This window comes from Polyodon spathula, chromosome 5 (assembly GCF_017654505.1).
Source record: "Polyodon spathula isolate WHYD16114869_AA chromosome 5, ASM1765450v1, whole genome shotgun sequence".
NCBI lineage: Eukaryota > Metazoa > Chordata > Actinopteri > Acipenseriformes > Polyodontidae > Polyodon > Polyodon spathula.
This window is the reverse complement of record NC_054538.1, coordinates 10,669,257-10,741,345: the sequence shown is the minus strand read 5'-3', so window position 1 is coordinate 10,741,345 and position 72,089 is coordinate 10,669,257. Positions and strand designations below refer to the sequence as shown.

The 72,089-nt window shown below is 37.0% G+C and overlaps 2 protein-coding genes across 3 annotated transcripts in view; one reads left to right on the top strand and one right to left on the bottom strand.

Moving 5' to 3' along the window:
• The window catches only part of LOC121315540 (CD2-associated protein), a 66,785-nt gene extending 40,436 nt beyond the window's left edge, over nt 1–26,349 (bottom strand). Inside the window, exons 1-2 of one of the 2 annotated variants that reach the window (XM_041249711.1) lie at nt 26,111–26,349; nt 5,460–5,617 (exon numbers count right to left, since the gene is read on the bottom strand). In XM_041249711.1, the coding sequence (XP_041105645.1) occupies nt 5,460–5,617; nt 26,111–26,114 (162 nt within the window). In that variant the 5' untranslated portion in view covers nt 26,115–26,349. The remainder of the gene's footprint in view (nt 1–5,459; nt 5,618–26,110) is intronic. The other variant, XM_041249712.1, reaches the window with a different exon arrangement.
• Nucleotides 26,350–40,826: 14,477 nt separating this feature from the next.
• Nucleotides 40,827–69,122, top strand: tnfrsf21 (tumor necrosis factor receptor superfamily, member 21). The gene is made up of 6 exons (XM_041249710.1): nt 40,827–41,206; nt 47,866–48,505; nt 50,757–51,260; nt 56,666–56,931; nt 66,769–66,982; nt 67,246–69,122. The coding sequence occupies exons 1-6, from the start codon at nt 41,180–41,182 to the stop codon at nt 67,473–67,475; spliced, it is 1,881 nt and encodes a 626-aa protein (XP_041105644.1). The 5' UTR covers nt 40,827–41,179; the 3' UTR covers nt 67,476–69,122.
• Nucleotides 69,123–72,089: the final 2,967 nt, after the last annotated feature.

The following is a 72,089-nucleotide window of genomic DNA, read 5'->3' as shown; positions in this document are numbered from 1 at the left end:
GGACCTTACAGAGACAGGTGTATTTAACATGAAATCATGTGAACCACATTTATTGCACACAGATGGACTCCATTTAACTTATTATGTGAATTCTGAAGGCAACTGGTTGCACCTAAGCTTATTTAGGAGAGTCATAGCAAATAGGGTGAATACTTATCTAATGAAGAATTTTCAGGTTTTTATTTTTAATTGATTTGATTTTTCACCCTCACTCCCGTTTTTCATACATTGAAAGTGTTGAGTAGATTGTTTAAATCAAAAAGGGAAAAAAATCCAATTTAAATGCATCAAGATTGCAGGTTGTATATATTTTTTTTTTATGTACTGCGTAACATCATTATTGTAGATTTAGTAGAAACGTAATAATTAGCAAACGTTTGCTGGTCATTAAGTTTATTATTCATTTAATATTTTTTGTGTTCAGTTAAGTAAGAATTAACAACAGAATTGTATTTATTTTGTATTAAATACCGAAACTAGGTATATTTAATACAAAGCCTCTAATGCACAGAGGTGCTTTGAAGTACGATATTAACGCATCTAGTAGCAATGGTTTACAGCACGAGTTCTTCAGTGTGCAATGGCCTTAATATGGCAAATCTAAACACATACTTTACAGTATTCAACTCACCAATTACTGCACATGTCACATTACACTATCCAATTCAATAGTAAAGCCAACAGCAAGGTTATGTGTTTATTCACACAGTATCAAAACAATATTCTGTAAGGAACAAGTTCCACTTACCAAGTCTTCAGACATGTTTTCTACGAGGTACCATACACACCCTGCCAGGTTCCGAGAAGTACAAACACTGTCAAAGCACAAAGTTCAGCGCAATCTAAAATCTGCCTTCAGGCTACTTAGATTAGTGTCTACACACAGCTGCTGCAGATCCACATACTTCGCAAACACATTGCTTTAAACAACAGGCAATGAGCATTAAATGAACACTCATTAAACCCAATAACAAAGTACTAAGGGGTCATACTTTTCACTGCAATTCTTACTAACTTCTTGCTTTTGAAATGATTCAAGAAAGATCTTGCCCCTCCCCACTTAATCACTTCAGGAAGAAGGTCAGTTTACATACCTGTTTACAGTACTGTATATGAGGTTTGCAATAAAGACGTGTATAAAATTACAGTCAAAGTACATCTTAGAATCAGAACAATTACATTAACTCCACTTTGAGCTTCTGTGTTTATGCACAAACCACACAACTGAAAATATTCTGAAAGAGTAGTTTACAGTATTTAAAAAAAGAACAAAAGATCAGAAGGAGGAGCATTAAGTATTTCAAACTAAAAATAAAACTATTTTTTGGTAGAATACAAAATTATAAGGTCAGGCCTTATTGAAAATACATGCAACAAATATTACAGAATGTCAGCAGCATTTGATTAAAAGCCTTCAGTAAACACATTTTCTTTATAGAAAGCAGTTATTCAATTCCAGAGAACACATGAAACTTTTGAGAGACCACAAGATATTTAATATGGTCCTAACTTAGTCTCAATCAGAATGATTGCTAGTCTGCTGAAATGACAGCAATGCTATAGGACATATTTCATGAACCTCTGGTAATGCAGACACTGCAGTGCAGCATTTTTCTAATTTGCAGAAATACTGTACTTGTTCTAGACTGGATCATTAGACGAGACAGTAGGGGTTGAGATGTTTTTCAATTTGCCCTAGTTTTCATTGTCAGCCTCAGACTACAGTATTCCATTGTGAATGTTTTAATACCCTTCTCCCACAGCCCCACCTGCCTTTGTCCACAATGACCTCAGACAGCTGCAGTAGTAAATCTACATTTCTAGAGTTTAACAGCTACAGCAACAATTCCTTACCAAAACAGTGTTTAGATTAATTGTAGGCATGTATGTACAATAAGGAGTGGATACAAATTACAGCATACAACAAAATAACGCTTCTTTTTAATCACAAAATATGCAAGTAGTTTTGCAATGAGCATCCTTTAAGCTTGGCAAATGATGTACATTTACAGTTATAACATTAACACTGAAAAAATTGCCTGTGCAAACTTTGATCTTGAAGAAACAGCTCCTTCAACTTGAACTGATTCACTGCTCTCCATAAAGCTGTCAGCTTTTCTTAGGCTCTGTGGAGAGCAGCGATCAGTATACATTCAAATCAACATCACTGACCTTCACCTGGGTATCACCCATCCACTGGTTGCTGTGATGAGCTCTATCCCAATAATTGAATATTTGCTTCATGCAGCTCTATTGTACATTAAAGGCAATACTGCAAGCCCCAGTGTTTCTGATAAGGTCACATAATACAATTACTGAAAGAAGTTGTGTGAACTATAAAATGTTAATATCACAAACAAAGCAGTCTTGAGAATGTCTGTCATGGCCAGTTAAGTTCACATTTTGGTCAACAGCTTTCAGCCACATGGCCTCACAAATAAGCAGACTGAAATCTGTTCAGCTTCTATATTTACTTCTAAGAGGAGTTTCACCACTTCACTGATAGACACTGTCTTTCAGCCTTCAGCTCTGTCCCTCTGTCCCTCACAACCTCACTCCAGTCAAGTCTACACGCTTTCACCTGTACGGGACCCCACCTGTACGGGACCCCACCCCACTTATAGCCTGGGGGGGGGGGGGGGGGGGGGGGGGGGGGGTCCCACCCACCCACCACACACACACGCTGTATGCACATATACACACACTAACGGCATGCCCTGTGTGTGTTACAATACACAGAACACTAAACGAACACAACAAACAAGGAAAATTGCTGTGTCCAGGACAATGCCATAGATTCATATCCTGTATATATCTATATATATATATATATATTATATATATCAGATAGATAGATAGATAGATAGATAGATAGATAGATAGATAGATAGATAGATAGATAGATAGATAGATAGATAGATAGATAGATAGATAGATAGATAGATAGATAGATAGATAGATAGATAGATAGATAGATAGATAGATAGATAGATAGATAGATAGATAGATAGATATACACATACACACACACATATACATACAGTGGATCTCAAAAGTATCCACCCCTTTGGATTTTTCCACATTTTATTGTGTTACAACATAGATTTAATTTGAAGTTTTTGTCACTGATCAACACAAAAAAGTCCTTAATGTCAAAGTGAAAAATAAAATTTACAGATTGTTCTAAATTAATTACAAATACAAAACAGAAAATGCTTAAGTATTCACCCCCTTGAGTCAATATTTGGTAGAGGCACCTTTGGCAGCAATTACAGCCATGAGTCTATTTGGATAAGTCTCTACCAGATTAGCACATCTGGACACTGCAATTTTTGCCCATTCTTCTTTGCAAAATTGCTCAAGCTCCGTCAAGTTGGATGGGGACCTTTGGTGAACAGCTATTTTCAACTATTTCCACATATTCAATTGGATAGAGGTCTGGGCTTTGACTGGGCCACTCCAGGACATTGACCTTTTTGTTTTTAAGCCACTCCAGTGTGTCTTTGGCTGTATGTTTGGGGTCATTGCCCTCCTGGAAGATGAATCTTCTCCCAAGTTCCGGGTCTCTTGCAGACTTGACTTTTCCTCCAGGATTTCTCTGTACTTTGCTGCATCAATTTTGCCCTCTATCTTCACAAGCTTTCCAGGCCCTGACTCAGAGAAGCATCCCCATAGCATGATGCTGTCACCATCATGCTTCACGGTAGGGATGGTGTTCTCAGAATGACGTGCGGTGTTAGGCTTGTGCCAAACACAGCACTTAGCGTTGAGGCCAAAAAGCTCTATTTTGGTCTCATCAGTCCATAGAATCTACTTCCACTTGGTCTCAGAGTCTCCCACTGCCTTCTGGCAAACTAGCCGAGATTTGATGTGAGTTTTTTTCAACAATGGCTTTCTTTTTGCCACTCTCCCATAAAGGCCAGTTTTGTGAAGCACCCGGGCTATTGTTGCCATATGCACAGTGTCTCCCATCTCAGCCGTGGAAGACCTTTAGAGTTGCCATAGGCCTCATGGTAGCCTCCCTGACTAGTGCCCTTCTCGCCCAGATACTCAGTTTTTGAGGACGGCCTGTTCTAGACAGATTCACAGTTGTGCCATATTCACTCAATTTCTTCATAATGGACTTTACTGTGCTCCGGGGGATATTCAATGCCTTGGAAATGTTATATCCTACCCCTGTACAGTACCGTATTGCGTTCCTTAACTACTATAAAACTGGTATCTAACGTGTATGTTAGTGATCATATAATCGTGCACAGCAAATCCTCCAGTACCTTTTTTTCTATAGGCATATCCTTCACTTAAGAATTAACTTTAAATAATTAAAGAATCTTTACCGATGTCTTACAAAAATGCTTAAATGGCAACAACTGCTCCAATTTCAGTGCTTGGGCACCGCTGAAACAATCTCTTTTCTTTGTTGTGTCAAGACAATAATAAGCCGTGAGTAACTCAAATATATATTTTTTTTCTGTGCCTTCAAGCAGTGTTGCTAATTTAGCAAATTTCTCGCCAAATCTAGTGACTTTAAAAGGGTTGACTTGGTGAGATTTGTTGTCAAAAGCAACTAGCTACAAATATAGTGAATTCCAGGACAGTCAGAGAATTTCAGAGATTTAAAATCGGTAAAACGTTTCGATTATCCTGTATAAGCAACGTCCTTTTATAAGAATCACAGAATTAGACACTTTCATAAAGTAATAACATGAGGTTTACTTGTGCCTTTTTTGTAGCTACACAAGCAAACAAAAACTGACATTTAACTTCAAATAAAACAAAATGTTGAAATGGCAATGTAAAATGAAGGGGGAAAAAAAAACTCACTGTTTTGGTTCTCGTTATTACATTCCACATAACAGAAAGTCGTAATAAAAAATATTTAATATATAAAATCTATATAAAAATCACTACACAGCATTTCCAGCAAGTTCGGCACTGTATTAAGCGAAGCATTTCAGAATTATGTGCTTGCCTTTTTCCTGTCCCTCTTTATTCTGAGTCATTCTAAAGTAGCATAACATGTTTTTGACCCAGATGGCCTTCCATAGACTTCAATATGCATGCATGAGCTTTATGTGGTTTGTTTACTTTTTGTTGTCTAAAACTTTTAAAAAGAGGCTCAACAGCTTCTGTGTTGATGCTGTATTTTTTTTTAATTTATTTTTCTAATTATATATTAAATCTCACATATACCACAGAGCTCTTTTTCATTAGCAATTTTTGAAACTGTTGCACAACTTCTGGTGAGGTGGTAAACAGGTGCAAGGTATTTTTGCCGCTTCTAGCAAATATGAACATCTGGTTTTTGTATCTGAACACGTCAAAAAATATGAGTTTGAATATGTCCCAGCACTAGTATTTTGTGTCTGCAGTACTGAGTTAGAAACATAAGAACAGTCTTCTTAGCTATGGTTTTAAAATAAACACATTCCATGCAGTACTGTAGGTGTGATATTTACCTTGACAAAGTTATCTGGAAACATGCCTGTCTTGCCATTGAGATCTCCTTCCATCCACCCTTCCTCCTCCAGTCTCTTCACATGTCTAATAATGTCTCCTACCCGGATTGTGAGCTCGTCTTCATGGAGGGCATCATAGTCATACTCCACTATAACTTCTACCGGAACAAAACAAAACATAGAATCACTATTATTAAACAGAACTACTGTAGGAGCCAGGCACATCAACTTAAAACGGGAATGTGTTAGGTTTAAGGAGCTTGGACAAAAAAGTATGGCAAATTTAGACTGCAATTGAAAGGACAGCTGGTTTTGATAGACATCATATTGATTTGCTTAAAACATACTTGTGTGTGTGTTTTCTTTTTGTGAGATAGACATTTCCCCCAAAAAATCTAATTCAAACTTTACAGACTAGTACAGAATAAGAAATTAGCAGTGAAATGTTTCATACCAACTCGAGAAGTGATTCTCCAGATATATGCACAAAAAAAGCATGACATACTGTAGATAGACGGATGAACAGACTATTAGCTTATGCCAAATATTGTTAACACCAAGTAAAGTAAATACAGTATAATCGTAAATCTCGAAAAACTACTCACTTCTAAATCTTTTGTAGTCATTTTTGTATTACTTTAGTATAAATACATGTTAATTTGGATTCATACGTTGTTTTTTTCTGACTATGTGAACGAAAAGACACACATTTGCCCGTTTTCCCATTGGAAATAGTGATATTTTGAAATATCACTGTCCTGGTCACAAAAGCAAAGTTTGTGGGGAATAATAGCCATTTTCTATACTTTTGAGGCATAAGCAATTAGGAAATAACACTTACTACCCAGGAACAAAAAAATAATAATAATTTGGTACACAGTGTTATTGGGCAAATTAACCAATAACATTGAATGGGCACAAATGCCATTCAAGCCCACTAAATCAAGGAGCATCTCTACAATTAAAAAGGTAAAATAGTAAATAAAAGGTTCTACATTAATGACGAGACAATACCAACAGTGTCTGAGAAGCCAGTGAAGTGTCTAGGGAGATGGTACGATGGGGATCTAAGGGACACAGCTCATATGGGAGAAGTTAGACAACAAGCAGTGGAAGGGTTGAAGAGCATAGACAGCAGCGCTTTACCAGGCAAACTGAAACTGTGGTGCTTTCAGTTTGGTCTACTGCCAAGACTGCTGTGGCCACTGACTGTGTACGAGGTTTCCTTGACAACAGTTGAGAAGTTGGAAGCTTTAATCAGTTCATATGTCAGGAAATGGTTGGGAGTACCATGCTGCCTCAGCAGAGTGGGACTTTATGGTAAAGGAATACTGTAGCTACAAATCTCTGCTCTAACCGAGGACTTTAAGTGCACCAACAGCTCGTCCTACATGGCACAAGGCAACCCCAGCTCAACGGAGGAAGCTGGTAGTCAATGAGGTGCAAATGCAGGAGCAGAGGATCAGGTGTGTAAAGGCCATTTCCCAGGCCAAGCAGGGAGAATGGACGAGATGGGAGAGTGTGGAACAACGCAAGATAGGCTGGCAAGACCTATGGACAATGGAACAGAGCAGGATCAGTTTCCTCATCAGATCAGCATATGATGTTCTCCCATCACCACAGAACCCAAACCTCTGGGTGGGTGAGGATCCCTCATGTCCTTTGTGTTCATCACCTGCAACATTAAGGCACATTTTGACAGGATGTAAGGTGGGTCTTAGCCAAGGACGGTTTACTTGGCGCCATGACCATGTGCTGCGTTTGGCCTTAGCATTGGAAGACAAGCATAACCTGACCAATAAGTTGCCACCAGTTCCATCAAAGCATTACACACAAAAGACAATATTCCCCAGTCCAGGAGAGCAACCACCAAGAAAAGGTGTTAAAACCAAGCTTCGCCCAGGACAACTGGAAGCTGCTAGAGACTGGAAAATGCTGGAAGATGTTGGTCAACGGCTTATTTTTCCACCTGAGATTGCAATCACTAACCTTCGACCAGACATTGTCTTGTGGTCTGGATTAGCACGCCTTGTTCATCTGGTAGAGTTAACAATGCCAAGGGAAGATGCTGTGGATGAGGAGTATGAGAGGAAGAAACTTCGGTACGCTCAAATAGCTGCTGAAGCAGAACAACGAGGATGGAGAGTCCGAGTTTACCCAGTGGAGGTGGGTTGTCGAGGATTTGTGGCACACTCTACAACCCGGTTTATCAGAGATGTCGGGTTCAGTGGCCAAGAGTTGCGTAGCACAATGAAGAACTTAACTGAAGCAGAAGAAAGGAGCAATTGGCTGTGGTTGAGATGGAAAGATTCTGGATGGGGATCTCAAGCACAACAGAAAGAAAGCAACGCTGATGTACAGGTAAGTAAGCTGGGCTGAGCTGAGTGGCGGATGGAGGGGGGTGATGCTGTGAGGCCAGAATCACTGTTCAGCCCTTTTGAGGTGTCGTGGGCTAGTCGAAGAAACACAGAGGATGGAAGGTGCCCACTTGAAGACCCCAGAGATGTACCCTACTTAGCTCAATCCAGACGGTTGTCATGCTGATAAGCTGGGGAGACCGCACTGGGTTGATCCCCGGATCCAGCATCACAGCCGTTGCGGGTGCTGATGCGCTGGGGAGGCAAAATGAGCTGATCCCTGGAGCTAGCATTACACTTCAGCGATCAACACCAGACAGAAGGATATCTACATCATCAGATGGAAAACAACACAAATGGATGGAGATGCAGATGGATCACATTAGTTTACTGCAAAGCTATGTCTTAAGTTGGTGTTTATCTTGGTGAGAGCAGAGTTCAAATCAGGATGAAGTTAACATCTACTCTCATGTAATGGAAATCTTGAAATCATAATAAACACATTTTGTTTATATTATTACTGTATTGAAGAAAACAAAACATTTGAAGGCATGTCTGGATCAACAATTTTAATTTGGTAAAGAATTCTGATACAATGAAACGAAAAATAAAACTGACAGAAACTTTCAAGCAAGCAATTTTAAATATTTTGCTTGTTGCAACGGCCTACAGTACTGTAACTCTTGTTGGCAAACTGGTAATGCAGAAATCACTTTAATCTGCAGATGTGGACTTTCAAATATCAAACACAAAGCCAACAGACAACAAAAAAGGTGCATCTGAACCAGGGGCATAGCTAGGAATGGAAATTTGGGTAGGCCCCAACTTCAGGTGGACGGCCAAGTACCTAAGGTTTGACGTCACAGGAAATAGTTTACATTACAAACATGATTTAAATCAATTAAAACTCTGAATACATCAAATATCTCCCAGGGTTTGAACAGAGCAAAGTAGCCAAGACTGAAAATGTATGGTGCAGAGTGAAGCAAGGCAAACATTTTTGGCAGTTCATAACAGTAGTTGTACATATACACTACAAATACAAAGCAAATATGCACACATACAATCTACAGAAAAAAAACGCACTGTGCACATTAACTGCAAAAATCATTTCGTTTGACAAAAAAAGTGCAAACAGATACTAAAAAAATCCCCAAACAAAAAGCTGTATTGCTTTTTTTCTTAGCTGTATTGTAATATCTTAGCTATATTGTATATTGCAATCAGCTATATTGTAATATCATGCTAAGCACCTGCTGCCTTCAAACCAAAACTAAAATCTTATCTGTGATGAGAATACCTTGTTCCAGCTAAATATGGCTGCTTTTGCTTTCACTGCATTTTCTCAGGTACAGCTAAAAAAAAGATATTGCGTTGGCTGCAAAAAAAGTAACAAGCAGACAAAAACAGATTTGTTTGAATGACAAATTCAGCAACATTTTTCAAGTTTTGTAAACCTTTTAAAATTGTTGAAACACTAATAAAAAGGAACGTGCTGAGTGTGCTCCCATGTTCTCCTTGAATTTATCAAGATGAGCATCAAGGATATGGACTTTGAGGGACATCCTACAGCCCATTGTGCCGTAGTTCTTCACCAGAGTCTCAACCAGCTCCACATAGTTTTCGGCCTTGTGATTGCCCAGGAAGCCCCGAACCACTGCGACAAAGCTGTTCCAAGCCGCTTTCTCCTTACTAGTGAGCTTCTTAGGGAATTCATTGCACTCCAGGATCTTCTTTATCTGTGGTCCGACGAAGACACCGGCTTTGACCTTTGCCTCAGACAGCTTAGGGAAGAAGTCTTGAAGGTACTTGAAGGCTGCCGACTCCTTATCTAGAGCTCTGACAAATTGTTTCATAAGGCCCAATCTGATGTGCAGCGGTGGCATCAGCACCTTCCGGGGGTCCACCAGTGGCTCCCACTTGACGTTGTTCCTCCCCACAGAGAACTCGGTCTGCTGTGGCCAGTCCCGCCTGTGGTAGTGCGCCTTGGTGTCCCTGCTGTCCCAAAGGCAAAGATAGCAGGGAAACTTGGTAAAACCACCTTGGAGACCCATCAGGAATGCCTCCATTGCAGCCTCTTGATGCCATCTCAGAAAAATGCAGATATGTATCCACTTAGGCAGCTGGAACTAAACTGAACTGGTGGGCTTAAGGCCCCTGTATTTATACTACTATTTATATTACTGGAAAGTTCTAGAAGTTACTCCAAGTTTACTCAGCACTGAATCTATCTGGAATGTTCTGGAAAATAGATACTTCAAAATATCAATGTCCTGGTCACAAAAGCAAAGTTTGTGGGGAATAATAGCCATTTTCTATACTTTTGAGACATAAGCAATTAGGAAATAACACTTACTACCCAGGAAACAAAAAAAAAAAAAATATTTGTTACACGGTGTAATTATTATGTTTTAAAACCACTGATACCTTCAAATTACTAACACATTGTAACATCATACACGCCACTGACTCGCTAGATCATTGTAGTATGACTCGAACACCAATCGATCAAGTCGGTATTTGTTTGACCGCATTGCCATAGTAACCAAATGCACGGCACTGATAAAAGTATGAATTCAGTGTGAAATACTGGAAAATAAAAAGCCTATTTGTTCAAGGTAAATTGCAAGACGCTGAAAGCAACTTATTTTTTGCTTACAAAATCAGCTGTGGATCTGCCAATGCACCCAATTGCTACAGTACACATTCCAACCACACTCATTTTTCAGTTCCCAAAATATTTAAGATGGAAAACTGTCTAGGGACACACTCAAACACTATATCTCCCATGTAAACCATTGAAAATGTTTTAAATACACAGAAAATAAACGTACTTTCACATATTTACAGTGAATGCACTTTAAAAAGTCAAACAGGCAGCGTCACCAAATCAGCGAGAACACAATATCACATTTTAAGCAATTACTAAATACAATGAAAGTCAGTCAGTTACTTACCATTGCCTAGTTAGTATCCTCTCGTCTCCGCTCCACTGTACACAGGATAAAGCGTCGGGGGTTGCAGTTATAAAGTCTCCTCAAAGGACCGCAATTTTAAGCTATTTGTCAGCATTCAGCCAGCTGTCTTAATCCTGTTCGCTCAACCCTTTCTACTATACTAAACTCTTAAAAGTGCGTGCATATTTATTTTGCCATGTTGACCACCGCACTGCCACTAACTTACTTTAAAAATGCACACTAAATAAATGCCTGGGACTTTAAAACAGACTTTCAACAGATCCTGGCCAACTGCCTCGCAAGCTGTCAATCAAACATGCCTTACACATGATTCGTTGTGTGAGAGGAAGATGTGACCCAAATATTGCATCACAAGTACTACTTTGATTTGATTGGCTAAAGCCTGCGACATTTAAAAAAATAGCCTTTTTTACCTAAACTTAAAACACCCGCCTTCGTGCGCACAGTTGACTTTTTTTTTCCATAAACGTACTTAAACTTGGCATTCACATAGGCGCAGATTTGGGACGTGAAAGGAGGACGTGAAATGAAAGTGTTAACCTGTTCTGTCAGGATTCTTAAGTGATGTTTTTACACAATCAGTATACTGTACATCCAAGCAAAGAAATTAAGAAATGATCCAACCATAAAGGACAGCAAGTAAACAACAAATGACAGCCTAATAATTAAATGAAGACAACCACTATTTCAGATTGAATATGATTTCACTGTATATGGTATACAAAATTCAGTGTATTTATTAGGGGTGGGTATTGGGACTGAAGATCTGTATTGTGATACACAGAGATGAAAGGGAGTAGAAAAATGGCAGGAATCTGGGATCCACTGCCGTGTTGGATTTTTTGGCTCAGGAACTCAAACTGAATGAAGTTAAGATTCAGATTACACCTGAAATTAGAATGTATACCAAATGAAGTGAACTTTTACTGCTGGTTTAACAAACCCAGAGATACCAATACTTCAGAGTGAACAAAATAGCACTTGCCATGCAAAATTAGGTAAAATAGGGTCAGTGAAACTTGATGCCAGTATCCAGTCAAATAAAGTTGAGGTAATATATATATATATATATATATATATATATATATATATATATATATATATATATATATATATATATATAATGTTGGAAAACATGGATTGAGAATTGATTAGCAGTTTGCTACGCATGTGGACTGGCAGAGCTATACTGGTGTTTTTTTTCTGAAAAGAGACTAATATTGCAGATAGCAGACTGTTTGGTTCAAATTGCATGTACTGCTTACAATTGATAGAGACATTGCGTCTACAAGTTTCTTGCCCAGCATTGACTGCAAGCTAACGAGATAACAATGCTGTGGACTAGAAGGGGCCAGGCTGTAAGACTTTGGAATGCAAAGCATAAAGGGGCTAAAAGGCTCCCAGGGACTGGCATTGGACCCAGAGGTTCTCAGAGAGATCGAAAGAGATAATGCCACTGGGATCAAAGGGGCAGATTTATGGACCTTTTTTCTCCAGGAGTGTGAAGAATGCACTGAGTTCAGAGGTTGTCACACTAGACTACACACACACACACACACACTAAATTAACAGAATAATGTGTTGTACCTTGACCATTGGTTAAGTGTCAGAGAAAGGGGAGGTGGACCATCTATACAGAAGGGTATTTAATGTCATGCAAACATTGTAATGATGAGTATTCTCTTTGTCCTGTACCTGGGACCAGACTCCCTGCATATTTCAATAAACCTGGCAACTGATTGAAGAAAAGGACTCTGTGCATTTTCTTGAATCTACTTAATCACCATCATTTTTTTGTAAGTTACTTCAATATATATATATATATATATATATATATATATATATATATATATATATATATATATATATATAGAGAGAGAGAGAGAGAGAGAGAGAGAGAGAGAGAGAGAGAGAGAGAGAGAGAGAGAGAGAGAGAGAAAGAGAGAGAGAAATTCAAGTGAAATCTATTTTTTCTTACCTGTGCACGAGGGCTGAAATAAATGTTGTACAGCATGTCTTTTCTTTTAATGTTCTTGTTCCATCTCAAATGCAACTTGTTTACATCAGAAAGTCAACTCCCTTGTAATTGTTAAAGGTCAAAAAAGAACAATGTACACTTTCAGTGTTCTTGTTAATTTCTATTTTTGTGGCACCTTCCTTTCCCTCCTGTTTTTTGAGCAATAATAATAATAATAATAAACATTGAAACTACAAACTAAGCCACACAAAATACTTTCAGTGCGGGCACAGACAAGGCAAGAGCTCTTGAGCTTGAGCTAATCATCCACTTATTTGGGCTTATTTGCAAAACTAATTTTAAATACAAAGTTGACATTTTCGGCTTAATTTTATGTTACCATAAAATGAAGGAAAAAAAGAAAATATAGTGCTAATAAAAACAAACACTAATTGCTTATGTCAAGTTTAATAAAAAAAATGTTTAAACTTAAGGGTCTTAAAGTTCTGTCAATAAAAAAGTTTAAAATTACCTTTTACAGAAATCAAATGTCTGGCAGCTTAAACATGAGGTGTATTTTATAATTCGCAGGATTACCATGATTTCTGCAGAGAATATGGCTTTCCAACACCTTGTATGCAGATAAATGAAGTATCCAGAGATAATAAAGAACAAAAACAAGAAAAATATCAACATTATGATAAAATACCAACTAAAAAAAAGGTATAAATCTATTGTTGTTTTTACTCTGTTCACTCTGAACAGAGAAACAAAATCGCTACGTGATTTTTTTAGGACTAAGGGCAGGGCGAAATTTACCATGACACCCCCAGAATATTTTACTTCAGCCTTGCATAAAGAACATATCGCAATGTTTGATCCTATACAGCCATCCTTTTTACATGTTTTTTATTAGGAAATTATTTCTGACATGTGACTTTGCTTTGCAGAATTTAAGCAGCTCAAAATATTTTCTTTTGTGTTAGCACTGCTCGCATTACAAGTTCTCGCGGGATGATTATCTCGCGTGATGCTTTTCCAGTAGATTGGTATTGTTGTTCAAATTGCATTGCCTGATAAATATCACTATATACCGGTATATCACACACCCCTAGTATTTATGCAGATTTGCAACAGGTAAATCAAAAAATGAAAAAAAAAAAAAAAAAAGATTATACCAGAAGTCAGAATTAATTACAAACCATGCTTTTATTCCCGTACCCAAAAATTATCTTGATATTTACCTGAAAAATTATTTATTTGCACCTGGTATTAATTTTTTTTTTTTAAATCTAAAATAAATAGGGGAGTGGTTTCCTGATTGGTTAAAAGATTAACAATAAGTTTAAGACTGAACATCACACATTTTTTTTTCCTTTTTTTTTTTAATTCTAACTTGGCAGAAGTCATAATTTTTACAGACCATTTTTTCTTTATATTGGTTGTAAGAATCATATGTGATTAGATAGTACAGTAAATTATTTCTACAGACAGGTTGAAAATAGAGGGATTTACTAAATCTGTGGCTTCTGCTGTAATAAAACTCAATATTGTAAATCATAAAATAACTAGATATTTTTACATTGAGCATAGTATAATGTGTACAATGCCAGATTAATTTACTGTTTTAGCCATAGCACATGTCTGAGTTCCGACATTTACAGCTTCAACAAAAAACCTTACATTTGTAATGGCGCACATGTTATCACAGCTTGACTTGTACAGCGTGTGTCAGAAAGCGTATGGATTACAAAAGATTGCAACTGCTGCAGAAGAAACACTGTAGCATTTGTCAACACTTCTCACAGCACAGGGTTTAAGCATTGTGCAGCTGTATATGGCACTGTATTCTTAAGTACTTTTGAAAAGACTAAACCTGAAATACTAGCCAAGAAACACAAATGCATGTACTGAAGCTATTCCCCACCATGTTTAAAGTGCCTTGTCTACATATAAAAAACAAAAAACAAAAAAATAAAAATGCTAGCCTATAGTATGCTATGCCTACACACACAAATGCTGGACACTGCCTGCAAAAGTAACATAAAATCTGCATGAAACATGCAGTACATCCCCCAGAAAGAACATATTTGAACAAGACTAATGCAATCAATGACGATGGCCTACCTGTATTTCCTTAATGGAAAAACTGTAATGCAATACTGTTGGAAGAGCATGTTCAATATTCGAACTATACACAGAGCATCACTCATCATCACAGATCCTAGTTTTCCACAATACAAACAAATGACATTTTCCAATGAAAAAAGAAAAATCCTTGTTATTCTGCAAGTAAAATAAGAGCTAAAAATGAGTTCTCTGCCACATTATAAGGCACACAAACTACTATTGAGTAATGGTTAAAGGCAGAAAGTATGTATTGTTGTTCTTGCTACACTTATTGTGTCTCTATGTTGTATTTTAGTTTATAACTTCTTGAACTGTAACCTTGCATTACAGAGTAAGGTAAGTTGCTTTGGATAAAAATAAATAAATAATAAAAATGGTTACACTTTCAAATTCTAAGCAAGTTACAAGCTTACCAGCGCCATTAAAACAATAAAACAAACATACCTTTTTTTTTTTTTTCCCCCCACTTCAAATACTACAAATAGTTCCCTATTATAATATATATTCTCATGTTAGTTCAACTGTGAGTTAGTGTTCGTCATCATGACGGCTATTGTTAAGATAGAGCTGCAGCATTCCAGCTACAATTAGTCTGACTTTAGAATGACACCACCTCCCTAATGTGTTTGCTGAAAAAAAATCTAACTGCCGGCTGATCCACATTGCACAGAGGAATGTCAGCTTTTACACACATTTTGACAGTTGTAAGACACTGAAATGATCCAAAGACAGTGGTCCATTTCAGTATTTTCGATGGCCCTGCTGTTTCAGCCTCATCTTGTTTACATTTACTTACATTAAATGTATGTTTAGTGCTTCCCATGTGTTCTACAATGGTCTGACTATGAGTGTAATCTACAGACTTGCTGCATGAAGTACAAAACAGCACATTACTATCAATGTGAAATTCGTCCTTCCCAAACTCGCTGACCCGATCTTTAGGGGTGATTTATTTATTTATTATTTTTTTCCAGCATCTTTGAACAGCTCTGAATAGCTCTGAATATTGAAGATCAAAACAAGAACAACAACTCAGGTAAGACAACCATTAAATGTATTTATCTAAATGCTAGAAGTATCAGAAACAAAATTCTAGAACTTGAAGCTACTGCACTAACAGGTAACTATGATGTGATAGGTGTTACAGAAACGTGGTTATCTGAGAGTGATGGGGACGAATATAATATTTGTGGGTATACACTGTACAGGAAAGACAGGCAGGACAGAAGAGGAGGAGGGGTAGCGCTATACATAAGAAACAGTCTTGAAGCCCACGTGTTAAACCTGGACAAAGAAAATATAACCGAATCAATATGGGTCAGAATAAGACAAAAATTCAAAAGGCATAATAATAGGAGCATGCTATAGACCGCCAGATTCAGACGGTGAGCACAATAATCTGTTATACAATGGCATTAGAAATGTGTGTAGCAAAGGAGAAGCCATACTAATGGGGGATTTCAACTTCCCCCAAATAAAATGGGAAAACCCGGTGGGTAGCGCGAAGGTTGAAATAGAAATGGCGGAAATGACAAATGACTGCATCATAACACAATTTGTCAAGGCACCCACTAGAGGGGAGGCATGCCTTGATTTAGTCTTTTCAAATAACAAAGATAGAATAACTAAAACAGAGGTCAGAGAACCACTGGCAAACTCAGACCACAACATGGTCTCATTTGAAGTGTTTTTTAAATCCCCAAAAGTAAAGACTAAAGCTAAGGTTTACAATTTTAGAAAAGCAAACTATGAAGGTATGAAACAGAGACTAACAGAAGTAGATTGGAGTAAAATAGAGAAAACATCCACAGAAGAAGGATGGTTGTTCTTCAAAAATGTAGTACTAGAGGCGCAAAACAATTATATCCCTAAAGTAGACAAATCTAAATGTAAAACTAAATTGCCAAAATGGTTTAATAGATCAATTAAAAAAAATATTCAGCGAAAAAAGGCACTTTACAGAGCATTAAAAAAGGACCAAAAAGAAAGTACACAGAAAGAGTACACAGAACTGCAAACGCAAGTCAAAAAGGAAGTTAGAAAGGCCAAGAGAGAAATAGAAATAAACATTGCTAAGGGAGCTAAAACCAATTCCAAAATGTTTTTCCAATATTACAACAGCAAGAGAACATTCAAAGAGGAGATTAAATGTTTAAGAGATACAAATGTCAAAATCGTAGATGAAGAAAAAAAAATAGCAAATATGTTAAATGATTACTTTTCACAAGTTTTTACAAAGGAAGATACTGACAACATGCCCCACATGTCATCCAGTTCCTATCCAGTTTTAAATAACTTTAGCATAACTGAGGCAGAAGTGTTAAAGGGACTAGGAGCTCTTAAAATAAACAAATCCCCTGGGCCGGATGAGATCCTCCCAGTAGTACTCAAAGAAATGAAAGAAGTAATTTACAAACCGCTAACCAAGATCATGCAGCAGTCTCTTGACACAGGGGTGGTACCGACAGACTGGAAAATTGCAAACGTAATACCGATCCACAAAAAGGGAAACAAAACTGAACCAGGTAACTACAGACCAGTAAGCCTGACTTCTATTATATGCAAACTTATGGAAACTATAATAAGATCCAAAATGGAAAATTACCTATATGGTAACAGGGTACTGGGAGACAGTCAACATGGTTTTAGGAAAGGGAGATCGTGCCTAACTAACTTGCTTGATTTTTTTGAGGATGCAACATCGATAATGGATAATTGCAAAGCATATGACATGGTTTATTTAGATTTCCAGAAAGCTTTTGACAAAGTCCCGCACAAAAGATTAATTCTCAAACTGAACGCAGTTGGGATTCAAGGAAACACATGTACATGGATTAGGGAGTGGTTAACATGTAGAAAACAGAAAGTACTGATTAGAGGAAAAACCTCAGAATGGAGTGTGGTAACCAGCGGTGTACCACAGGGATCAGTATTAGGTCCTCTGCTATTCCTAATCTACATTAATGATTTAGATTCTGGTATAGTAAGCAAACTTGTTAAATTTGCAGACGACACAAAAGTAGGAGGAGTGGCAAACACTGTTGCAGCAGCAAAGGTCATTCAAAATGATCTAGACAAGATTCAGAACTGGGCAGACACATGGCAAATGACATTTAATAGAGAAAAGTGTAAGGTACTGCACGCAGGAAATAAAAATGTACATTATAAATATCATATGGGAGATATTGAAATTGGAGAAGGAATCTATGAAAAAGACCTAGGAGTTTTTGTTGACTCAGAAATGTCTTCATCTAGACAATGTGGGGAAGCTATAAAAAAAGGCTAACAAGATGCTCGGATACATTGTGAAAAGTGTTGAATTTAAATCAAGGGAAGTAATGTTAAAACTGTACAATGCACTAGTAAGACCTCATCTTGAATATTGTGTTCAGTTCTGGTCACCTCGCTATAAAAAAGATATTGCTGCTCTAGAAAGAGTGCAAAGAAGAGCGACCAGAATTATTCTGGGCTTAAAAGGCATGTCATATGCAGACAGGCTAAAAGAATTGAATCTGTTCAGTCTTGAACAAAGAAGACTACGTGGCGACCTAATTCAAGCATTCAAAATTCTAAAAGGTATTGACAGTGTCCACCCAAGGGACTTTTTCAGCCTGAAAAAAGAAACAAGGACCAGGGGTCACAAATGGAGTTTAGAAAAAGGGGCATTCAGAACAGAAAATAGGAGACACTTTTTTACACAGAGAATTGTGAGGGTCTGGAATCAACTCCCCAGTAATGTTGTTGAAGCTGACACCCTGGGATCCTTCAAGAAGCTGCTTGATGAGATTTTGGGATCAATAAGCTACTAACAACCAAACGAGCAAGATGGGCCGAATGGCCTCGTTTGTAAACTTTCTTATGTTCTTAAGTAAACTGAACTTGAACACCGAAAGCAGTTTTATTAGACAGCTATGTTTACATAGATTTAAAGCAAAGTTGCCTGTGTTAATGTTTATATTATGTGCATACTGATGTGGTTATCATCAAACAAACCAAAAAAAAGCCTTGCATGTTTTTTGCCCCTCCCTAAATGTAAAACTAAAAAATCTCCAAAAACACAGAAAATTTGTGTTATCATAGAAAATCAGCATTTTTTCACGTTATTCTGCAGCAAACGGATTCCTAGGATCCCTGCTCATCATTCAAGAACTATTTGGTGCTTTTGTATCACAATAAACCTGTCTTCCACAAAACATTGCAGGAAGTATCATGATTCATCTATACACAAAGAAGGTTTTCACCCTACAGTTCCCCTAAGGCAGTGGTTCCAAATCCTGGTCCTGGGGACCCCCTCTGTCTGCTGGCTTTCATTCTAACTGAGCTCTATTATATAACCGCACCCTTAATTGAACTGACAGACAATTTCTTAATTACAGTAGACCTTTTTAACTGTTTTCAGCTCTTTAACAGTTGCATATTTGAAGTCAGCTCTAACATTTGATAAGTAACTTGAACTCTGCAACTGTTTAAGAGCCGAAAACAATTACAAAGCTCAGAGCTTGACTCGCTACTGTTAGGAAGCGCTTGCGGCGTGTGCATCATTCAATAGGAAGCCACGTAGTGCCTTGGGGCACTCTGCACATTGACACACTCCTGTACAAGCACCGCCAAGATAGTAAATAATAATACATTATTAATACAACAATAAACAAACTAGATCTGCCTGCTTGAAACTTTAATTTAAAAAACTGAATAAAAAATATACATACAATACAGAAACTGATTAATTTGTTAAAATCAAGTAAAACGTTAGCCCTGTTAATTTCTTTCTCTATAAAATTACTGAAGTGCCATTTACAGTACAGGTACTGTGTATCTGAGAATTATGTATATTGAGCTACAGTACTGTCCCAGGACTGCAGTATGAAAAATTTATTCTTGGTACAGTAAGTCAATTTTATGTTAAATGCTACAAGTTTATAGTACAATAGACTTGAAAGGCTAAAAAAAATGCTACATATGCCATCAGCAATATAATAAAAATGAAAATAAAAAATTACACCAAATTGAAACCAAATTACAGTTGGCAAACACTGTTTCAGATTTTTCCAGAAAAAAAAAAAAAAAAAAAGCCAAACACCACGGTAAGCACAGACCCAACACCATCGCAGAATCCAGGTACAGTAGTTCAGTGAAAATTAATAATACAATGATCACCTGGAAATGTATTTATTTATTTATTTTAATGGCATGCAATAATGTAAAAAACGTTTAGCCTAGATCAGGGGTCGCCAACACGTCGATCATGAGCTACTGGTAGCTCCTGACAAGTACACACACATAGTGTGTGTGTGGAGGTGTTACTTTATGGTAAACAACACAGGCCTATCATAGTAGTTTTGGAATCGTATTATTAGTTACCGAGACGGAACACACGTGCAGTTATTTTATATATTTAATAATAAAAAATAAAACTAAAAAGTCACTACACCTCATCGGTTCAGCGTGAATCATGGATGCAGAAGCAGGTCCATCCAAAGAAAGACAAAAAGCTTACTATTTCCACCAAGAGTGGGAAAATTAGTTTACAAGCGTAAAAGACAAGTGCATTTGCCTGATTTGTGGTGCAGGAGTTGCAGTTGGAAAAAATAGCAATTCTCTTGTGTCAGAAATTACAACTTTCTTGGAGTCAAGAAACGGGAGTTCTGCACAGCTGACTGGCAGTGTGTTGGCTGCTTCACTTGGCATTTTTAACTGATGTCACAGAGAAATGAAACAGCCTGAACTGTGATTTGCAATGAAAAAAAAAACAAAAAACAAACAAACCCTATTGCACACATGATGATTAGTGCTGCAAAGGCTTTCAAATCAAAAGGTGGATTATTGGGTGCAACAGATGCAGAAGAAAAAAATCCAGCATTTTCCAGTTGGAGGGAAATGAAGCTGCTGCAGAATTTTTGGACCCCAGTAAATACTACGATCTCTTAACCAGGCCCAGTAAATACTGTGAACTCCTGACCAGAGCCAGTAAATACTACGATCTCTTGGCCAGACATAGGCAAGAATTTAATGACAGATTTCATGACTTTCAGCAGCTGGAACCTTGCATAATGTTTGCTACAAATCCCTTTATGGATGTAAGGGACATTTCTGAACAAGTAGGGTATTTTGTTTAATCTGGATTGTGTTGAACTGGAAATGGAGATTCTTAATCTTCAAAATGATATTCAGCTGAAAGCAAGATACCTAGTGTCTGACTTCAAGTACAGAAATCTCTGCACAGCAGCAGTGAAAGTGGCGTCCTTATTTGGTTCCACTTATTTATGTGACTGTCTTTTCAGACATAAACTTTATCAAATCTAAATTTCAAACCAGATTTTGCTGTATCAAATCTAGGTAAGAATAACATTTTTCTTTATTTTTACCTTGGAGTTCTTTGAGGAGTGGCTCGCAAATGTTTTTGCAAATCAGAAGTATCTCCTAATACTAAAAAGGTTGGAGACCCCTGGCCTAGCTAATGAAATATGTTAATAAATAATCATTTTCAAAGACAAATGTTATTGAAGTAACCCATTGGGTATCCCCCTGACGGTCTTGTTTCCAAAATTAGCCCTGGACCATATTCTCCAGAAGTGCCAAGCCACAGAGCTCAATCAACTGTGTGGTAATTAGCATGCCAAGGTGACTCCGTGACAAATCACCCAACCATCTTCGATTCACACAAACTTGGTTCTTGGGGTTGTTTCAGGTAAACAACCTAAAATTTACATTTTTATACTGATCAGGTACAGGTGTCACATTATAGAGAGATCAAAATGCAACCTTTTATTCAAAAACTGCTTGTGCTACAGACTTGTAACAGGCGTCAATTTTATTGGAAAATGCACAAAAAATACATTTGGCAGAAGTTTTTGACCTTGGAGTGAAACCCAAAATATAAACATCTAAAAAAAAAAATTACCAAGAAAAGATCAAGGTCTCGGCTTTGTCTGTGCAAAATCTCAGGAAGGTAATATGTTTGGTTTGTTTAGAAAAAATCCCCCTCTCTCCCATTTCTAAGAAACCTGAATAATCTTCCGTAACAAACATTTAATTTGAATCAGATGACATGAGTAAATAAATAACACATCATCAGTTGGGAAAAAAGTCAGTCCCTTTTATTCCAGGTAAAAAATTACTTGTTTGCAAGGTCACACTAGTCAATGACCCCTTCTCTCCCTCTCCACAGTTTCTTAACATATTAAGCAATGTTTTTTTATTTATTTATTTTTTTAAATACATTAGTGTGCTACAGCTCACTGAAGAGATCATATTATGCTCCAGTCATTTCAACAGATACCAGTGCTTCTCATGCAGCAGTTCTGGTGCAAACAAAAAGACAAAAAAACAACAAAAAACTAAGAAGTGTTCCCTTTGAACTCAATAACACAGCAGATGGTGTCTCTTATAAAAGTGTAATGAAGCCAAGTGAAAGCATGGTAAAGAATAGGGAAGCACTAAAGAATAGAAAGGTATGGTAAAGCACCTTAATAAACATGGCAAACCAGGGTAAATAAATGCATAGTAAAACCATGGGAAAAGTATGGTAAAACTACTGTGGTAAACTAAAAGGGGTGGGGACAATCGGCTTTAAATGCAGCAAGGAAACTATTAGTTCCACAGCACCCTTAGCAGTATATACAATCAAATCACTTCGTTATTTCCTTGTCTGTGTACCAGAATACCCATGTTGCAGAATTGACTAGAACAATGTGTAGTACAGTATGTTTATCTGTGAGCAAACTGTACTCACCAACCATAAAGTGAAGGGAAGAGTAATAAATCAAAGGCAATTTAACATCAAAATACAACAGGATTTACTTTGAACTATAAGTACACTGCAGAAGGCACAAGCTAAGATTTCTACTTGACTTATTTTACCTTCGAACTACAGCAGGCACATTCACTAGAGATTTAACTGAAGCTTAGTTTGCAATATCCTGTACACAAAGTGCAACAAAGCAGTTTAATATTCAAAATATTAGATTAAACAGCAAGATACAGCATGCCTAGTTGTCTGGAACACAACAATGTGCTAAAGTTATCTCTCCCACATCTGACCGCAAATCACAAACTAATACAGTCTGTGTACCAGTATTTGAATGACTGATGAACAGCATCAGAAAATGTGCCTGTAACTTGGGAAAGTTATAAGCAATGCAATCCTACATACAGCGGTAAGGTAAAATACTGCAAATGAAATAAAATGTACTTTTAATTGAGGACCTTTTGATTTAGATTTTGCCCTGCAGGCACCAAGAAACACACTGTCAATTCAGGTATAGTAGTTCAAAAAGGATGCTCATGTTGCATCGTCAATAGCGTCTCACACCAATACACTTCATTTTCAGGAGGCTACAATACATGAAAAGGAATACGATAAAAGCTGCCACAAGGTATGTACAGTAGTTCAGATTATTTAGTGAAATGTTATCTGCAGACAAAGTATTCTTCCTTCATATTTCCATGTACAGTGTTACAAATGTGTTAATTCCACAAATTATGGAGTTTAAACACGCTGACTCACAATTAATAAAAGCAGGGTTAAAAGTAGTTCAGCTACTGTATATCAGACTAACTGACTAACTTTTGATTAGGCTCAAACTGTTGAAATTGCATTTTCAGAGCCTAGTATTCTGGGTCTTTATACTGTATGTGCATGCTGATTTTGCATTAGATCACACTATGAAAATGATTACCTGGAGAAGACCCAGTGGCACCCAGGTCACTGATAGTTTTAATTAGCGCTGCAACACTGCTCTTAACATGCAGGCACAGACTCCCCGCTTTTTTAAAAAAAAAAAAAAAAAAAAAAAAAAACAAAGGCTTACCATTAACTGTATGTCTTCCTTATACTGCACATATGAAGAGAGTGCAGTTCCAAAACCTATCAACATCCCTTTACAGGGTAAGAGTGTAAAGGTCTACAGGAGATTGTGTGTGATCAAAACCTACCAATAGTATCAACATCCCTTTACAGGGCAAAGGGCTAGTCACACTATGGCGTTTATTGACGTTTCGCTGCTATTTTTGTATTCAGACTTGCGCGCCAAATACCACAGGCAAGGTGGGGGAACGTCTAATTATTGCAGTGCAGAATATCTTGTTCTTTAAATGGAATTGGAATCTAAGCACTACTGGTATGTTAAAATAAACACACTGTTTTTGACTACAGGTTTTCGTTAAATGTCCGGATGTAGCTTCTAAAAAGAGTGTGCCATGAGATACCGCGGCTTGTTACATACATTCCACACAGTTGTACGCTACGGTTGTAAAGAAGTTGCCAGTAACAAGGTATCTGTGAGAAATAATAATAAAAAATAAAAAAACATCAAAATGCATTGAAATGATTGCATTGGGTAGTCCTATCTGTACTTCTAATTTTGTTTAAACAATGTTTTTGTTGCCAGTAACATTGTTTCAGATTATTGGTTACCACGTCACATGCTTCCTTTTTATTGGCACACACCCAAGCTATCGCTGATCAGTTAATTTATGGGCATTAGTTGATTAATCAATAGATTAATTCATGCACATTATTTTTTATTTTTTTTAATTTGAAATGTCCAATTATTTTTTATTTCAACCCGGCTCACCGCTGCCACCCCCGCACCAACTCGGGAGGGACGAAGACTAAAACATGTCCACCGAAACGGGTAGCTTACAGGCAGGTCCACAGGCGCCCAGCCTGTCTACAGGGGTTGCTGGTGCACGGTGAGCTGATGACACCCTGGCCGAACTAGACCCTCCCCACCGGGGCGGCGCTTGGCCAATTGTGCGCCACCCTCTGGGAACTCCTGTCCACAGTTGGCAGTGGAATAGTCTGGACCCGAACCACCGACCTCCAGGCTATAGGGCAAATCCTGCACTCCATGAGGTGTGCCTTTACTGGATGCACCACTCGGGAGCCCCCTCCGTGAACATTTTTAATAAAGGTGACGATACAGTTGTATGCAAGAGTTTGGGCACCCCTGGAAAAAATGTATGTTACATTGAATCTTTCAGTGAACAGAAGTTGACCTGACCTCTACATGGTACAAAGTTAAACATGACACCTTTCTGCAAATTTTAATACAGGATTACTATTTATTACAGATTCAAAATAATAAACAAAAGTGAACATGGCATGTTCAAAAGTTTGGGCACCCTGTCACTTAGTACTTGGTAACACCTCCTTTGGCAGATATAACTGCTTCCAAACATTTCCTGTAGCCAGCTAAGAGTCTTTCTATTCTTGCCTTTGGAGTTTTTTCCCCACTCTTCCTTGCAGAACTCTTCCAGCTCTGGAAGATTCTTAGGTCTGATTTAAAAAATCAGTTTTCTAATGTGAATAATGAAGAATAAAAACATCATTAAAATAAAGTAATACACTTCACATCCTAAATGTTAAGATACTACAGTCATTGTCAAAATAATAATCTTGTATTTTACTTTCAGTATAAATTCTAGAACTCCTTAAAAATGTAAGCTATATAAATGTACCAGTAACACTGATGAAGACACTAACTAAAACATATCTTAAGTGTTTCCCTTAAAAAATAGTAACCAATTATGTATAACATTAAAGGAGGAACAAAAAAATGTCACTGTGTACATTTTTTCCAAACTGTATTTAATTACAATAAGAAATTAAGATGTTATTTCCACAATTGAAATGCACACTTACCAGTAACATGGGAGCAAAGATACTGCCTGTACAGTAATGTACAGTAATATGGTCAGAGGCAGTATTAATAGATATTCATAGAGAAAACATAGTTTACACAATGCATAACTTTTTTTCTTTCACGATCTGTACAGTCCTTAGATTAAATAGGTGTGATGGGAGTACACTTATTCACAGCCAGATTGCTTCCTTATAGTAGCCAAAGAAAATGAGATAACTACAGGTGCGACCATAAAGTTCCTGGCACTATAACTGGCAAATGATCTTCTGAGAAAAGTGTGGTATAACTGTATTTCGACTGTACACAGTTAACATTTTTAATACATTGGAATAACAAAGAAAGGCGAAGGATTTTCTACCTATAGTTAAACAAATGGATAGACAGATAGATGCAAATACCAAGCAAAAAAAAAAAAAAAAAAAACTTACTGTACCAGACAACCTCTACAAAAATTCACCCCGTCGATAAGTGATCCAAACCCAGGTAAGCTATGGATCTATTAACTCTCGTTTTACCTGGCCTGAGTTTGCCAGTCATATTACATTACCTTGATACAAACTAGTAAACAAGCAAGCAAACTTACCCATACTGTGCTTGAATGCAGGACCCCTTCAGATGTTTATAATTCCAGTACTTTAGTTTTTTGAGGGTTGGGGTTGTGAGACTCCGGTTATTTATTACAATGTTTGCCCATTTGTTCTTTAGACGAACTGAGGTATGGTTTGTGTAAATTTACAATGGAAGTTAACCCTAACTTCCCACCTTCAAAGCCTTCCCAGTTTAAGGCATACACCAAACAGCAGAAAACTCCGCGAGACTTACAAGGAGAATCCCGCGAGATTGGCAGACTGGAATGTAGTTTGATGTTCCAGCGGGTGAGAGAGAGAGAAAAAAAAAAAAAAATGATGTTCCAGCGGGTGAGAGAGAGAGAAAAAAAAAAAAAAAAGCCAGCAACCGCCTCACATGCAGATCAGGAGCTGGGAAGAAACAGGAAGCTTTGCTGTTGCCAGGTTAACAGACGTCATAGGCGTGGCTGCCGTGGTGTGAATTGCAAAATTAGCCAACAGTAACATCAGCACAATGATAACGGGAAATGTCTTTCGATGTGTCAGACTTTAAATTTATTTAATTAGTCAGCCTTGTAAGGTTTATATTATTCTCAGAAAGCGGGTGGTACAGTCTCCACTGTGAAACCTTTATTTATTTATTTATTTATTTATTTATTTATTTTTCTAAGTGATTGTCTTTTTTTTTCTCTTTTCAGACTCGGGAGAGTTAAACAATGACCTAGGTACCTAATTAATTCAGGGTATGTAATGTTAAAAACTGTACAATGCATTAGTAAGACCTAATTTTGAATGTTGTGTTAAGTTCTGGTCACTTCGCTACAAAAAGGATATTGCTGCTCTAGAAAAGAGTGCAAAGAAGAGCGACCAGAATTATTCTGGGTTTAAATGGCATTTCATATGCAGACAGGCTAAAAGAAATGAGTCTATTCAGTCTTGAAAAAAGAAGACTACTCAGTGACCTGATTCAGACATTCAGAATTCTAAAAGGTATCGACAATGTTGACCCAAGGGACTTTTTCAACCTGAAAAAAGAAACAAGGACCAGGGTTCACAAATGGAGATTAGACAAAGGGGCATTCAAACTGAAAATAGGAGGCACTTTTTACACAGACAATTGTGAGGGTCTGGAACCAACTCCCCAATAATGTTGAAGCCGACACCCTGGGATCCTTCAAGAAGCTGCTTGATGAGATTCAGGGATCAATAAACTACTAACAACCAAACAAGCAAGATGGGCCGAATGGCCTCTTCTCGTTTGTAAACTTTCATATGTTCTAATCTTGCGTTTGTTCGTGGTTGGGTTGGAATTAGATGGCTAAAGTTTGGAGTAGTTGTTAATTAAAAAAAAAAAAAAAAAAAGATTAATGTATTTTATTTACATGCTGTGTTTGGTAGCTTAGTTAAGACCAAGTTTAAAAACAATGGGCGGAGCTAACTCCCTTTTATAATTTCAGTTTGACTTCCTAAGTCATAACAAAGCTTGAGGGTGTCATACCTCTGCAGGTACTAACAAACAGCATGTATTTTAGTGGATCATAAAAGGTAGCAGGCATGATTGAAGAGGGGAGGAAATGTGTGACCCTAAAAACTAATGTTGGCAGATGTAAACAAACCGGACTGCCAATAAAGGTTTGCGCTCTCTTAAAGTAGAGAGTAAGCAGCTTCAAAATGTATTTTCTTGTTTGTTTGTTTTTTGGTTTTGTGTTTTACTGTCTGATTCCCAGTTTATGATGATTTCATTCATTTTGTGTTATTGTTGCAATTCCTTGCATTCGTTTTAGATGCGTTCACCTGCATTCAGGAGCTGCTGTTAAATTCTAGATGCATGAATTGGATATATGTAACATAGGCTAAAGTGGTGTCTATATCTATTGGTCTGATAATTTGGATCATGTGCATGGTAATATAAAGACTGGCTGATCTAGCTTATTTAACATATGCCTGTAAGCAAACGTGACATCAGTCACACCCATGGAAATCAAAATGTCTATAGGCTTGGTCTCTGGAGATAATTTTTTCATACAGTGCCATATTGTGTAGATATTAGCTGTTGCATGGTGCGGTTGACTTACAAATCTGTACAAATCTGTGATTTGATAACGTGTCCACTATCTGTAAACAACAGCTAGATGTCTGTATATCCCCAGATATGCTTTGAAACATCTCTGTCTGCTACCACCTGGCATCGTTCTAAGTCATTATTCCCAAGATCAACAACAACAAATGATCAAATCTGAAGTCTAAATGGGTTATACCAGCTTTAAAGAGGAAGGGAGCAAAATGCATCTCAAAAGCTGTCACAGTTTATGAACACCTTTTTTGACTGTATGTTCATGGTGCTACTATTGCCATATGCTCGCTTCTGTTAATTTTTGAAGATCTCTTATTCAGAGCGTTTCTTATGTTTTTATGTTCTTATATGCTGTACAAATTTGCTCCTTCAATTTTTTGTTTTCTGCAATACAGCTGACTTTGTTATCACAGTAAATTTTATGGAGTGGTACGGTTTGATCACATTACAAGTACAGTACAGTACTTTATCAGTTGAATGTGTATCTATAGACGGTCAAGCTATTTAGTAAATTATATATAAACAAATAAATGGTGTAGCCAGCTCTCCAGATAGGGTTTTAGGTCATTGAGTAATTCAATCTCCAATTTAGACACTATGTGAGTAAAATGCAACATTACCTTAGTCATGAGTATTTTGAATAAATACTATACAGTACATACTTTAATGCTAACTTATGGGTTATGCATTAACTACAGCCTTGTATTTTAACTGTAATGTTACTTTGAACTGCTGTACAAAAACTTGGTCTCACAATAAAAACAACAATTATTCTTATTTTCTTTATTGATCACAAACAATATGGCTGTAAAGCAAATAAAAACAGAAACACCTTTTTCTTTTAATTCCTACACTGAAAATGTAATATCCTTAGCAAAAGGCCTGCATGCAGATAACATATATGTCTAATATAAAAAAAACTGCACTGCTACTGCACTAATACAAAAACAAACTGATAATATTGTATTCCATATTGATCGCCTTGCTATAGCAATGGAAAGCAACCCAATTTTTCAAGCTCAGAATATTGCAGCTTATCTGGAGCACTGGATGCTTTTTGTATTTGTGTGACCCTCTTGACATCATTCAATGTTTTTAGTTTTTGGTTTAGTATATAAAAAAAAAAGTCCCACACCATTTAGTTTTTAGCCTAACTGAATTATCTCGCATAACCTAGTCCTTCTCAGGAAAAACAAAACAGGAAAAGGTATACAGCCTCATTTCCACTTACGGTTGTATCCAAAAGAGTAGAGCAGGAGGCAGCTTATCCAACAATCAGCATAGTATGTTTGGGACTAAATCTGTCCCAGATGTATGTGTAGGTGTTACGTTACCTGCATGTGAAGATAAAAGAGGGTGAAGTATACATAAAGCAATCCTATCTTGCAGAACAACCTGTTTGTCAATGTTTGGTGTTTTTGTCGACACGAAGGGTATTATGTTTGTGTACACAGTGTAGTGCACAAAAGCAGCAGCAATACTGTTTATACTGTATATGGAATCCAGGAACTGACCTATTAACTCAGGCAGTCAATAGTCCAGGCAATCCTGTTTAAAACAATGGGAAAAGGAAGACGAGGGGCCCAGAACATATTTTATTTAGTGAGGTCATTACCACTGACGGAGCTACTGTATTTTCAAAGGGGTTTTAAACATTACTCCATCATGTCAGTGTCTTCAATAATTTCAAAAACAGTTTATCACAGTTCCTGTTTTGAATTTCACTTTTGTAGCAGGAGTACCGTTGCAAAATGTCAATTTGTTTCAAAACCAACAGTTCTGTACTCTTGAAATAATTTCCATAAATGTGGTCACCATTACAATCGGAGTTCTTTACCTGTATACTTTAATGATTTATTTTTTTCTGGTTTATTTATTCATTTCCTAAAATGCTTTTTCACTCCTAAATTGACCCTTAACCCCTTTTAAAAGGGTATTTATTGGCTTTTAAAATGTAATCTACAATCTTAATGTTATTGGTTTTTCTCAAAAATATACTATATGCTACATATACTGTATACGACAATATGTCCAGTATTTTGTATGTTCTACGTATAGAAGTAAGTACATTATTATATATAGACTAGGGATGGGACGAATACAGCGGTTCTCAACCGACACATTTCAATTGAAACCCGGTTAAACTTTTAAATCACACAGTTAGGTTGTGCTGTGTGTATTATCTATTGTCAATGTAAAAAAAACAACTTAGAAAAACACAACAGCCATTTAAGGTGGTGATATCAAACACAAAAGCCCAAGTTAGGAGAAGCAACTGGGGCAACCTTGTCAAGCATCAAGCAAATAGGCACAATTGGAAAGGTGTTGGGGCCCAACATTCATACAATTGTTGCTTCTAACTTGGCTTTGGCTTATACTGTAAATTTACAGTATAATCGTAAATCTCGAAAAACTACTCACTTCTAAATCTTTTGTAGTCATTTTTGTATTACTTTAGTATAAATACATGTTAATTTGGATTCATATGTTGTTTTTTTCTGACTATGTGAACGAAAAGACACAAATTCGCCCGTTTTCTCATTGGAAATAGTGATATTTTGAAATGTACCTGTCCTGGTCACAAAAGCAAAGTTTGTGGGGAATAATAGCCATTTTCTATACTTTTGAGGCAAAAAAATAATAATAATTGTTACACGGTGTTATCAGTGATTAAAGCCTGTTTTTCAAACGAATTGATTATCGCTCATCAGTATTGTATTGGTATAAGAAAAGTGTGTTTTTAAAAAAGTAGTATCAGCTTTCAATCACTTAAAATATGCTGACCATAATGTAAACAATACCAAGCTACAGAGCAGGAGTCCCAAGCTTTAAACATGTTACTGTTTATAAATAAGAACTCAACTTTATTATGAATATTGCCTTATTATGTTTTTAGCAACATATTGCAGTAGTGTTCATTATGGTATTTGTTTATTAGTTTTAAAACTAATAATGCTAATTACAGCTTAATACTAATTACAGCTTTAATAAAACTAATTAAAGCTAATGACATCTTCAGTCAGGGTCGTAACCAAGTATACATCTCCACATTTTTTTGTAAAATAACTTTACGCTTACTTCTAAATATGCAACGCGTTTCAGTAAGCTAATACGATAAACTTCACATCCTGCGTGGGGATGCAACACGAACGTAAAACACCATTAAGTGTGGTTGGCATTTCAAGGGAGATGAAGGGAGGTTTTTCACAGCTCCGATCGAATGACGGTTTGCTAAGCATTATTTGCACCCTGTTAGAAAATTGACTTCCCTGCATTTTTTAAATGTATTCATCATTTAATCATAAAATCACAATTTACAAGATTAAAATCGCTACTATACTCCTCCTGGGCGCTGCCATAATAGAGTCACACAACTGATACTGCACGCCGATTGGCTCAGTGGATATGTCAAAGAAACGATCATTTGAGTTGTAGGTATTTAACGTGGTGTATATAGTGGTCACTTGAGGACAAAGGACATTGAACATGAGAAAGTAGACACTGTGAGATGAATGATCCTGCTTTTAGCTCAGTTTTGGTGCAAATAGCGTATACCGCGTTTTGTATCTAAACTCTTCGTGCGTATATATGTATATATATATATATATATATATATATATATATATATATATATATATATATATATATATATATATATATATATTTCAGTCCGTTGTGTATATATGTATATATAATACATACATACACATTTATATATATATATATATATATATATATATATATATATATATATATATATATATATATATATATAAACGTCATCCGTGTGTGTGTGTCCATCTGTCTGCGGTTATTGTTCTTATACAGTTCTACGGTTATGCGCCATACAGCGCTGTGAACACGGTTTATATTCTCTGCACTCTTAAATTAAGGATAGTTCATACACTAGTACAGCCAGGTGGTCCGTGTGTTGCTTTGAGCTCCCTATGAGATATTCGGATACAAATAAGCCCTGTATGAAGCTAATTTGATATGAATCGTATAATAAAGTTTGAAATGTACGCATGTTTTCAGAACAAAACAATAATAATGAGAAAGCGTCTTCGAATTCAATTAGATAACTTCTCTCAGCACTTTATGTCGTCTTATTTGCATAGCTGGGTTTTTTTTTTTTTTTTTTTTTTTTTTTTTTTTTTTTTTTTTTACTTGGGTAAAGGTATGCGATTAATAAGGACAATTAAATGGTATTCTTTTCAGAATGTGCATTACATCTTTTCATCGGCAATCGGCAACACCATGGGGGGAAAACAGCCAGTTTATTTACTTATTATTATATATCTTTTTTTCAAATCATTTTGTGTGGAGCGTGGGAGCGGAGCGGGAATCACAAGTAGTAGAGCGGAGCTAGCAGAGCGGAGGACATTATGAATTGTCACCACTTCGATCTGCTCACATTCTCTGAACATAACACAGACGCTCGCTGTTAAAATATATTGACTTTAACACAGGATTTACACATCACAGGAGAGTAGAAGTGAATAAAATCTATCCCTTATATGAGAAGCTAGTAAACGCTGTTTACCTGCGCATACCCTCGACTACACCACTGAGTAAAACTCAAAAGTATCTGATATTGTCTTCCATCCTATACCAACCAGGCCTGAAAATGATTATTTTATTTCTTAGGAGACACCCTTATCAAGGCCAACTTATAATTGTGACATTATTCTTTTTACATACAGTTACTCACTTATAATGTTTTTTTTTTTTTTTTACTAGCTCAATCTAGGTAAAGCAGCATTGTGTCCCCCACCAGCGATGGAACTCACGACCTTCCAGTCAAGAGCAGAGCGCTCTAACCACGACTCCACATATGAGTATTGCAATAAATATCAATTGCTCTGGATAAAATCATAAGCCGAATCAATTAATTGCCATATTTTTCTGGTTTGCTACTTATTTATTTATACATCTGTAATATAAACATTAATAGCTACATTTATTTATTTCTAAATATATTTTTTCATCTATGCATTTTCTAAATCATTTTATTTATTTCTACCTAATGAATTATTCCTTTATTTTTAATTAAACGAGGAACTACAATTTATCAGAGATCAGAGATTTAGACAAGGAAGCTGCATGCCACTCTCTGTTTGGTACGTATGTCCAAACAGGAAACTAGATATTTTCAAACAGGAAATAGAGAATTTCTAGAATTGAGCAGAACCTTCAGGTTTTCAGTGAAAGCTGGTCAGGCATGGATGTAAACTTAAAAAAAATAACATATTTCAACAACAACGCAGCAGGCTAAGACCATGTGCTCTTCAAGGACATCATGTTGCAAGTTTAAACAATTATTATTATTGTTATTATTATTTATTTATTTATTTATTTTTGCCCGCGATATGTGCTTTTTTAAAATATAAATAAATTGTTTAATATAAATGGTGTGGATATCAAACTGCTTGTGATTCCTGGTTTATTTTGACGTTGACCAACATGTGGAATCACATGATTGGTAGATGTCCAGTTATTTAGCTTTTCTGTTTGAAAAGTCACTACACACTCTTAAAAAAGTAAACGGAAGAAGAATAACAATTTTACCTTAGTTTGACAACTTATATGTTATTGTGCATAAGAGGTATTTACGTTTGTTTTTTTTTTTTTCACATTTGATGTAAGAAAGTTTCAGACGTTTGATACTGGTACATATGGTAATTCTAAGTGATTCAGTTTTGCCTCTGTAACATGGTGAAAACAGCAAAACACTTGGACCTGTGTAGAGATCTCGGTAGTTTCAAATAAGTTTTTCTAACTTGTACGAGGAACTTAAACTAAAAACAAATTGTCGCCTTTTAATCTGTAGACAGGTGAGTTTCGCGTGGTTGATGCAGATCCACATTATAAACACATAAGCAATAGTGAGTAATATCTTCATGTAGGGTTTAACAACAAACAAAAAAAACCCCGACATTTCATTTGAATATGGTGACGCTCTTAAATGATGTCATTAGGTTCTGCAGAGTGCTTTCGATTCAAAGGGAATTGTTGGCTTTTAACTGGCCAATTATCATCATGTATGTTTTGCCTCATCTCAATTTAAAACTTTTAAACCTCAACATCAATAGATCGAAGAATTGTAACAAGAGGGATTTATTTTTTTTTTTTTTTAAACTGTACCTGAAGATGTTACACACTATTGTTATACTTATGTGTTTATAATGTGGATCTGCAATCTGCCATGCGAAATTCACCTGTTTACAGATTAAAAGGCGACAATTTGTTTTTATGCCTGTTTGTGAACTGGGGTGATTATTTTCAAAGGGTACATGTAAGTGCCACCTTGAGGTGAACTATTGTAAATGACTGAATTCTCAGTCTAGTGTCAACGTGTTAGATGCAAAACATGTGCAGAGGCAAACAGTGTTGCCCTGTTACATTGGTTTGCTATATGTGAACCAGGAATAAACAAACAGGCACAGTGGCCAAAATCAAGGGTTTAAACAAAAGACTAACTGGCTGTAGGCTGGGCAATCACCATCACTACACGTGGTTAACACAGTATACCACAGCACCAAACACTCCCCTAACTCCCTCTACCAGACAAAGGATTTCTCCTTCCTGGCCACAAAAAATAAACAAATAATTTTTTTTTCATACATGCAAGGGTGTCCCTCCTGGTTTTTGTTCCAACTGTAATGCAAATTTCTTAACTGGACCAATTAAATGCTTCTTAGAAGCTTAATTGGCCCAATTAACTAATTTAGTGTACAGTTTGAACAAAAACCAGGAGGGACCGGCCATCCAGGACCATGGTTGGAAAAACTCCTGACCTATTCAATCAATCAGTCTTTATTTGATATAGTGCCTTTCATAGTGGACCATTATCACAAAGCTCTTATCTACTTCAGTGCTTTATTGACCAGCCCATAACAAGCAGAGCTCTGTAGTGTCTTGTCTTGGTTTGCAACAATTTATGACAAGTTCAGGTCCACTGTTGGCTGTTTACTAGAACATACAGAACAGAAGGCCTGAAGCTATACCCTTTGCAGCCTCACCCATTCAATAACCCCCCAGATGCTGAAGGAGTGTACATTATAGTTATGGTGGCATTACATTTATAAATATGGTTTATTCATCCACATTTCAGTGTTTTTTTTTTTTTTTTTTTTTTTAATCTAAGCCCAAACTTTAAAAGTATGTTATCAATTATGAATATTCAGTTAGGATGGATTAATTAGTGATACTAACACTAAGATTATGTTAAATAAATATATACCGGTATATATAGTTGGATTAAAAGCTTTCAGCAATTCTTCAAAATTCCATTGCAGCATTACATCTTCTGAGCCTTTTCCTTCTAAATGCACTGATAAAATCTTTAGAAAAGATGTGCAGTGTGTAGTGGTCAGTGTGTGGTAATGTTTGTTTGTCTGTTTGTTAGTCATCTGACCTACATTTTATAATACAAAAGCAATAATAAGATTATTGCTCTTTTACCCCTTAGCGCAAAGTGTGACATCTTTGTCAGATAACTAAATATGATGTTATAGCAGGGAGAGATCTGTGCTGACTCTGCTGGCGTGTTCACAAGGGCTGCAGGAAGAGGGCAGCAGTCGTCCAACAACCGCCTGTGAGTCATGGCAGTGACACGGGAAGGTGGGAAAGTGGGTGTGTGGACTTTCCCCCTCTCTGAATGGCTGAGAGGCGAGTCTTGGGAGATTGTTGGCCCTATAAGATAATGCTCTGCTGTTTCCTCAGTTCTGCCCTTTAAACGTGCCGAGAGTGCGGAAGTGCTGGTCGAGGACCGAGAACCAGTCGGGAAAAACCGAAACCGAAACTGAGTGTGTCAGAGCGAGATAGTGAGAGCAGGGAGCCCTTGGGCAGACCCCGGAGTATTGTAACAGAGCAGGCTAGTTAGCCAGCAGTGTAGGACGGTGATCCAGGTCGCATGGGTAGCGGCGACTGGGATATAGCTGTCAAGTGCAGCACCTTTTTTTGAAGTTTTGTTACTGTTTTATTTTCCCTGTTTCTTTGTGCCTTCTGTTTTGAATTATTGTTTCGAAGCACCTGCAAGGGCGCCGGTATTGTGTACCATCGCTTGGTATGCCCATGGTTCTGTTTACCATCGTTGGTAAATCAGACCACGGACCCACAGCGCCATCTGCGGGATAAAAAAAAAAAAAAGCACCCTGAAATAAAACTGGGCACCTGTGCGGTGTTGCCAAATTCACCTGTCTGTCTCCTGTGTCAGTGAATTACCCACCACCCTTCCATAGATGTATACAGTGTATTCCTTTTTTTTTTTTATCTGACTCATTAAATAGCACTATTAAATTGATATGTCAAAATGAATTCTCACATGAGAAATTTACAGTATGGTCAGAACCAGGATAGTCAAGTAGTTGAAGTATTGGAAAAGAGAACCTCTAAAGAAGTCTACATCACCACCATTAAAACTTATTGACATGCCTTTATGTTTTTGTTGAGTGCTACTCTTTGCCAGGTGGTTTGATTGTCAAAAACCTTCTACTGGTTCCCAGAGCTTTTACCACGTCAAGTTTTAATAATTCAATTTGCTTCAACTTTTTTTGACGCACAAAAAATGGGACATCTAAACAAAATGTTTTTGGAGCAATGTGGGATATTACAGTACTTCTGTGTTATATTTGTAATACTATTGACAGCTAATTAATACTGTGTGTCCATTGCAATAATGTATCTTGGTGTGCTGGACACAGAGGTTGCTGTAGTAATCAAGGTGGGTGCGAATGCTACCTCTAATGGTTGTTTTAGTCACTTGTGCTTTGACAAACTTTGAGGAAAATTAAAATCAAATATTATTCTGTACCTGGAAAGTATACTGAAACCAGAGACACCTACCTCAAAAATCAATCCTGTGAGCAAAAATACAGCTGCACTTGATTGTATATTCTCTAGTTATATCCTCATTATCCTAGTTACATGTGCATGGAAGGTGGTGTGCCTGTCATACGGTTGGATTTAAATTAACCTAGTTCCACAATCCAGAGGCAATATTCCATTCCATTTCTCTGCCAGTAACACAGAGATGATATTCTCTGCCATTTTAACTTTGGAATTCAATAGCTGTGAAAGGTTTGTCTTAATCTTGATTGCCATTGGTGTCCCATGTTATTGTAATACAGAAAGAATAACAGCATTAGTATTTTCTGTCATGCACAGCTTTTGTGTATGTGTATATGATTGGTAACAAAGTCATTACTGTACTTACCAGTGCTTTACCGGTAGTATGTTTTTTTGTTTTTTGTTTTTTTTTAACATAATTCTAATTATCATGAATTATTCAACTGGGTGATACAGCAGAACGTATCCCATAACATTTACAAATGGAATATTTTAATTTCTCAAAAACAATACCAATAGTGAGTTTTCCAATCAAAATCATGTGACAATGTGAGCTATCTGTATATAGTTGAGTTGAAAGGTCACATTGTCACATGGTTTGAATGGATGTAAGTCTGTTTAGTCGCAGCAGTTTGGATTCTCATGCCAAGTTCAAAGGATTTAAATTACTTTATACATTCTGTTTGTTGTTCTTCTGCCTACACCCCCACCTAACACACTTTATTTGGCTGACATAAGTAGTTTATTTTTCTTAGCAAAAGATAATTATTATTTAACTACAAGTAAAACAATGATCCAACAGTGACCTGCTTTTTGAGGGCACTGACACCTGATGGACTGAGCTAATAAATATACTCTAAACACTTTGTAAAAAAAAAAAGAAAAACCTGATTTTGTTCAAACTTAATGCATTTTTTATAAGCTGCTATTGGCTATTGGTTTTGGTAAACTTGTTCATGGCACCTACACTAGTTAAGTGTTGTATATGTTTCTGGCGTTCATTTTCTGTTTTCAAATACTTAGGGTTGTTTGTGCTCATTTCAAGACAAGAACAATGTCTAACAAGGAAAAGCATCTGAATATTCTGCATTTTAACTAAATAAACACAGTGATGTTGATGATGATTCCCTTTCATGAAGTAACAGATAGTTTGCTGTATTCCCTGGCAACATCACATATAACTTCGATGAAACTAGGCATCCTGAAAAAACCATTATATATATATATATATATATATATATATATATATATATATATATATATATATATATATATATATATATATATAAGGTGATTTTGTGGTTTTATGTTGGAAAATATTTAAAAAAAGAAATAAAAAACTGAAATATCTTGCTTGCATAAGTATTCAACCCCCACACATTAATATTTGGTAGAGCCACCTTTCGCTGCAATAACTGCTTTAAGTCTTCTGGGGTAAGTATGTACCAGCTTTGCACAGTGTGTCGGGGTGATTTTGGCCCATTCTTCTTGGCAGATTTGCTCCAGGTTGTTCAGGTTGGTTGGACGACGCTTGTGGACCACAATTTTCAAATAGTGCCACAGATTCTCAATGGGATTGAGATCAGGACTTTGACTGGGCCATTGTAGGACATTCACCTTTTCGTTCTTGAGCCACACCAATGTTGCTTTGGCCTTGTGCTTGGGATCATTGTCCTGCTGAAAGGTGAATTTCCTCCCAAGCTTCAATTTTTTAGTGGACTGAAGCAAATTCTCTTGCAGTATTTTCCTGATGCTTTATGGCAAACTCCAGACATGCTTTCAGATGGTACTTTTTGAGTAATGGCTTCTTTCTTGCCACCCTCCCATACACTGGCTCACTGGGATATCCAAACACTTGGATATTATTTTGTACCCTTTCCCTAATCTATGCATTTGTATTACTTTATCTCTAACTTCTGTAGAATGCTCTTTGGTCTTCATTTTCCTTCAGATTCACAGCCTTACCAATGATCCTTCAACAGTGGATCCAGAAATGTGACAGCAACTTTAATGGTTCACAGGTGGAGGCCAATGGTAAGATAATTGTGTCCTCGTTAGGGCAATTTCTTTCATTGGCGCAAACTGGGAGCTTCCACAGCACGGGTTGAATACTTATGCAAGCAAGGTATTTTAGTTTTTTATTTTTTTAAAAAATATTTCCCAACATAAAACCAATGTCACCTTACAATAATTGATTCAGAGTTTCAGTGTTTAAAAATAAAATATCAAACATAACAAAATTTCAGTGTACCATTTGTAATTCAGTAATATGAGAGAATTGGTCATGGGTCTGAATAGTTTTGCAAGACATTGTGTGTGTATGTGTGTGTGTGTGTGTGTGTGTGTGTGTGTGTGTGTGTGTGTGTGTGTGTGTGTGTGTGTGTGTGTGTGTATATATATATATATATATATATATATATATATATATATATAATTTAAATTAAAGATGCCAGACTGTTCGGTACCATTTTAACACATTTTCTTTCAGTCAGAACTGCACAATCACTCTAGTATCTACTCTCATTAATTAATGTGCTGTCCAAAAGGAATGTACTAGGTAGCCCCGGTGTACTACTGTAAGTCACTATTTCTGAGGCAATCCTGAAATAATTAATTAAATTGTAATTAAATTAATAGGCACAGCAATAGACAGTCTTGTCTATCTAACTAAAAGATTGGGTAAGCCTAGGTTCTGCAAATATTACTCTATCGTCATAGAGACAGACCATCAGAGAAAACACACCAAAAACACCACTGATGTTTCCATCAGTAGGGTTATAAGACCTGAGCATGCCTGGGGTGAGTTAAAAAGGGTTGTATGACTAAAACTCCGACCGGAGATTGTTATAATTTGTACCACTTGTTTATACTGGAGCAGCACTAAGCCGGCTCTGAACCCCTGCACTGGTGCATGACCTCAGACGTGATATCTCCATGGAGACCTCACTGTACATGGAAAAGGAACTTGTGCATTGCAGTTTCTTGATCTTACAAATTATTGAAATCCTTTTTAATTTTATAGTTAGCATAGGCCCTTAAGACCACCCGTATCCGGGAAACCCATACCTGATATATATATATATATAATTTATATTATATATATAGAGAGAGAGAGAGAGAGAGAGAGAGAGAGAGAGAGAGAGAGAGAGAGAGAGAGAGAGAGAGAGAGAGAGAGAGAGAGATAGATAGATAGATAGAAGGCTTAAAGTGGTTCTACAGTATCTGTCATGTACTTTTCTTCACAATATAGGTTTTGAATATGTCATTTTGAATAACTACACCACACTAGACTGAGAAAGTTATCAATTTGCCTGCCTTGCCTTCCATACCACAGTCTGTTACTGTCATTTCACCCCAGCAGTGTCTTCAGGGACAAATCATTTATCGGCTGCAAAGCCCGCCTGTTTGTCAACAGGGGAAATGACCCATGAAGTGCAAGACAATCTGAAAGCAAGTCTTGCAAACAGAGATGTCTACAATCGCTTAAAGACCGTCCATGTATTATTCCAAACAGACGGGATTAATATTTCTATAATTTCGGAAAGAAGACTATAAAAATACATGCGTGTTACTTCTTGAAGTGAGTGCTGCAATTTATGATTTCTCCCACTGAATAGTTTGCTGTAGTTGAAATGAATATATTAACAGACTTGTTACTTGAGGGATACACACACACACTTTTTCTTAGTGATCTCTCATCAGTTAAACTGCAGCTTCGTTCTGCATCCACTGAGTGGCAGTATTCACTGTTTTGAATCTCATCAGTGACGTGTGTGGCTAGCCACCCAGTTTAATGCTCAATGCTCTGCTGCAGAGAGAGAGAGAGAGAGAAAAAGAGAGACCGGTCTTCAATCTCGAAACCTGGAGAAATACACAAGCAAAATTTTACTTTTTAATCAGGCATAGCTATGGGAATTAGACCGTCCGGCTACCAAAACCAAGCTCTCATTCCATACTATCTAAAGCCAGTCCACTTCGCGACATTGGCTTTGAAAAACTGCCGTTGGAAGAAATGTCAGTATTAAAAAATAGTATAGAATAACGGCGGTACTCTGTTGTTGCGGCCAAAACGATGCGCCTCAAATCAAAGGAAAGGTATTAGCTCAGCTGTAGAAATGGGCTAATTCTGATTCGTTTATTAGTTCTTAAAAAGCTGGGAATAATGGCAACAATGATCATGAGTCTGACGGTGAGTATCTATACCGGGCGTTTTTGTATGCTGTTGTTTGACCCTTTTTTCTGCTGGTTTCCAGTGTCTTTCATCGATTTAAAGAGATAGAACCTATTTTTTTGCATCTACCCTAGACGGGACCGGTGTTCAATAGCAGACGATTAACGTATGTGTGTGTGTGTGTGTCTTGTGTGTGTGTGTGTGTATATCTATCTATCTATCTATCTATCTATCTATCTATCTATCTATCTATCTATCTATCTATATATATATATATATATATATATATATATATATATATATATATATATATATATATATATATATATGTACGTGTGTGTGTATGTTAAATTCAGAGGCGTCAGCGACGATACATTAATATGGCCCCAAGATTTCTAAATAAATTACATATTTCAGTCTAAATTAATGTTTTTTCATCACACAAAGTTTCTAACAACTGATAGTCTATTAAATTGTATAGATAGAGATGTGTGTGTGTGTGTGTGTCTGTCTGTCTGTGTTGGGAGGGGCGGGGGTTACAGAGATGTTGAGCATTACAGATGAATGTAACATCTAACAATTTTAGTGGTATATTGAAGCAGGAGGACATGTTATAGTATGTGACACATTTGGACTCCTAAGGTGCCTTGGCAAGTACAATAGAAAGTAATATAGGAGAGTACAAAAGAAAGCGTCAGGTCCATTTCAGTAACCCTTGTAACAGCAAATTCACTTTATGAACTATGTTAACAAACTGGGTGGGGTGTTAATGTTTTTCACATTCCTGTTTAACTCGATTTTTAACATTATGTTCCAACTTTAGAAAATTACAATGTTGAGATCCAATAATTATTTTCTTCAAACTGCCACTTTTAATAATTAGATTCAAGTTGTTTGTAAAATATTTTCTAAGTGCATTTAAACAGCAAGCTCTCTGTTGAGCAGTGCCCCCCTTCTTCTGTTTTGCAAGTTCTTTAAATGCAGGTAGGCTACTCCTTTCCCCAGTCTGTAAGTTTGTTTCAGCAAAATGCATAATCTTCCAATATATTATTAGGAACATAAGGTTTATTTCACTTAAATTAGCTTTGTTTCTAACATGTCCTTTTCACATTTCTAGCACCTTGTTTTCTACTCTGACCTCTCAACTTGGGTCATACTAGGGCTTCTGATGTTCAGTTTTAACTGATAAAACACCCCTTATACAACGAAAAGAAAATTGGTGTATAGCCAATAAACACCGGAAAACCAATGGAAATGGTTACTCAATTCACATAGACTTCACCCCTTTCCCATTTAAAAGAATTGCAAATTGTCACGAAATGTAAAAAAAAATGCATAGATACACAAAGAATGTGCCCATGACCGTAAGGATTTAATTGAAGAAGGCAGCAAAAGAAAGAGGGTACAACTTAAGTATGCAAGTACTGTTGAGTTACTATACATATTGTGGCACACAAAAAAAAAATGGCCAAACATTTTGGAAAGTAACTGAAAACAGTTACTTCATACAGTATATAAAAAAGAAAGCAGTGAAAAAAAAACAAAACTATTTGAGGTATCTCGAAAATAGCTAAAAAACAAGCACCGAAAAATGAAATTAATAAAAACCAAAAAAACAGAAGCCCTTGTCATACTAAAAGGATGACTAGGATGATTGTCTGCAATAATTATGATTTAAAACAAAAGTAACATATGTGTGTGTCACTCGGTGCAGCACAGAATCCAGGCTGAGCTGCTGCACTCTGCTGCTTTGCAGTTTCTGATCAAAATGTTTCTGCTGAAGCGCTGTGGCTAGCTTCAAGATGAAATCTCTCCTGATATTTTCCCTGGTGCATTCCTTGTACTAAACAAAGGAATTGATGGCTGCCAGGTTCAGCAGAGATAACAGGCTCTGTATGTGTGTGTGTGTGTGTGTGTGTGTGTGTGTGTGTGTGTGTGTATATATATATATATATAATATAAATAAATTGTAGGTTCTATTAACAATAAAAGCATGCATTGTAAAATGCAGTCAAAGTGACTTCTGTGGCGGTTCTAGTGTTAAAGGCATATTATTAATACTATTTGTGTCTACGCTATTTTCTGGTATGTTTTTGTTCTTTGCACTGCCATCTAGTGTTTGGAGGATTCATTGCAGCCAATCATCCCAATCACCCTTTTGGTACGACACTTCAATTTGGCGCTCTCCAATATTTTACTTTCAGTTCATCTGTAAGGGACAGTACTCCACAGAACTTTCTAGTGAATGCTAAAGTACTGTATATTTTTAAAACTAGGAATACTTATGCATTGTTTGCATTTTTAATTAATATACAATTTCAATTAATACCTTTCCAATGGTTATCATTTTTGGTAAATAAACAATAATCGTTCTTGATAATGGCGTTTCTAGCAGTCAGTGTTTTACTTTGGCGGTAGAACACTGTTTTTGTTTGTTTACTAAAAATGCAGAGAAAATTGCTTTATAGAAATGTGAAAAACATAGGCTACTATTAAGTTAGTATTTGTACCACAATGTTTTAATGTCATGTAGCCATTTTTTGTATTTATTGTTTTTTATCATTGCTGTTTAAAATAAGCAGTTTTTCAGTTATTGAGTAATAACTAAGGCCCTAACTTTTCTTGTCAAGTGCGCATCGTCTAGCTTGTATGAGAAGGCAATCAGGAACGCCTTGTCATGCTGGAGTGTCTTGCACATGCTGCTGTTTTGTTGCGTTGTGCAACACTGTCTGGGCAGATTTCATTAAGGCTAGAAAAAAAAAAGTTATTGTATTGTGCCAAAATAAAATGTTTATTTTACATATTTGTAAATGTAAAAAAAATTGTAATAAATAAAACAATACATAATTAGAAGAAAAAACATAATTTAATATTATAGTATGATTCTGCAAAGAAAGCAAAAGCTGATAATACAAAAAAGGAGTGGTTTAACTCTTGCTGATGTCATTGATCAAACTACTTGCTACTGTTTCAGTGGCGAGGATAGTCATGTGCATAGATAGCAGGGGATTGATGTTGGCAACATTGTATTACCTTTCCAGTTTCTCGTTGGCAGCAAGTTTCTTGCCAGTATGCCAATAATCATCTACTTAGTGGGGTTAGACAGAGCTTGCACATTTATCTTGATCTGAAGCTGATACAGAAGGGTGATAAACTCGGATAAAGGCCGCCCTCATTTAAGCGCCGCAGTCATTTTGATCAATTTAAAATAAACGGCGTGGCGCCAAATTGAAGTAATACTGTATGTCAAATGCAACAAATAATTAGAAAAATTCTGTTCATTGAGAGCTTAAGTTGGAATGAAAACCAGAAGACCCTGCAGCCCTCGAGGACTGGAGTTTGACACCCTGCTTTATGGCAACTGGCACAGTTAATTGAAATCCTAAAGTAACATACTTTTTGTGCAGTAATGATCAAATAATACAATTGAATGCAGTACAGTTTAAACTGTAATCTGAGCATGATGTGCATTGTTATTCCCTTGGTTCCAAACCATACAATGAAGCTGTTTGTTAAGCAGTCCAGTCTCCTCCACCTCCACTTTACAACTGCTGATCAGATGGCAGGCCCATGTGAAGGGCCAACTTTGTTTAATGGCCATTCATGTGCAGCCGAGTTGAGTTCCTGCTAGACAATCGCTTTAGAAAGGAAAACCCAAGCAGTTCAAGTTTAACAGAATCTGGAGAACCAGCCTAGATTCTTGAATTTGGCAAGTTTGTGGGTACAACTGTGGTGATTAACATTACTTAAGGATGTTGTTCATTTTTTATATGCTAACTGAAATGCTGGAGCTGAAAAAGATGTATGCTATTTCATCACAGTATGAATAAACATTTGAGTCATTCCATGCCAACTCAACCAGAAAAGGGGCATTTTGTTGCTTGACTGTCTTAGATTTTGCTAGAAAAATTAACCTCTGATCCACAGAGTTCAGAAATGCTTATCATCTCCTTAAGTTTACTATGGGAATCTATTTCTTTTGTGTTTTCTATAAGTTTGTAGTTTTTAAAATGCACCTAAGTAAGGTTTTTGTGGTTTCAAATCTGTCACTGAACAAAGAAGTCTAAGTTCCACATGTAAGTTCATAACCTGTTAGCTCCAAGCTAGTGCCACTGGAAGCACACCCTGTCACTTTTGCCTCAATCTAACCCCAGACAATGCAAAATTGAAGAATAACGCCAGTTTGGTTAGGACGATGTGGTACTTTAGCCTCATCAAAATGGCCATAAGTAATGGTCGAATGCATGAAAAATTCATCTTCAAAAATCCATTATCCAATATCTTTGGGTGATTTTTTTGGAGCCCCCCCCACGTTAGTTATTTTGGTCTAAAGTTGATAGAAATACCAACAATTCTGATTGTAGAGGGGGTTAATGGCCAGTGGAGTGACTTGAAACCACAAGTGTTTCACAAAAATTGAAAGAGTGGTCCCCAAGGTTCTTGCAACAATACTAACATTTTAGACCTGCGTCCCCTACAGGGTAAAGGGTCGGGCTGAAAATTGAATAAAACTTGTCCCTTACTCCTGGACTGGCAACTTGCCAAAAGTGAGTTAGGTGTGCCTGGTATTTTTTTTCTTGAAAGCCCTCTTCATTACGAGTCAAGTGAGGTGCTACCCATGATGTAACGTCTAGGTCAGGGTCACTTTTTGGAACTTGAATTCGACCTTTGTTCGAACCAGTTCACAGTCACAGCTCAAAGGAGAAATAAAAAAAAAAAAAAAATACGATTAGCTTTTCTGAACTCGTCGAAATTTTTTTAGCAAAATCTGAGACGGTCTGGCCACGGCTCTAATTGAGTTGACATAGAATTACCTTTTTTTTTAAATCCTGATATCCGGCCAGTGGTGTAGTCCTAAATCTTAAAGTAAAGGAACACCAATTAAAATAGAGATTTTTCTAACACAGATGATTGGGATTCACGTTTTATTTGTATATTGAACGGAACATTTATTTTATTAGGTAATGCGTGAGTCTCGCATATGAATTTGAGGCACTCCCCCAGTGCTGAGTGCTGTTTTTCCAGCCAAATTTGGCCTATTTTGAAAGCATCTAGCGGGTTAATGTTGCCTTTGGTTTGGATATTTTTTTGGCTATTTTTAGCATGCATTGTTTTTTTTTCTATTCTTTTCTATTCTCATCTCCAGCGCAGAACTTCAATCACCATGCTGTAGTATATCAGTCCTCGGCTTTTTTTCTGGAGCTCAGCATCCAAAACAATTGTGAATCACACTAACGCTCAGTATTTTTATTTGTCACCAATTTAAGAACTGTATCAGTACATTTTTTTTAAAGACTATTTGCCGACAGTTTTGAACAATTTAATTGTACCCTACATTCTGAATATTAGCTTAAATAAATAAATAAACAGCGGTTCTGGTATTGTAAGTTATGACTAACATTACCAGTGTTTTTTATTTAAAATAAATGTGTAGCACTTATTTATGGTTTTGTAATATATAATAAATCTTAAATGCAAGGGCAGTCGTTCACTCCAATCCCCGGGTCTCTGTGACTGATATAACCTTTGTTTATGACCACAATCGTAGCATGCACTTCAGCTTGTAATAGAAATACTAATGTCCCCTTCAGTGCATCACAAGCCACGACTGAAGCAGACAATTGTGTGGGAGATTTGACTACAAGCATTTAAAATACGCGCTATTCGGAGACTCTGATTCTGAAAGTACCATCAAAACTGGTATGTAGGGATTCGGACACTGATTTATTGGAAAGACAGAAAATGGATCTCTATTGATGCCCAGCCACCAAAGTTAGAGCAGTCGGTAATACAAATACTGTTAACTAAAAGGCCTTGTTAGTACTAGTTAGTACTAGCTGCCACTGCAGTCTGTTTTTCATTCAACAGTTTCCTTCAGTTTTCTTGACAGTTTTTGTAGATTTGGTTTGGTATTTGGACGAATCTTTTGAGATGGATTTTTGAGGTGGAATTTTTGGGATTCGGTGCAACCCTAGTAGTTTTAATATATTCATGATAAATACTAATGCAGGCTTTATTGAGATTAAGTTTTTAATAAGTCAGATTTGTTTTCTTGCTTTTCAGTATTGGTTCAGACCATGGTTAATTAATTGGGAAAGGGTACCTGAGCCATAAAGAATCACCCTCATCAAAAGTACATTAAATGTAGACTATATATATATATATATATATATGTATGTATGTATTATATATATATATATATATGTATATATGTATGTATGTATGTTCAAATGCAGTATACTATACATAGTAGGGTTCATTTTCAATGTTGGTGGTTTAAATCTTTGTTTGGACTTTGGCAAATGTGTCAATAAATTATAAGATGCCAGCTACACAGTCCAGCACAATTACTCGCCAGCTGTGAGATAATAATAGGATTTTAGGCCAGTGCTGTGATTTGTATTGTGCAATGTACCAGTGGTCATTTTGGCTTTGGATGTCCCACCACTGCCCTATTAAAGGGTTAGTGGCTTTTAAAAGGGTGATAGGTACAGTGTAGTTTTTGGCTTTAAAATGCCTTGTAAAGTCTTTATAGTTTTATTGTATACACATTCAATTTCACAGTAAATGTACAACCAAGCAGTTGCTTGTTCAGATGCTGAAGTTCAGATACCTATATATATCTGGAGACTGTAACTGCCCAACATGTGATGACTATGTATGTGTTTTGCTTTCAGCTTTTCTTTGTATTTATTGGTGGCATTTCCGCTCAGATTGAGCAAGCCTCCAATGAAGCTGTAGTGTCCCTCCCTCCTGGAAAATATCATCACACAGACCAGATGACTGGGGAGGAGCTGACATGTGACAAATGCCCTGCTGGTACTCACATTTCCAGGCACTGCACAGAAACCAACTTAAGGGAGTGCAGCCCGTGTCGGAACGGGACCTACACTAAACACGAGAATGGAATTGAACGATGCCATCGATGCAGGAAACCTTGCACAACACCCATGATTGAGAAAACACCTTGCACTGCCTTGTACGACCGTGAGTGTGCTTGTCCACCTGGCTTCTACATCGATCAAGACACCTGCAAACACCACACGGAGTGCCCCAAAGGCTGGGGCGTCAGGAAGAAGGGCAGCGAGCTGGAAGATGTCAAGTGTAGACAGTGCTCTCGGGGAACTTTTTCTGATGTGCCTTCCAGTGTACTGAGGTGCAGGACCCATACAAACTGTTCTGCACAGGGTCTTGTCGTCCTCACACTAGGAACTAGAGAATCTGACAATACCTGTGGTACTTCATATGCACTTTCTCCTACAACACTGGTGGAGGAAATCCACAAGGTTTCATCGGTTGCCTTTTCTGAAAAAAATGGTAAGTTGCACAAGAGGTTGTATTAAAAAAAAAAATATATATATATATACTTTTACTAGAGGTAAAATATTGCTAAAACTGTCTAGGCTATATGATGTTGTACGATTGTTAAAATGATTATTGTGATCAGTTGAGGCAATATCATAAGTAGCAGGTAGCTGTCTACCAAAAAATTCCTCCTGGATAACAATACAAGCAATACTCCAGGTTGTGTAATTTAAATCAGAACATCAGCTGTATAATTGGAATTGAACAAAACAGCACTGCCGTTGTAATTGCAATTTCAACAAACAATTCTGCTCTAGTTACAATTGTAATTATACTTGTAATTCACCCTGGGTCTGTTGGTCACTGGAAAGAAAATAGTAATAAAAATAATAATATGCACAATGTGCTACTTTGAGTGCCCAGACGAAATGATGTAGAGGTTTCCTAAGGATAACAACGTGTGTTGATAGAAAACAACTGCATGGAAAATTGAAAAAGATGAAGGGAGGTGTGTGTTTGGTTTAATGACAGAGTTTATTTTTATTTGTGTGTACACAATACACATGGTGCAACTGCAAACCCTCCCACCAGGGTTGAATCTTACATGCGGTGCTCTAGAATGCCTTTCTGTTGAATAAATACAGTTAGGGTAAGAAATCGGTGAAGTGACGGCCCCAATCATTATTTTTCTTTTTTCTAATGTTGGATAGTATTCTGAGACTAGGGTGGTTTAAGGAAAGGAGGCATATTGCATAAAGAAAGTTAATCATTTAGCAGAAGTTAATAAACAGAACTAATGTACATTTCAAATATAGCAATATTTTCATTCAGTGCTGTTTTATATTGTTTAAAACAGACTAGGTTGTTAATAGTTGAGCCAAGTTAAACATTTAACCGTTGTCACTGACAAAAAAAAAAAAAAAAAAAAAACACCACAATAAGGGAACTAAATACATTTTGCATATTTACATTCATACTAAAGTATGTATTTTTTATTGATTATTTTTTAATCTGTATTTCATTTAACATTTTAATAAATACACACCTACAACAAAATAAAGTATAAAACAGCTGTCAGAACAAAACAGTGTGAAATAAGAGCAAGGGAGTGATAAAGAATTAAAAAAAAAAAAAAACAAAGAACGAGTTCAGCTGGCCATACAGGAATACTGTAGCATAGAAGTAGGTCAAGAGAGAGCGAATAATTGGAGCTTATTGAAATATTTTTTAGCAATATGTTGAGAACCACTCATCCAATGGTGATGAAACTTGTATGGGCAATTCAAATGTCATACAGAGTCATGGAAACTTGTTGCTGGGATGAAACTGCTAGGACATCCATTACAACAAATGACTGCACATACAACCAACACAGTTAAGCAAGTCTCCAGTGGAGCTGTGGTATCCCTCCCTGCTGAGCAGTATTGTCACACAGACCAGACAGCTTAGCTCATACAGTTCAGAGACAACCTTTGAGTACAGAAACCCTTCCAAGTGACCCTGTGTAAAGGTGATTGCATGTGTCCTTTCCTTGTCCGGTATAGTAATGTGCAATCTCATACTGCTCAACACATGGTTTGTGGTACTTCATGCGCACTTTCACCTACAACAGTGGTGAAAACAAGTTCAAAATTAGCAGAGAAAATCCAGGAGGCTTCATCAGCTGCTTTTCCTCAGAAAGGTATGTTGTATCAAGGGTAGAACTGTAGGTCAGGGTGAGAGAGTTTAATATGCTGTCTTCAGTAAGCTAACCATACCATATATGCCACTGTTAGAAGACAATACAAGCCTTGATATTGTGCAAATTAAAAACAAAGGCAATGGAAAGAAAAAAAATCCAAAAAAAGGAAAAAGCAATAGTGATCCCCTTCAAGTTCAAAACAATTAATTTCACATAAGTGCATGTGCAGTAAGTTGTTTATACACACATTCATAAACACATTGATTACATTTCCAAAACACCAGTATTTATTTGTTTGCGAAATCTAGCATGTACATTTCAAATTCGAATAAAAAACTATATGCTATCTCTGTTTCTGTCTACAACCAAATAAAAACATTTTAAACCAAATCAAGAAAAAAACAAGCCTTACCTTGCTGTGGAAATCGGCCAAGTCGTTCGTGCAAGCTGGTCAGGTGCTTGTTTTAACGCTGGGTTGTGTCCCAGCACTCCTCAATTCTTAAAAGGTCTACGCCAGTTTAATTCCTTAATTGGACTGTGTAAAAAAAATGTAATCTTTTTTTTCTATTTCGGATTCAACAGCGGGTGCTCATGCTAGTGCTGTAAAACCGACTTGGATCAGCATGGTAACAAAACCACTTCACAAAACAAATGGCACTGCACCAAATAACAGCGGGGCTTCTGTAGCCACAGAGCACTATAGAGGAACAAAACCACAACCAAGCCACCATAACCAACACCAGGAACACCACAGCCGCCTGTCCATCACCAAGCTGAAGCCTGTAATGGACACGGTGGAGGACAGTGTGGTGCATAGCCCAGGCTTCAAACCTACAAGAAGGGGATCCCCGAGACCAAGCTCGCACAAGCACTTTGACATTAATGAGCACCTGCCCTGGATGATAGTCCTTTTCTTGCTGCTGATGCTGGTGGTGATTGTGGTCTGTAGCGTCAAGAAAAGCTCAAGGGTGCTAAAGAAGGGGCCCAAGCAGGACCCAAGCAGTATTGTGGAAAATGCGATCCAGAAAAAGCCAAGTACCCCCACTCAGAATAAAGAGAAGTGGATATACTATTCCAATGGACACGGTTAGTAAAAAAAAATATATATATATATATATATATATATATATATATATATATATATATATATATATATATATATATATATATATATATATATATATATATATAAAATATTACACACATACATATTTGCAAACCTCTCCTTAATACATTCAGCTGTGGCATTGACAGAGTATAACAACTTTAATTATACAATGTACCTTAATTAAGTATTTAGCTTTTGTTATGAAGCGGCCATACAGTGTGTGCTCATTACTTGTTCTGGAGAGTGCTGCAGGCTGAAGTTACTGGGTTACAGTAGTGAAACTAAAGTACAGCAGGGGTAAGCTCCAGATTTCAGTTTCAGGTATCCGGTTATGAGAGAGTCAACAGTATGCAGTTTAAACCAGATTATTCCGCGTCTGGTTGAACTCCATCAGTCAAGTTCATAATTGTTCAAATACACGAACTGTAAAATGAGCTGTAAACAGTTACATTTCTTTGTTGCCTGCTTCAGTCATCCTAATATTGTAATAAAAATAATTGCTTGCACATATAGCACACCAAAATGATTAAACACATTGTAATGTAGCATAACTACATATAGTCAGGAAAATGACAGTAGTGGATTTGTATTGAACAGATGCAAAATATGAATTTTGGAATAAAATGGCATTCAAATGTTATTTATTGTCTGTACACATATAATAACAATGCAAATAATGTAATACAATGCAGTTGCAGTGGTTTATTCTTCATATGAAAAATAATGTTCTTCTAGCTTTGAACTCTGTGTGTTACTAGAACAGAATGTTTTAGAAACCCCCCTACCTGGTTAATGCTTGTGCAGGATGCTTACAGTATGTTGTCATTTCAGTTTATACTGCTTGCTGCTTTAGCTTTCCCCAGTATTTCAGAAGACAATGTTAGGGTAATCCTTGATTTCACATTCTGTTTTTAAACCAATACAAACCCTCAAACAAGAGCCATCTGCTAGTGTAAATGAATACACTCGTTTCCTGTAGGACTGTGTTGTTTGTCTGTTACATCCCAAAAACTAAGGATTAATCTTATTTGCAGCGCCCTAATCTGATCACAAACTATGGCAAGTATTCATTCAATAAAACATTTTAAATAGGAAAGATCTTGGTTGTATACATGCCATTTTCATGAGTGCCCTGGGAGGCATACTGTACACACAAAGAAATGTGCAGAGAAAAGGCGTTGGTGACCAACACTTTCACTTGTCTGAGGAAATCTGCTATAGGCTTCCTCTGTGTGGGTTGTGGTTAGCAAAGGTCTGATTAAGTTTACTGTAAATGAATGTACTGTAAGTCATGTTGACCTACTATTTCACAGAATCAAAGAGCCATTAATGCTTGAAGAATTATAATCTAGTGGCCCAAGTTTTGAAGGCAGGTAAGAGTTTGAATAGGATTCATTCAGTTTTTACTTTTGCTAGTTCAGAAAAACTAGTGACAAAAATCTAGATTTTAAAAGTATAAACAGGATTATATATATTGAATAACCAAGCAATGGGTGCAGTGGCACAATACACTGAAGTCACCACATGCAAGAGTAGGTCGGCTTGTGATTTTGTTTCATGACCTCCTAGTGGTTGAGGGACACTGTTCTATGCTGCACCATTGAGTATGATTTGTCTTTTGTTCACGTAGTTGGAGAGTCATTTTTAAAATGTTTGTACTAATATCTAATTTAACACAGCAGAAGATATTTTATAATATTTGCATTCACACACGGTTGATGTCAGGTACAGTTTTGTAGATTTGTTGAACAAAAAAAAATCTTGCATAATTTGTACAACTCATTGAAAAGAAAAGCTGTATGTATATTGTGCAGTTTTGCAAATTTGAAATTTAATGCATATTACTAGTTTATTTTCTTCTGCTGTTCTGTTTTTGCAAGACTAAGATAAAGGGCATCATTAAGATCATTTCAATTGCTAAGTTGGCCTCTACTTATAGATTAATAATAAGATGATTGTCATATTCCCATTGTAAAGCTTTTTAAAGTTGGAATATCTTTGTTATTACATTTACATATTTTCATTGCAGAGCAAGTAGAACACACTTATTCTTGTGTGTGGTGACATCAGTAAATCAACTGCATGGTTGTGTTTTTCACAATTGCTTTGACACCTTCAATATAAGGGACTTTAGCTTTAAATCCTTAATACTGGTTTATATGTATTTTGTACTGTAAACTGAGTACTCAAAGAAATAAGTGAATTACCAGCAGTTATTGACTCACTCAGCCCATAAAAAAACATCACAGTACAGCTCTGGGAGCTGCTGCAGTAGTACATGGATTGAGGCTTCCCTTGTACTGCAGTAATTTCATACAAAACCTGCTTCACAACAACCCGGACCTGTTGTAGCTGGTTTCAAACCAAGGATTACTCTGCATTAAGGGGGATTAAAATAACCATGCACAAGGAACTAAAAACACATGGGTGAAGCTAGCAAGCCAGTAAATGTGCCACGGAAAATCCTTGCCACATTGCAACATTTGAGTAGTTAATTATTTACAAACTCACCACATCGTTATTCTACTGAAATGCTGGGGCTTACCAGTGACTCTTACAAGCTGTTGTATATCCCTAAATATAAAAATGTTTTAATTTTTTGCATCAGCTTTGGTAGTGCTGTGTACAACAGTGAAATTGCTGAATTTGAAAAGGAAGATTGCTTGTAGATCATTTGTAGTGACCGGTAGTTAAGCCAGTTAAGAACAGCAACAAACTAAATCTCTGTGTGTTCTTGTAAATGATGATGCTCATAGATCTATATAGCGGGTGGGTATTGGGGGTGTTTTAGGCAAACGGTTAATTATAAAAATCTGTAAACGCCAGTTTCATTCCCCCAACATCTAACCAGTTATAAGACTCGGGATTTCGTAGAAACTGACACCCAAACATCTAAAGAAGAAAACAAATAGAAACTCTGTGTGCTGTGCCGATTTCCTGTATTTCACCTTTTGTCGTGCTGCAGCCGTGGCAGACTGCAGCAGTGTTTTTAACAGTTCATCAGGCTTGTTTTCTGTATTATACTAAAACATATTTGTATAACTGTTTATTAATAAAGACTGGGTCTGTGTCTCCTCAAGACTTGGTTGGCCATCCTCACGAATGAAATAAACATTCATGGAGTATTCTGTTTAACAAGTGCACTGTGTGGAAAAGAAAGTGTTTAAGCCTAAATTTAAAATCACTGAATTCTGAGAAATACGTTCCAGGGATTAATCTCTGTATCTGCTTAGCAACACAGTGTAATTGTGCTACGAGCATTAAAGATTACTTCACCAACCAGAATAATGTAGCCCTACAACATTCTAAAGCAGTTTCATTAATATCAAAATGTATTTAAAACTCTTGCTAGGATCCCATATTTTATTCTAATCTACAGTAGATAGGCAGGGCTTAATTATACTGTTGTAATGCTGAAAGAAGCTCAAAGATCATTGTATTTTGTGCATAAGGGCTCCTACATGGCTAACAAATACATGGTTATAGCAAAAAGAGCCATTTATGTGATCAAAGTCTACTGTATACTAGTTTCTGGTATAAGTTATGGATTTTTCATTCTACCACAAGACATTTGTCCTTTGTAACTTGCTGCACGGCTGATTGCTCATTATTAGGCGCAATTGGTCAGCCTTGTTTCTTCCGACCAGAACTACTGATCTCATTAAAGGAATGGTATGGAAGGTGTATAAACACACAGAAGTATTGAGAAACAGTGGAACATTGCATATCCGAACATCACATAAATCAATATTAAAATTAGGCTATGAGAGTAAGCAAGCAAGAGCAGCGTCTGCGATGGAAACAGAAAGAAAGCGTTATAACAATCAAGCTTTTGGTGCATTCCCCTTTGAGAGACGGGCTGAGTGTGTGTCAGTCAGCTGTGTGTAGCAGTGATGTTCCAATACACCAGTTGAGAAAGCTTTATGTTTTACTCTTTTTTTTACTCTTTTGTTGTAGCTTTTAAATCCATTTGAATTAAACAAAGCAAGCTTCATAAATCAATGGTTACCGACCGTTTGTTTAAAGTAACCAAAGCAATATTCAAACTGAGCTTCTTATTGGCTGTTGGCAATATCAAGAAAGAGCGCAAAGTACAGAGATATTAAGTAAGCAGAAGCAGGGACTTCTAGAGTTAAGAAAGGCCGTCAGTTGCAGATTACTGTACATTTACCGTTTTGTTTTGTATTTTTTAAAAAAAAAAGCTTTTGAATGGAGATGGCTTATAGTAAACCGCACAGCAACACTGTGTATTGTAGCTTAATTTATCTTGTTTACATTTACTCACTTTTAAAGCAAAGAATTTCCCCGTGTTTAAAGCAATTTCATTTTCAATTTGAGTGTTGTTTTTGTTCACTAACTTATTTATGCATGTGTAAATGTCAATTCCTATAGATGTTTGCAAATCTGACTTTTTCACACATCTGCCTATACCCCAGTCCACAGAGGGTCGAATATGCGACGTTGTACTGTAGTTAGAAAATGTTCAAGATCATTAATTCACAACAGTATTCAATTTCTGATAGGGTGTTGGTCCGCCTTTGGCAATAATAAAAGCTCAGACCCTGCCACTAACACTCTGTACTTTTAGTAGACATCGGGTGTAACGTAGCACCATTCCTCCATGGGCGCGTGTGTTGGCTCAGGAGTGGATCGTGGTCTGTTGACACTGGCCCTCGGGTGGTGTTCCAAGACATCCCAGAGTGGTTTGCTTGGATTTCAGTCAGGGCCGGGCTCTAGGCTGGCCACTGCAAATTTTCATTGTTGTCCTCAAACCAATTTCTAACAAGACGCGTTGTCATGCTGGTAGACGGAAGGGCCCTCGTCATAGCGTTGCATCAAAGCTGGTAGTGCAGCAATGTTTAAAATGTGTATAGGTTGAGGCATTCAACCTTCAACACAGTCATATGTGGCCCAATCTGTCAATAATTCTGGCCTGCCTGTCCTATTTTCAGCATTGTCACGACCTGTTGTCTTCCATTTCCTATGGACATTACCCACAGTTGGCTTGGAAAAGCCCAATGTTCTGGAAATGACGCAAACACTCATATCCCCCTACCCCGCCCATCTGGTACCCAGTAATCATTCCATATTGATGGTCAGTCAGCTCTATACATTGTTACCTCTGTACCTGCAACACACCTTTTATAAAGCACATGCTTTGCAGTATGGAAAACATATTACAGTGGAGGTTTGGAGGGCTCAAGTTTGAGTGTACTGTCACAGTACTTTTGATTCTCTCTCTCTCTCTCTCTATATATATATATATAGCATGTGTGTTTAATTACACACACACATTACATTAAAAAACAAAAGTACAATATGTAACACAATTAGGTGCTAATCATGCCAACTTAATCCCATTTAAACATTTTTCTTTTTGCAGGTATAGACATCCTTAAGCTGGTGTCAGCACAGATTGGCAGCCAGTGGATAGATATGTACCAGTCTCTAGCCAATGCAACAGAGAGGGAGGTGGCAGCTTTCTCTAATGGGTACAAGGCAGATCATGAGAGAGCGTATGCAGCTTTACAGCACTGGACTATAAGAGACCAAGATGCCAATCTTGCTAAACTCATTAATGCTCTACGCAGGCACAGGCGCAACGATGTAGTGGAGAAGATTCGGGGGGTGATGGAGGATAATCCTCAGGTAAGATTCGAAGATGGATTTTTTTTTCTCTAGAAAGTTGTAACGCACAAACTCTCGAATACCATTTCGGTGTTGATTATCTGAATTAGAAGAAACTTGGTTCCAGCTTTTATTGATTGTATAATGCTTTTGCACACATGCAGTATAATAATACAGAGTTTGCTTGTTTATGTCTGTTAAAAAGAAAGGAAAGGTAGGTTGCATCTTTCAAAACTTGTATAGTGTGCACAAAATGGAACTTTAGTCATGAAATAAATCATTATTAAATAGTGAAATAGTTTCCAATATGAGATCGTTCAACTCTGTCCAGAGCATCATACAGTGTTGGGTAACGTTCCACTAAGGTTGTGTCCTTTTTTTCCCCCAGAAGGTTATATATTAATGGCGCATTGTTCTCTCGCTAATACTGGTTTGTCGCACAGATAAACCTTAGTTCAAGAAAATCTGTCAGTCTGTCTTCACCACTTCATAAATTGGATTTATCTTGAAATCAATAGAACAGCTTCTGTGGATGCAAATAACAACTAATTAATAAACAGCTGGGATTGTATCATGGGACTATGTATTTTTCTTAGAACAAGAACGTGTTTGTGTTACCAATTACTGAACAGTTTGTAGTTTCTTATCTATGTTGGTTGACAGGTATTGCTGAAAACTGGATCCACTCGACCTGTTCATGTCATTGGCTCCCATCAACTTTGTTTTAAAGAATTTAAGACCTTAACTAACATGCTTGCCAGCTTTAATGGACTAAGAAGTGCATTTTATATTCAAACAAAACGTTTTTGATGATTTAGGGGTTGAATGGTGGTTAAATAGCTTGAGTTCATTTGTTGGATACCTAAAAGAAAAATTAAATGGGGGGGGGGGGGCTGTTAAGGGGTTAGACTTGGTAAAGAAACTGAAAATGAGCAAAGGTAGCTCTTGTTTTCCGTAGTTTGGACTGTAATCCCACTGCAGGGTTTATGTTGTGCATCTGTCAGTCTGCAGGTGGGGAGTTCCAAGTAATGCTAATCTCCAGGGATTTCCAGTCAGGGCTTCAGGTTTAAACAGCAGGACAGTTTTATTATACTGTTAATTTCAGCTTGAGGGAATTGAGAAACTTCACAAAGCAACAGAAAGGCCTCTCTGCTGCACTGAATGGTTTTCTGTACATGAAGGTCATAGCATAGAGTACTGTATGTACACTGGCAGGAACTAACAAAAACATAATTCTTTAAATAAGCCACTTTTATAGTTGGACACAAGTAAGCAGTTGCCTTTATGCAGTATTGATATGATGGGGTTGCTGTGTAAGGAAAAAGCAAAACACGGTGGAGAATGATCATTTTAAACTGAGTCATCCAGATCAATTAGGGACACCTGCTAACACCATGTAACAATTTTTTATTTTTTTTTTTTGGTTCCTGGGTAGTAAGTGTTATTTCTTAATTGCTTATGCCTCAAAAGTATATAAAATGGCTATTATTCCCCACAAACTTTGCTTTTGTGACTAGGACAGTGATATTTTGAAATTTACCTATTTTCCAGAACATTCCAGATATATTCAGTGCTGAGTAAACATGGAGTAACTTCTAGAACTTTCTAGTAAAATAAATAGTAGCATAAATACAGGGGCCTTAAGCCCACCTGTTCAGTTTAGTTCCAGCTGCCTAAGTGGATACATATCTGCATTTTTCCAAGATGGCATCAAGAGGCTACAAGCATCCGGCAGACGCATGGTCTCCAAGGCGGTTTGACCAAGTTTCCCTGCTGTCTTTGCCTTTGGGACAGCAGGGACACCAAGGCACACTACCACAGGCGGGACTGGCCACAGCGGACCGAGTTCTCTGTGGGGAGGAACAACGTCAAGTGGGAGCCACTGGTGGACCCCCGGAAGGTGCTGATGCCACCACTGCACATCAAATTGGGCCTTATGAAACAATTTGTCAGAGCTCTAGATAAGGAGTAGGCAGCCTTCAAGTACCTTCAAGACTTCTTCCCTAAGCTGTCTGAGGCAAAGGTCAAAGCCGGTGTCTTCGTCGGACCACAGATAAAGAAGATCCTGGAGTGCAGTGAATTCCCCAAGAAGCTCACTAGTAAGGAGAAAGCGGCTTGGAACAGTTTTGTCGCAGTGGTTCGGGGCTTCCTGGGCAATCACAAGGCCGAAAACTATGTGGAGCTGGTTGAGACTGGTGAAGAACTACGGCACAATGGGCTGTAGGATGTCCCTCAAAGTCCATATCCTAGATGCTCATCTTGATAAATTCAAGGAGAACATGGGAGCATACTCGGAGGAGCAAGGCGAGCGCTTCCACCAGGATATACTGGACTTTGAACACCGCTACCAAGGACAGTATAACGAGAACATGATGGGAGACTACATTTGGGGGATGATTCGTAAAAGTGATTTACAGTTTAATCGTAAATCCCGAAAAACTACATACTTCTAAATCTTTTGTAGTCATTTTTGTATTACTTTTGTATAAATACATGTTAATTTGGATTAATATGTTGTTTTTTTTCTGACTTTATGTGAACGAAAAGACACAAATTCGCCCGTTTTCTCATTGGAAATAGGTAAATTTCAAAATATCACTGTCCTGGTCACAGAAGCAAAGTTTGTGGGGAATAATAGCCATTTTCTATACTTTTGAGGCATAAGCAATTAGGAAATAACACTTACTACCCAGGAACAAAAATTGTGTTACATAGTGTAATCCAGATGTCATCTCCTAAAAGGTAGTTGATATACATTAAATGAACTACAAACCAGCATATGTGGAGACAATTTAACATCACTTCAGATTTTATTTATTTTTTTGTGTGTGTGCTTGTCTATGTGTACAGTGCGCATGAAAAATTAGGTGCTAATTTACTTAGTAACAAGGCTGTAAATCGGCAGGTAGACTATCCTCTGTATACAGTAGCAATGTGCTTATTGTCACATATGGGAATCCCAGGTCATTTATTTTTTAGCTTCCCCGCATTGCTTTGTTGAGTAAGGAGGTTACTCTAATGCAGTAAACTAATACCAAGCTAAAAACTTGAACTGAAAAAGGACAAAAGGTGACCTTGTTCACATCTGTACACTATATATATATATATATATATATATATATATATATATATATATATATATATATATAAATGCGTGTGTGTGTGTGTGTGTGTGTGTGTGTGTGTTTTTTTTTCCATTCTACTAAGAAGGACTCATAGTCTGAAATGTCCTGATATAATTGATTTTTATATATGTTATATAACCAGAACGCTAACAAAAAAAAAAAAAAGTCAGGAAACAGCTGCTTACAGATTCTGCAGGCCCAAAAGTTGACTCTGTGGTCAGGCGCTGAGGCCCACAAGGTGAAGCACTCTCCTGGCTGAGTGATTCTCAGTTCTCTCAGGGATTTCATTCTTGACTGTATCAAGGAATCTTTAAAAACTGAATTGCCGCTGATATTAAAACTGTGCTCTGATTTAAACTCAGTCCAGTCCTGCTTTCAGCAAGTGAAGGAAAAAGTAGCTACCCTGGCCCCCTCTGTTGATAATGACCGTAAAATAATGGATATTCTGCAAGCCTCATAGCGACAGAACAGGGACAGCATCAGATATTCTGCTGTGGAGATTTCATTACTCGAGTCTCGTCTGGCTCAGATGGAGGACAAGCTCTTGATCTTCCCTGACTGTTCAACTTGCACTACTGAACACAGGAAGGCTTATGCTCCGATACAGGAGACACTTGAACAACTGGGCATCCAAACCCACAGAAGCTAAATTTTTCTGTTTGTTTTGCTGGCTTATGGGAGGGGGGGGGGGCAGTACTGTTCAATGTCACCTGCCCCAGCTGGTCGGTTCTGTAGAAGAATTGCATGATTATTTCTCTTCTTTAATTTAAATTTATGTGTTATATACTGTTATGTAGGGGCTCATTATTATAATGTAAAATGAGCTGGAGTGTGCCTCACTCTGCTTATGTTGTATGTGTTATTTGTATAATTGTCAGACTGTGTCACCTTCTCTCTTTGCTGTTTTACACTTGCATGATATTTCTGCTGGAAGCTTTAGACCTCCCTAATTGCAAACTAAAATATTATAAAATGGAACATGCAAGGGCTAAATTCACCTGTTAAAAGAGCCAAGTGACTTGACCTGCTTCATTGTACATGTGTTAATATTGCAATAATTCAGGAGACTCATCTTAAATCTGCTGATGTATACAGATTCCAAAAAAAAAGACATTTTAAAATGATTGCTCACTCCTGTGCTTTGATTAAATCAAAGGGGGTACTTACTGTGGTTGATAGGAAGGTCAATCTCACTGTTAACAATTATCACAATGACATTGAGGCTGTCTGTTATGTACTGAGCACTCGGAATAATGTTAAACTGTGCTTAGCGTCAGTTTTACAAAGTTTTTTTTTTAGAATATTAAGCTTAAATTGTTGGAATTCCCGCAGTATACAATTGTTCTGGGGGGTTGGGTTGGGTTGGGGGTGAACTCTGATCCTGAAATCAACCCTAGTTCATTGTGGGAGGTCACTAAATGCTTTTATTGGAGGCTTCTGTACCTCACTTGCTTCAACTCTGAATTAACAGATTCTCCAATTAGAAACTCAAATTATGCACCTGGAAACAAAACAAAAGAGTAATGTCAGTTAGCCACTCTGACGAGTGAATTTAAAAACATCACTAGTACAAGAGCAGAATTCATGGTACATAAGACAAGGCATCTTCATTATGAGCACACAGAAAGACAGTAGATTGCATTACTTGCATTGAGGTTAAAGCAATCTGAACATTTAGCTTCTTTTAATGCAATTAAGGACTGCAATGGTGTCTTGTTTTCTAAACCTGGGCAGTTTTTAAAGAATTTTATTCACAACTTTACACTTCCGAAGATGGTGCAGATCCGGTTAATCAGGGATTTCTTAAACCCACTAGAATTACCTAGCTTAACTACCAAGCAGGCTGAACTTTTAGAGGCTCCTTTAACCCTTTGCAATCCATTTATTCAGCGCCTGTTGGCCGCTTCGGGTCCAATTTATTTTCACACACGCTGTTTATTTTACACGTGCTGTTTATTTATTTTTTCAGAGTAAAACAGGTGCAGGGGCTATGTGTATTGCTTAGATACGCCCCTTGTTTCAGCTTCATTCGGCCATTGAAAGGTTTTCTCTGCTTTTTCTGGGGGAAAAAAAACGACTAGATGCCTGTGCTTTACGTCTTTTTGATGATGTCGGACTGGAAAGGGAAAATTGTAATGTCGGACCTGGTTTGACATAGGACCCAAAGGGTTAACATTGCAAGAATTGGAGACAGCAGTACGATCTGTGCAGAAGCGAAAGTCTCCCAGACTAGATGGCATCAAGGTGGTCCATTTTTAATACTAAGTTTTATTAATTTCTTACTGTGAACTGGCTCTTTTTCATAGAGATCAGAAATTGGCATTGATTTCCCTGCTCTCGGGGACTCTGAGTGGCGCATCCGGTAAAGGCACTCTGCATGGAGCGCAGGAAGCACCGTGTAGCCTGGAGATTGCAGGCTATTCCACTGCCACCCGGGTCGAGAGCGCTTAGGTTGGCCACGGTGTCCTCAGCTCACCGAGGACCAGAAACTCCTGTAGACTGGCCGGGCGCCTGCACCAGAGTGAAAAGAAGTGGACAGCTGACGGCACATGTTTCGGAGGACGCGTGTGTCCGCCTTCATCTCTTCCGAGTCAGCGCTGGGGTGGCAGCGGTGAGCTGTGTTGAAATAAAAATAATAATAATTGGGCTTTCCAAATTGGGGAGAACATGGGGAAAAAAGAATTGTCGATTCAAAATAAAAAATAAAAAAATAATAAAGATCCATTAGAGTGTTCTAGCTATAGGCCTAGAGGTGGTTTGGCTGTGCCTAATTTTAAATATTATTATTGGGCCTTTCAGCTAAGAGTTTTTAAATCATGGCTAGAGTGAAGGGCTACAGCTCTGTGGCGACCAATTGAAGAATCCTTAATTAAACCAATTAGGCTTCAGGATCTTGATTTTCTGCCACTGTAACTAGGGCTTTCTTACTTCGAATAGGCCCAATTATTTCAAACTGCTTGGATAGATGGAAGAAATTGATAGTGTTCTTGGCAACCCTCCAAAATTCCATAAGCGCTCACCTATTTGGAATATTTCTACTGACAAGCGCTTAGTTTTTTTTACCTATCCACCATGGTCCACAAGAAATACACATTTTAAGTGACATTTTTAATGACAAAGGACTCTGCACGTTCCAGGATCTTTTGAGAGATATATTCACTTTTTTTTTTTTAGACTCTGCGCAGCCCTCCGTGCGTATGGGATACCTTGGGACGCTCAACTGCCTTGTCTCCCTGTGCTTGATTTACTTTTGTTGTTACCACAAGAGGTCTAGTCTCCTTGCTTTTTATGATTATTTTACTTCCTGTAATACCAACTCTCTCCCAGTAACCACTATTTGGGACAGATAATTAGACAGGTTGGGTGGCAGTCCTGCCTGGGAGGTGGTATGGTCCAATATTTTTACATCCTCTAAAAACTTGTACATAGTGGCATTTTCAGATGAATATCCCGATCAACCCAACCCCCTCTGTGGTTACTGTTCTCTCTGAAGTGACTGGTGTAGAGGTGCTGTTCAACCCCCGATTGCTCCTTCTCGGTCTTGACTCCCGAATAACTGTTAACCTTCAGAAACAGTGACTTTTGTTGGCAGGACTAACGTCAGCTAAAAAAAAAAAATTATGGTTAGATTGCAAGTGGATGTATTCTTTTGCAGACATTGTGCTTGTGGAAAGAAGTACTGCCAAATGACATCATGCCAGTGTAAAGACTGTGACATCTGCTGATTTTTCTTTTATTAAGAATATGTTGTTTCTTGTGTTTAATCCTGTTGGGGTTTTTTTTGTATTGAGGGTTTAATCCCCTTCTGCCAAAATACATGTGAGAATGTGGCTGGAGCCTTAATTGAATGATTGATGGTTAGTTAGGCTCCAGCCACATGGTATATAGGAAAGATCCTGTTTCTGGGAGAGGGAGTTGGTCAGTGAACACTGTTTGTTTTATGTGTATATTGATTAGTGAAGGTGAATGTCCAGCCTGACATTTAGTGTTTTGTTTGAACTATTTATATTGGCCCTCATGCCATTGTTTGTTTAATAAATGTGTGCAACAGCACTTCAGCACTGCAGCTCTCTGTGTCTCTCTCCTCCCGTGAACAGTCACACACAGTAAGAGGAGATATTTTCTTATAGGCTGAACACAGTAATAACAACAGATTGAACAGTGTTTGTTAGACCTTTTCAGAAAGCACAGCATAAAGAACTTGTTGTAAAATATATTAATTTTATTATGCTGGATTATTTTCTTTTTGTACATTTTAATTACATTATTATTATTATTATTATTATTATTATTATTATTATTATTTATTATTTATTATTATTTAATATAGAGCATTTACATCTTAAATTTTAGAGAGACTACTGATGTTCTTACCAAAAATACTAAACCTCCAAAAAAGGAGCCCTAGCTACCAAAAGGATAATGACCATGACTCACGAGTTGTTTGTACAAACTAAAGTACTGATGGCATCAGATGTTCAATTCCTAAGAAGTTTTCAGCCCTTTTGAGTTTATTTTATGGGTGGAATATTGAAAATGCTTTAGTCATGCCTGAAAAAAGAAATAGCTTAAAGCCAGCTGAAATGACTAAGAGTGATGCAATCTGGCATTTGAATTCCATGGGAAACTGTTTGATTGGAATCATAAATCCATGTCCTAGTTATTGTTGAATCAACGTGTTGGCCTAGAATTCCTTTTGATAATCCTTATAACTGTGTATCCACAGTGTGATCACTTATATTTAAACAAACTTCATGTTAATACTATATTCAGTTTAGAATGTAGGATTAAGTTGTTTCAGAGGTGATGCAATAATTGCATGTAACGTTGCACACACACTATATATATATTACACATTTAATGTACTGTGAAGCTGAATCTAATCATAATTTATACCATTAAATTACTGAACTTGATCACAGTTGCTATTTTAGCTGTTTATTAGCTTGAGCAGCAAAATTCATGTTCCTATTGTCCATGTACCTGTGCTGACCCTATGGGTGCCAAGTGAATAAACCACATACAGATGCACTCCACTTCTAACGGACTCCGAGGGACGATGGAAATCAGTACTTTGTAAACAAATAATTTGAAATGCTGTATCTAACTGCGAACACAGTACCTTAAATATTAAGTGCCTTAAATGTAAACAATACAAGAAAGCTTAACTGCCAAAGAACAGGAGTTTATTGTTTGAATAAAACACACCCCTGTGGGTTGCACAATGTAATAATGTAGTTCCATTTTGTAAATTTATATTTTCGCTAAATGTAATTAATTGTATACGTTCTATGTTTAAAGTGTACCATGGCTGTGCCAAAAGAGAGGAATAAAAGTGAACAGTAACTGTTTTTCCTGCCTGACATTTACTGTCCTGAAAGTACTTTATTTGTGCAAAATATCTACCTGTGGAACAGGAAAACTGTACGTATTAAACTGTTTATACGTAGGTATGGAAATAAGACTCCCATTGCAATGCAGTTTGATCCGTTTCTGGTTTTACTCAGACACACATGAGCTTGTTACCTATACACTGTAGCTAATCAAGCTTGTAGTAAAACCTGGAATGGATGAAACTGCTATGTAATAGCAGTCTTATTTCCATCACGGTATACGTTAAGTGAGTGTGTTTTAACCAGAGTAATTCCCCATTAAAACCCATGCTGTTTGGCAGGGACATGCCTCCTCGATACGTTGTAAGCGGAACTCCGTTCTAACAGGATCCATTATAAGTGGAGTGCACCTCTGTGTGTGTGTGCGTGCGTGTGTGTATTTATATATATATATATATATATATATATATATATATATATATATATATATATACACATATACATATAATATATTGTGGAAAAGAAAAACATTTGATGAACCATAAGGAGGCTGTGTGGCCCAGTGGTTAAAGAAACAGGCTTGTAACTGGGAGGTCCCAGCTCAGCCACTGACTCATTGTGTGACCCCGAGCAAGTCACTTAACCTCCTTGTGTCTTTCGGGTGAGACATTCTTGTAAGTGACTCTGCAGCTGATGCATAATTCACACACCCTAGTCTTGTATCTCGTAAACCACTTTGTGATGGTGCTCCACTATGAAAGGTGCTATATAAGAAATAAAGATTATAAAAGAAACTGCCATTTTACTTTTTACTTTCCTTTGTGGTTTTCTAATATGTGTTTGTGTCTGTCTACAGCGATAAAGAAGTATGTTTCCATTTGCAATCTGAACAGTTTTTATTTATTTATTTTAAACACTATTTTATTTGGATGTAGAGGAAGTTTCCAGAGTTTTCTGGGAATCCCAGGGGGATTCAGAGGTGTCTGAAGCTAAACTTCCATCATTTCCAATCTTGGGAAGGCAAAAACAATCAAGTCATAATTTCCTTACTACCTAAAAGAAGAGTATAAGGAGAGAGAAAAAAATGGGTATGGTGGTGCACAATAACCGGGCATATCATGTAATTCATTAAAACTAGTGTAGGAGCCTTGTGTCGACCATGTGGTGTGTGTGTGTGGGTGGCAAATTCTCTTACTCTTTGAAGCCACAATGTGTTTCATAGTGAGCTTGTACAGTATTAACATGTTGACGTAGAGTTGAGAAATTCAAGGGCATTGCTGTAGGCAGTTAAAAGCCTATCGGGTCACCATGAGCTCCAAATAAGGTCACCAGTAAATAAAAGACCTTCATATTACTCATTCTTTCCTGTTTTCATTGTCTTTCTCTTCTTTTCTTTCTAGTTGGATATAAACAAGCTGATTACGGCTGTGAATGTGACCCAATGCCTCAGTCCCACCCACAAGCCTTCAGAGTCAACTGGGGTTATCATAGAGCCTTGCTCAGTGGACAAGTCGAAAAGATTCTTTGCTGATGAATCAGAACCTCTGCTGCGCTGTGACTCCACTTCCAGTAACAACTCGCCTCTTAGCAGGACAGGTTCTTTTATTACCAAAGGTAATGACACACACCAAGCTCCTAATGACTTGCATAATCAACATAATACATGCTGCACATACACTACTAACTTTTACTAACTTTAGGTACGATGAAATTGACGTTTAAAACAACACACTCCTGAGATTATCATCGACCCAGTTCAAAATAAATATTCCACTTTTTTTTCAAATTTTTCAAACAAGCCTTTAAATTATTAACTACATCCTAGGTGGTTTTGTCTTGTGATCGTCAGCTCATGTGCATTTCTTCTTCATTTCCAGAAAAGAAAGATACAGTGTTGCGACAGGTACGCCTGGACCCTTGCGACCTGCAGCCAATCTTTGATGACATGCTTCACATTCTGAACCTAGAAGAGCTCCACGTGATTGATGAGATCTCTCAGGCGGAGGACAAGCTGGATAAACTCTTTGAGGTTGCTGGTGTGAAGAGCCAGGACGCCAGCCAAAAGCTCCTCGACTCTGTGTACAGCCACCTGCCTGATCTACTGTAAACAAACCGCCAGTGAACTGGGGTTTCACTTCACTCGTCACAAACTGGTGGAGTGACTAGCATGAAGTGGGAATGTTACATGTAAAATCTGAACAGGTTATGTGAGATAAGGCCAGTAAATGTCTTCTTGGTACAGCTGTTATGCTCCAGAGCCCTTGAAATTCATTATGGTTTAGGTTCAATATAGCTTTGGAAAATGTTCTCTTTGTTCATGTCATAACTTCTGTTAGCGTTTTCATTCATAAGATAATGCCTGCATTTTTTATATTACAGTTTATGTGTAAAATCGGTAAATCTGTAGGTTTACCTGCTCCGCGGTCAATCTATAAAATAACCAGTATATCTGTAGATTTACCAGCTCAGAGGTCAATGTATAAAATTACAGATTTTACGCATGAACCATAACATATATATATATATATATATATATATATATATATATATATATATATATATACACACACCGACGACGCTAGGTTAAACATATTGAAGTTGGGAAAACAAATTGGGAAGTTGGCTCTTTTGAGCACAAACTTTAATTGAATTTTTTTGAGCGTGTTTATGTGTATTTAATTCATTTTAATGCTGACTGATTACCTGTATATAATGTATGCACTTACTTTATAACTTCTTAAAATGGTATGGCATTTTGCCAAGTCTGCTTTTATTGTCCATGTTTCTTTGCAGTATTGTTTGCATACTGTACATATTTGTGTTTTTTAGTTTTTTTTTTGTAATGCATAATATATATTTTTTATTGTAAATTCTATGCTTAACAGAAGCAGTGATTTGCACGATTTATTGGGCATTGACGACTCATTCTAAAGGTTCATTGCTTGAGTTTACTAATTTATATTCAAATGTAACACTATAAAGATTCACGTTCAAGATGTACTCCTGGAATTAGATGGGCGTACTTGTTAATTGTTTTAAATGAATGCACACCTGGCAGTTCATCCTTGTACTTCTTTAAAATAGAAACAATTTAGATAATTATGAAACAGTAAGAACCGTGATGAAGCTGTTTTTTCCTAGTAGAAATGCAATAGGCTGTATTTGCTTCACCAGTCAGGGTGATATAAGCCGGCTATATATCAAGCTGCACTGGTGCTGTCTTTAGATACCCTGGTGGTACTGGGTTCACTGTAAGAACAACTCTGATAGTTTGTTAAAGAGTATTTGTTTTGTTTTGTTTTTTTTACTAATATGGCCTGAAATGGCAAGAAAGAATTATGTTATGCAGACAATTTCTGTGGAATTCATTGAAGATAGTTATTGCCTTCTAGCCTGGGACTAATATACTGAAGTATAAATGTGTTTCTTACTAAGAGTTGCTGATGTTTGCCCCTTATATTCTGGTGGCTGTTTTAGTATTTGACACTTGTAACCAATAACTGTATTACTATTGTGACATGTTGCATCAAGCCATTAAAGTTCAGATCTTTGTGATAATGACTGTAGTGTCTGGATATTTATTTTTTTAATCTCATATAAAGATGTATTAAATATAAAAAAGCATATTACTAAAAGGTTCAGCCCTAAATATGTATGTATTTAAAGTTAGGCTGCTTAGATCTTGAAAAGAATATCAATAATGTTTTCAAACTTGTAATGGCTATAAAATGTTAACATGATGAATAAAACACAAATGACCTAAACTGTGGTTTTCATTAACCCTTTATGCTCCTGTGTACTACATACCCATGTTCGATATAGAGATAAAAACACTTTTTTTTTTAAATTTTATTTTTTAATCTGTAAATGGTAATTATCAAATAACATCAAAATGTGTGCCATTATCAATTTGCTCTGTGCCACTTACTGAATTAAATGTGTGTACAGGGCTACTTTGTGAAGGCATTGTGATGGATCTTGCTGCCGGAAACACCTGCTTCATTGCCTTGTACCCAGCATTGTGTTTTGATAGTATTCCGTTGCAGCACTGCCATTTCAAACCAAACAGCTTCCATTTTGCAGCTGGCTTACCTGTAAAGCAGCTGCATGCTCTTTTGTTTGTACAGTCACAAAGGTAAGTGATTAGCTTTTCGGGAACAAAAGCCAAAAAGCACTCCAATGGAGAATGCAAACTCAAGTTCTACGGCAGGGTGCACATCTGTGTAAACAGGTGCAAAATCATATGATGGAGGGCTGGCATCATGGTAGGGATCAGTTATAAACACCCAGTCCCCTGTTGTTCTTGGCTCCACATCCTCTTCATCATCATCGCTGAGTGATAAGTCAGCATTGAGTGGCTTCCCGCAATATATCTCAGTCTTCTAAACGCCCACAGGTGGATTGGAATCACTACATGACGCGCAATTGGATACAAATGTCACCTGACCCTCCCTTGACTTTCATTGTACATTCCACAGTACCATTAAATTCAATTCAATTTTATTTTTATATAGTGCCTTTAGTTGCCACAAAGCCATTCACAAAGGCAAAAACAATACATATATTTTAAAAAAGAACAATAAAAACAAAACAGAATATATAAACTGTATTATAAAAATATGATTTTAATCTAGAAAATAAATAAATAAAAAACAGTGGGAACAATATCGGGGCATGAGGATATCAGCTCATCTGGATGAAAATGCCAGGCTATAGAAATGAGTTTTCAGTCTAGACTTGAAGACATTGACTGAAGGGGCTTTTCTATTTGTGATTGGTTAGTTGTTCCATAATTTAGGTTGCCATGTAACTAAAAGATCTACCACCTGAAGTTTTTTTCTGAATAATAGGTACAACAGTAGGCCAGCATCCAGTGATCGGAGCGGGTGATTGGAGACATAGGCTTCCAAAAGATCTTTAAGGTATGGAGGTGCGAGACCATTTAAAGCCTTATAAGTTAGCAGCAACACCTTAAAATCTATTCTAAAACTAACCGGTAGCCAATGCAAAGATGCCAGCACCGGGGTGATATGCTCTCGCCGCTTGACCCGAGTTAAAGTTTTAGCTGCAGCATTTTGTACAATTTGAAGGCGAGAAATAATGTTGTGGTTAGTTCCAATGAAAAGACCATTACAATAGTCAATCCTAGAGGATATAAAAGCATGCATTAATCTCTCTGCGTCCTGCATGAAAAGAATACCTCTCAGTCTTGCAATATTTCTTACATGAAAAAAGGACATTTTTGTGACATTTTTAATATGTGCTTCGAAAGAAAGTTCAAATATACCAAATCTAATGTATCAAATATAATAGCAGGTTTTTTACTTCTGCCCTAAAATCTGTACAGAGTCCATCAGATAAAACATCAATCAAATGTGTATCTACATGTTCTCTCTGAGGCCCCAGTATCATCACTTCTGTTTTGTCTGAACATTAAAAAGTTATTAAACATCCAGTTCTTAATGTCAGCAAAACAGCAGATACATAGTCCTTTTTGAGGTAAAGCTGAGTATCATCAGCATTGCAGTGGAAACTAACGCCATGTCTACGAATAATGTCACCCTAGAGTAACAAAAAGAGAATATAAAATTGGGCCAAGAATTGAACCCTGAGGAACCCAACAAGTAACCTCTAATTAAAAGGAGGTCTCCTCTTCAATTTTTATAAACTGGAATCTGTTTGAGAGATAGGACCGGAACCAAGACAAGACAGTGCCTGACAATCCCACCAAATGTTCAAGATGATCAATTAAAAGAGAGAGTGATCAATGGTGTCAAAAGCTGCACTTAAACCAAGTAAAACAAGAACCGAAGGTGAGCCCAAGTCGGAGGACAGCAGAACAGCATTCACTACTCGGATTAGTGCTGTCTCAGTGCTGTGATAAGACTTAAAGCGAGATTTAAATTTCTCTGAAATATTCTGTGCATCAAGAAATCTATTGAGCTGGCCAGCCACTACTCTTTCTAACACATTGGACAGAAAAGAAAGATTGGAAATAGGTCTGTAATTATTAGGAAGAATCAAGGGTGGGCAAGAGGTTTTACTACTGCTGTCTTAAAGGAGTCTGGCACAATGCCCTATATAAGAGAACTGTTAATAATATTTAAAACAGTGGTATTTATTTTTAGATATATCTCTTTTAAAAGTATGGTAGGAAGAGGATCTAATGTGCAAGTTGTGGGGTTCATTTTTCTAAATAAGGAATCCAGCTCTACTTCAGACGTCAAGGAAAAAAAACTCAAGAATCTGTTTCGGTTCAGTATCAGTAATTTTGTTTGCTGACAAGTCTCGGTTTAATACTGAGTTACTAATCTAATTTCTAATGTCAGTAACTTTTTTGTTAAAGTGATTCATAAACTCATTACAGCTTACTGAGAGTATTCTGTGTAACACATTATGATTAAGGAGTTGTTAATTTTGGGTTATTCCTGTTTTTATCAATAAGATTTGATAGATAAACTGATCTAGCCTGAGACAGTGCAGCTCTATATTTAGAAACACTGTCTTTCCAGTTAAGATAGTGTATCTGGAGTCCAGTAGCTATCCATCTATGTTCTACTTTATGACAAATACGTTTGTGTATGCGTGTTGTTTCATTAAACCAGGGGGAAAATCTTTTTGTTGATAATCTCTTAAATTTATAAGGTGCAATACTATAAAGTGTATTTGTAAGAGTTGTGTTATAACTATCCACCAGCTCCCCAAGTGCCCCTGAATGGGT

Coding starts and splice junctions, on each gene's coding strand:
- tnfrsf21 (XM_041249710.1), top strand. CDS start 41,180: ATGGCAACAATGATCATGAGTCTGACG. Junction 48,506..50,756: donor TGCCTTTTCTGAAAAAAATG/GTAAGTTGCACA, acceptor CGGATTCAACAG/CGGGTGCTCATGCTAGTGCT. Junction 51,261..56,665: donor ATACTATTCCAATGGACACG/GTTAGTAAAAAA, acceptor TTCTTTTTGCAG/GTATAGACATCCTTAAGCTG.